The 71,165-nt window shown below is 36.5% G+C and overlaps 5 protein-coding genes across 9 annotated transcripts; 1 reads left to right on the plus strand and 4 right to left on the minus strand.

Annotated features, from left to right (window-relative positions):
- The first annotated feature begins 2,523 nt into the window (after positions 1–2,523).
- Positions 2,524–26,236, plus strand: LOC109012459 (acetyl-CoA carboxylase 1-like). 2 transcript variants are annotated; one of them, XM_018994102.2, is made up of 33 exons: positions 2,524–3,032; positions 3,723–4,103; positions 4,216–4,422; positions 4,509–4,670; positions 4,888–4,980; positions 5,072–5,167; positions 5,358–5,531; positions 5,871–5,964; positions 6,105–6,292; positions 6,783–6,833; positions 6,911–6,950; positions 7,247–7,371; positions 7,474–7,590; positions 10,439–10,513; positions 10,607–10,663; positions 10,738–10,842; positions 12,107–12,193; positions 12,286–12,477; positions 12,550–12,738; positions 12,849–12,959; positions 13,063–13,149; positions 13,242–13,418; positions 19,832–19,909; positions 20,004–20,126; positions 20,367–20,636; positions 20,720–21,060; positions 21,474–21,711; positions 21,824–22,176; positions 22,270–22,483; positions 23,203–23,379; positions 23,493–25,646; positions 25,735–25,809; positions 25,931–26,236. In XM_018994102.2, the coding sequence occupies exons 2-32, from the start codon at positions 3,729–3,731 to the stop codon at positions 25,789–25,791; spliced, it is 6,807 nt and encodes a 2,268-aa protein (XP_018849647.1). In that variant the 5' UTR covers positions 2,524–3,032; positions 3,723–3,728; the 3' UTR covers positions 25,792–25,809; positions 25,931–26,236. The 2 variants fall into 2 exon arrangements, with proteins under 2 accessions (XP_018849647.1, XP_018849648.1); XM_018994103.2 differs by having other exon boundaries at positions 3,728–4,103.
- A 4,624-nt stretch (positions 26,237–30,860) lies between these two features.
- LOC109012458 (sulfate transporter 1.3-like) lies at positions 30,861–36,943 on the minus strand. Its single transcript, XM_018994100.2, has 18 exons — positions 36,787–36,943; positions 36,544–36,600; positions 36,310–36,421; positions 35,531–35,758; positions 35,296–35,432; positions 34,628–34,987; positions 34,451–34,499; positions 34,139–34,346; positions 33,815–33,989; positions 33,604–33,669; positions 33,402–33,515; positions 33,147–33,263; positions 32,918–33,044; positions 32,283–32,569; positions 31,988–32,178; positions 31,693–31,778; positions 31,518–31,594; positions 30,861–31,360 (listed from the first exon to the last, which is right to left on the minus strand). The coding sequence occupies exons 6-18, from the start codon at positions 34,961–34,963 to the stop codon at positions 31,217–31,219; spliced, it is 1,977 nt and encodes a 658-aa protein (XP_018849645.2). The 5' UTR covers positions 34,964–34,987; positions 35,296–35,432; positions 35,531–35,758; positions 36,310–36,421; positions 36,544–36,600; positions 36,787–36,943; the 3' UTR covers positions 30,861–31,216.
- Positions 36,944–41,879: 4,936 nt separating this feature from the next.
- Positions 41,880–43,483, minus strand: LOC118344843. Its single transcript, XM_035686302.1, has 2 exons — positions 42,293–43,483; positions 41,880–41,969 (listed from the first exon to the last, which is right to left on the minus strand). Exons 1-2 carry the CDS (start codon positions 43,272–43,274, stop codon positions 41,935–41,937), a joined length of 1,017 nt encoding a protein of 338 aa, XP_035542195.1. The 5' UTR covers positions 43,275–43,483; the 3' UTR covers positions 41,880–41,934.
- Positions 43,484–52,185: 8,702 nt separating this feature from the next.
- Positions 52,186–59,488, minus strand: LOC109012537 (agamous-like MADS-box protein AGL104). 2 transcript variants are annotated; one of them, XM_018994241.2, is made up of 12 exons: positions 59,220–59,488; positions 58,715–58,768; positions 58,578–58,604; positions 58,464–58,482; positions 58,229–58,293; positions 58,044–58,071; positions 57,873–57,934; positions 57,671–57,770; positions 57,525–57,575; positions 53,493–53,602; positions 52,975–53,149; positions 52,186–52,488 (listed from the first exon to the last, which is right to left on the minus strand). In XM_018994241.2, the coding sequence occupies exons 1-12, from the start codon at positions 59,402–59,404 to the stop codon at positions 52,351–52,353; spliced, it is 1,014 nt and encodes a 337-aa protein (XP_018849786.1). In that variant the 5' UTR covers positions 59,405–59,488; the 3' UTR covers positions 52,186–52,350. The 2 variants fall into 2 exon arrangements, with proteins under 2 accessions (XP_018849786.1, XP_018849784.1); XM_018994239.2 differs by having other exon boundaries at positions 52,206–52,488; positions 58,229–58,290; positions 59,220–59,486.
- Positions 59,489–67,594: 8,106 nt separating this feature from the next.
- Positions 67,595–68,741, minus strand: LOC109012457 (heavy metal-associated isoprenylated plant protein 24-like). 3 transcript variants are annotated; one of them, XM_018994097.2, is made up of 3 exons: positions 68,571–68,741; positions 68,197–68,381; positions 67,595–68,063 (listed from the first exon to the last, which is right to left on the minus strand). In XM_018994097.2, coding segments are annotated over exons 1-3 (483 nt in total). In that variant the 5' UTR covers positions 68,573–68,741; the 3' UTR covers positions 67,595–67,767. The 3 variants fall into 3 exon arrangements, with proteins under 3 accessions (XP_018849642.1, XP_018849643.1, XP_035542226.1); XM_018994098.2 differs by having other exon boundaries at positions 68,598–68,740; XM_035686333.1 differs by lacking the exon at positions 68,571–68,741 and having other exon boundaries at positions 68,197–68,564.
- Between the last annotated feature and the right edge of the window lie 2,424 nt (positions 68,742–71,165).

The following is a 71,165-nucleotide window of genomic DNA, read 5'->3' on the forward strand; positions in this document are numbered from 1 at the left end:
ACCGGTTCCATTTTTCTCAAAACCATTCAAAATCGATTTAGTTCTAGTTTTCATTTTTCTAACATCGGACCGAACCGGACCGGATTGTTTCATATAATATATATAATTATATATAAAATAAATTTATATTATATGATAAATTACTAATTAATATAATATTAAATTTTAAAATTCTATATAAATAACTATATATTATTACTATAGTTTACTGTATTAGTAGTTATACTAATACTATATCACTGTATATTATAATATACTATAATATATCACTATATTATATATTATAATATATCACTATAGTCTATAATATAATATATCACTATAGTCTATAATATAATATATCACTATAGTCTATAATATAATTATAATATATATTATAATATACTATAATATATTATCACTATATTATTATATACTATATAATATACAAAAAAAATTGGACCTAACTAGTTTGGAATCAATAAAACTAGAAGTACCGATTTAAGGATGTAACCATTGCGATATTAGTTTTTCAAATCTCAAAACCAGTACTTACTGATTCGATTATAAAATATATCCAAAACTGGCTAGAGTTGGACAGATTTTATCCCTAATTAAAGAACTGCATAATATATTTATCAACCAATAAAATGGACAGAGGTATCATATAATGACATAACTTGATTGCAGCACACCAAACACACTTTCACCTACTTTTTTTTTTGAAAAATTATACTCACCATCTTCACACCACACACCACATATAATTTTTTAATTTTTTTTTTCTCTTACAAAATATGTAGTGTATGGATGATAAATAGAAGAACACAATTAGTTTAAAAAGAATAAACCAAAAAAAAAAAAAAAGGATAAGAATAAGTGTGGTGTATAATATGCGGAGATGATAGTTATCATTTCACTACTTCTAAAATATTGGTAAATAAAGAAAATTAAAAAAAAATTGTTAATGGATAAAATGCATGGCGAATGATTATTCAAAACTTCTAAAATAGTGATTGCTTGTAATTTAAACTTCTAAGTAACATAAAACAGATTCATATAGAAAATGAATCATCACATTGAATCAAGAATGGATAGATTTGTATAGTGAGCTCCCTCCAGAGAGAATGACCTTATTCAAGGTTATAAATATCAATTTGGTTCAAGAAGTATTTGATTAATTAAATTATATTCTCTAACATTCTTCATTATGGGCAAGATCAAATAGGCCTCGTTTGGATAACTATCTCAACACATTTCATTCAATTTCACCTTATTTTATCTCATTTTCTTCTCAAACATCACTCAAATATAAATACTTTTCAATTTCAAATCTCAACTTTTTTATTTCATCTAATCATTACAACTTTTCTAAATTTACAAATAAAATACAAAAAATAATTCAATTTTTTCAAATCCCAAAACAAATATAATATTCTAACAATATTTTAATTTTATAATATTTTTATTCAACTTTATCTCTCTTATTTTTCAAAATCCAATAAAACATATTAAATTAAATCATTTTATTACTATTCACAAATTATTTCATTACTATTTACTAATTTGCCATCTCAACATCTAAATAAGGCCTAAGAGTAGTAAAGCCTAGAGTAGAAAATGTAACATTTTTAATTATGAGGTAGAAATTGTTCTGATACAGTTATTAATCAATATTTATTTAAAAAATTTGATCATATAGATAAGAGTGAATTTAAATTATTTGAACCATATAACAAATAAACTAATATATTATAAAGTATTATGCTGGATACATTCTTAAATATATAAATTTTAGATACTATTTTTGAAAAAAGTTGGGGTGTATCCTTAAACAAATAAATTCTCTTATAAGTCCAATATTTATTTATATTTTTTAATGAGAATACATAGAACTTACATATTTTAAGATCGTAAATATAATTTCTTTATTATAAAATAATGAATTTAATAATTTTGAACTATATTCTCTAACACAAGCTATGGTGGAAGATTCAGCATATTAATCTTAAAAAATGGACCAAAGAAAAAGGGACCATCTCCTAACATCATCCAATCTCAGCCATGACTGTTGTGTAACAGTTTATTGTGGTATCCTATTTTTTTTTATTCATTGAATTGAGTTTAAAAATTGACCATAACAGAGGTGAGGATGACATAGATGAACCTAACCCCCAACTATAACCAGTCCCAACCCCATGCCAAAATAAATATTTTTAATTTCTTATTTGATTTTTTTATTTTACAAATAAAATCTCTACCTACACATTCATAAATTCTCGAGCCCACTTAATAATCATGATAATAATAATGATAAAATTTTCGTCAAAAAAGTTTTTTATTATTAATTTATTATTATGAGATCAATGCTATTTTTTACGATAGATTTAATTGTTTTAGTTATATTTATTGATGTGATATGATTAGTTTATAAAATTATTAAAATTAGAATAAGCACCACTTTTTAAAAAGGCTTTTTTTGTTTCAAACAAAAGGGAATTGAGTTTGATGGATAGAGCTGGGTACGTGATAGGTCGGAAGAGGAAGGGTTGGTCGACAACACCACCCAACTCACAGTCAAGACAATGCCAACCTCCTAGAAAATTGATTCATTCATGATGTAATGTCTGGTTTTTAATATTTCGTGTTTGCTTGGTTTGGTTTGGTTTTTGCCCCCCAATGGTGATTTTAAGACATTCAAGACTTTGAGGAAGAGGAGCATGTTTAACTAGAGTTGGTAGCTGGGAACTACTACAGCTAGAAGAAATGAAAGGAGCGTTGTGGCAGTAGCTGTGGGCAGGTACCACGTGCAGCTCTCATTAAATTCTGTATAGCTTAAAGGACCTCCGATCCCCACCCAGTCCTGTCCAAAACCAAACCTACCTCTCTTTCTCTGCATTCCTTTTATCACTACTGCCCCGATCATCGTATGAACGTACAAACCCACTCATTCTTGGCTTGTATTTGTTCACAATGCTTCATACCCAGAAAGCAATTTGAAGCAACTTGATCCCAGCTCCCTCGCTTTCCAGCTTCTGTTCCTCTTATCCAAGGTCTGTGATTCGTTTCTTCTTTGCCTTTGACTCTTATCTAAGAATTGTCTTTGTCTGATTCGGGTATTTGCTTTTTTCTTTTATAATATTAATGTTTCGGGCAGAAAAGATAGTTAATTGGAGTTTTGAATTGGTTATGGAAGGCTTGGAGGTTGTACTTTTGTGGGTACCTGGTTTGGCGTGAATTTGGGAATCTAATTTGCACCTTTTTGAGGTTTTAGGTGGTTCGAAATACGTGCTTTATCTTTTGGGCAGTGCTCTTTTCGTTGCAAGTGGTATTTATGCAATATTCTTAAGGCTGTCTTTGGTTGCTGAAAAGTGGAACTGGATAGTACAATTCATGGACCAACGGATTTCTATCGGACAAATCAGGAATATTTCCATTTTACTTAAAACAGTAATCAGTTGGAACACTCCACATCAGTCAATTATCTGCAACCAAAAGCAGTCTTCATTCACTAACGCAATTCCTTAGATTAATTCATTTGCAACATGTAGTTTAGTATTAGTTAATTAGCCCATATTTAAAATAAGGCAATTATGGAATGCCTAGTAAGGATTGGACTGGCTTTTGAACGTTCTTCAAAGTTACTTGCATAGGTTTCTTGAAGAATAAAGTGAACTAGATAAACTCAATTTGTCTGTTAAATTTTCAATCCCCTAAACCGTTGCTTATATAATCTCTGGCAGGGCAGCATGTCTGAATCCCAAAGGATACCCACAATGGCTGGTGCTGGGCATGGCAACGGTTACATAAATGGGGTAGTTTCTATCAGGAGCCCTGCTACAATATCTGAAGTCGACAAATTCTGCTATGCTCTTGGAGGAAAGAAGCCTATACATAGTATTTTAATTGCAAACAATGGAATGGCTGCTGTCAAGTTTATGCGTAGTGTTAGGACATGGGCTTATGAAACATTTGGCACAGAGAAGGCAATCCTGTTGGTGGCCATGGCTACTCCAGAGGACATGAGAATAAATGCAGAGCATATAAGAATCGCCGATAAGTTTGTGGAAGTTCCTGGTGGGACAAATAATAATAACTATGCCAATGTGCAGCTCATTGTAGAGGTGTCACTCATATACCCTGGCCGTCCTGATACTTACAATTATTTGAATAATTCTGGAACTGACATTAACCTTTTATTTATTCCCTGATAAATTGTAATTCTTCATTACCCAGATGGCTGAGATAACACATGTTGATGCAGTTTGGCCTGGTTGGGGCCATGCATCTGAGAACCCTGAGCTACCAGATGCATTGAATGCAAAGGGAATCATATTTCTTGGGCCTCCATCAACATCTATGGCAGCATTGGGGGATAAGATTGGTTCATCATTGATTGCTCAAGCAGCCGAAGTGCCCACCCTTGCATGGAGTGGCTCCCATGTAAACCTATGTCTCTTTAGTACGGAAGCCCTATTATTTATGTGCAAGGTCATTATACATCTAATATAAAAAAATTTGTGATCCAGGTGAAAGTCCCACCAGAAAGTTGCTTGGTGACAATTCCAGATGAAATATACAGGGAAGCATGTGTTTATACAACAGAGGAAGCAATTGCAAGTTGCCAAGTTGTTGGTTACCCTGCAATGATAAAGGCATCTTGGGGTGGTGGTGGTAAAGGCATAAGAAAGGTTCGCTTCAGGCATGCCGATGTTGCATCCTTCTAACAATCTATATAATCCTCTGTAGTTAATATTCTGTCATAATATATGGACTATATTGACATGATGAATGTAATAAAATGGAATAAGTAAAGTCAGTTAGTCATGGATCATATCAAGGAGATTGCTTGGACTGCCTACTTGCCTTATTTACAAAGTAAATCATATGTTCATATGAATTTTCTAGGTTCATAACGATGATGAAGTTAGGGCATTATTCAAGCAAGTTCAGGGTGAAGTTCCGGGCTCACCCATATTCATAATGAAGGTTGCTTCACAGGTTAGATCATCTACTGTATTTTGATTTTACCGGCCAGAGATGCCAAACTCTAGATTGTATTCTGATAGTCCATTTGGTGACTTGTAATTAGAGCCGGCATTTAGAAGTCCAGTTACTCTGTGATCAGTATGGAAATGTTGCAGCTTTGCATAGTCGCGATTGCAGTGTTCAGAGGCGGCATCAGAAGGTAGGCTCATTCGTTATGTAAATTTAGACTTGCTTATTTGGTAGCAAATGGCTTTCTTTTTTTCCATATTACAACCATTATATTTTCATGAATTGCTGTTAATTTATGTCTCTCTTCATATTCTTTCTCCTAACTTTTCTCATGTGTTGCATCATCCTTGAGATCTAATTTGGACATCTATGTTGAACAGATTATTGAGGAGGGTCCAATTACTGTAGCTCCTTTAGAAACAGTAAAAAAGCTTGAGCAGGCAGCTAGAAGGTTAGCTAAATGTGTAAACTATATTGGAGCAGCTACAGTTGAGTATCTCTACAGTATGGACTCTGGCGAGTACTATTTCTTAGAGCTCAACCCTCGGTTGCAGGTATGTGATATTTGCTCTAACCTTAATTCTAGTCTTTGCAATGCTCATTTAGTTGTCATTCTTATGAATTCTTTATATGCTCCTTTTGATTTTGTTTGTTCGAGTTCTATTCTGAAAAAGATCATTGGGGTGTGGACCTGCAGTAGATGTAAAGGCACTGTGTGCCTTCAGTTAGTTAGCAAACAATTTAAAGTCTTTGGCGGAAGAACCTCTGACAAAAGATTTAAGTTGCTTAACATAGTAAGAGTTTCAGCTAGATGTTTAAAGCACAGGCAGGATGTACTGGTGACTGTTATTAACAAGCACATCATAATGTTCTATGGATTAATCCCGATATAGGTGGAGCACCCTGTCACTGAGTGGATAGCTGAAATCAATCTACCGGCAGCTCAAATTGCAGTTGGGATGGGTATCCCTCTCTGGCAGATTCCTGGTATGATCTTACTGTATATTATAGTTTTTTTAAGCTCTTTTTCCCTTTTGATAAGTAAAAAAAAAAAAAAAAAGATGAACTCTTTATCTTCACCATCAACTTTTAATGTTTTACCTTCCATGTTTATGTGCCTTGATTAGAGATCAGGCGATTTTATGGAATGGAATATGGTGGAGGATATGATGCTTGGAGGAAAACGTCTACTCTTGCCATCCCATTTGATTTTGATAAGGCAGAATCTACAAGACCAAAAGGTCATTGTGTAGCTGTTCGAGTAACAAGTGAGGACCCAGATGATGGTTTTAAGCCTACAAGTGGGAAAGTACAGGTTAGCCGACAAGGATTAGCTGTCTCACTTTTGGTGTTTCTTTTCCTTATGTTATAAACCTATATTGACTTATACTGTGTAGCAAGAGATATATGGTGTTTAATTTAATGTTGATTGGGTTATGCCCAAAAGGGTGAGAGAGTTGTTGGTAGGCTAAAGAGAACAGTAGGGGCATGGTAATATTTTGGAAGTGTGAAGATTGGCTCCTTTATGTTTAATGTGATGCATTTGGAGGGAGAAAAATGCACAAACGTTTTAAGATAGGGCCTCATGGTAGAACTGAAAAAGAATGTCCTCAACTCCCTTTGTAAACGGATAGCAGCTCACGACAATCTGCTTTATCTAGCTTTTCAGATTTCTTGAATTTATCTTTTTTCTCTTTCTTCCGAATAGGGGTTCTCTTTTATGCTTTCTGTGTACTGGGATTGTGCCCCTCTAATCTTTTTAGTGAAATGAAATTACTTATCAAGAAGTTACACACTTTGTTCAGGAGCTGAGTTTTAAAAGCAAGCCAAATGTGTGGGCATACTTCTCTGTTAAGGTAATTAATTGTCTGATTTTATTTGGACTTTGCTTTGAAGTTGAAGACTGAATTGTGTTAGACATCCTGATTTTCAGTCTGGAGGAGGAATCCATGAATTCTCAGATTCTCAGTTCGGTAAGTATTATGAAATGAATACTGCAAATTTGATAACTTGGATTGGGCAAATAATAATAAAAAGTATCTCCTAATTAATTTAAATTACTCAGCATCTGATTCTCCACTCTGCATGAGCAATTCCTCCCCCTTAAAGGCCATTATGTTGCAAAAGCTGTTCTATGGCTTATGAAATACCTGCAAAATGAGTGTTTCCTTAGATATCTTTTAACAGTGTTAATTTTGATTCATTACTGTTGTATTTAGGAATGAATCAACTTATAACCAACGAAGATATCATTTGTGTCATATCTCAGGACACATTTTTGCATTTGGAGAGTCCAGAGCTCTAGCTATTGCAAATATGGTGCTTGGTCTGAAGGAGATCCAAATTCGAGGAGAGATTCGTACCAATGTTGATTATACAATTGATCTTTTGCATGTAAACCTCTCACTTGTTAACTATCCAATCCTATCTATTTTCTAAAGTGGAAAAACATAAGTAGAAAGAAATACAAACTGACAATGTACAAATGTTGTGCAGGCCTCAGATTACAGAGATAATAAAATCCACACTGGCTGGTTGGACAGCAGAATTGCCATGCGAGTTAGAGCAGAAAGGCCACCTTGGTATCTCTCCGTTGTTGGAGGGGCTTTGTTTGTAAGCAAACTTTCTTTTTTGACAAGTAATACAAGATTTTGTTCCCAAGAAATAGGCATAAGCCCAAGTACAGAAGACGTATACAAAGGAAATACCTACTACTTTCCAAAAATGAAAGGAAAACTAAAACAGATTCTGGAAATGATCTTCCATTACAAAAGCTTTAGGCCACAAACTCAAAAGTACTACAGAAAAAATCCCTAAGTTCTCCCAATGAACGTTCTTTGTCTTCGAAGCATCTCCTATTCCTTTCAAGCCATAGGCACCACATGAGACATGAAGGAATCATCTTCCAAACATGAACAGCATTCTTGCTACCCTTCAAATCCTTCCACCCTACCAATAAATCCACCACTTCCTTGGGCATTACCCTAAGTAAACCAGTCCGATTCAAAACCTCATTCCACAATAACCTGGCCACTTCACAATGAAGAAAGAGGTGATTAACAGATTCCCCATCCTTCTTGCACATGACACACCAATCAACAATGTACATACCTCTCCTTCTAAGATTTTCAGTTGTCAAAACTTTGCCCAAGGATACTACCCAACAGCAAAAAGCAACCTTGGAAGGAACTTTCACTTTCCATATGTTTTTCCAGGGAAATTCACAACTCCTGTGACTGGTTAATATTCTGTAAAAAGAGGAGACTGAGAACTTAGAATTTCCTGCAGGAATCCACAGCATGCTGTCCTCCCTACCTAGCATCAACTTTGAACCATAAAGTCTTTCCAGAAAAGCCTTAACATCATCCACTTCCCAGTCATTAACATCCCTGATAAAGATAACATTCCACTGAATATTATTGTCAATGCAACAGAAAGACTTTCCTACAGCTGCATTTTGATCCCTTGCAACTCTGAAAAGAGAGAGAAAGTCCAGCTTAAGTGAAGAATCCCCACACCACAAGTCATGCCAGAAAAGTATCCTCTTCCCATCTCCCACCTTCAATCTAATATGATTTGAAAAAAAACCCCATCCTTTTCTAATGAACTTCCACAAACTCACCCCATACGCACCACTAGTATCTTTAGAACACCAACCTCCCCACAAATTACCATATTTTACATCAATAACATTTTTCCACAAGGCATTACTTTCCAAGTGGTATCTCCAAAGCCATTTCCCGAGTAATGCTCTATTAAACAATTTTAAATTTTTTATCCCCAACCCACCACAATCAATCGGTTGACAAACCTTCTTCCAACTAATTAAATGAAACTTTTTTTCAACTCCTTTACCACCCCATAAAAAATTTCGAAATTAACTCTCAATTCTTCTTTCAACCCTTGCTGGCAACGGAAAAAGAGATAAGAAATAAGTGGGAAGGTTAGACAAAATACTTTTTATTAGAGTTAGTCTTCCCCCCTTTGACAAGTTGATCATTTTCCAACCAGCTAACCTCATTTCCATTTTCTCAATCACCCCATCCCACATACTAACAGAGTTAAAAGAAGCCCCCAAAGGAAGCCCAAGGTACCTCATAGGTAGTGAAGAAATTTTGCACCCCAAAATATTTGCCAAGTCTGAAATAGTCTGAACAGAACCCACAAGAACGACTTCAGATTTCGATAAATTAACTCTTAACCCCAAAACAGCTTTAAAACACAGCAAAAGTGCTCTTAAAACACGTAGATTGTCAGAATCGGGCTCACTAAGAATCAAAGTATCATTAGCAAATAATAAGTGTGAGACCTTTAAACTACTCCGTACCTCATTACCCACCACAAAGCTGGACAGGAAAATTACCATCCATGGCCTTCTCAATCATTCTACTCAAGGCATCCATAATCATAACAACAAGAAAGGCGGAGATGGGATCACCTTGCCTCAAATCACGTGAGCTACTAAAGAAACCAACCTGTTCTCCATTCACCAAAATAGAAAATTTCGAAGTGGACACACAATGCTTCATCCACAAACACCATTTATCACCAAAACCATATCTCCTCAGCAAATAATCAAGGAAATCCCAGCACACATGGTCATAAGCCTTTTCCATGTCCAATTTGATTAAAATACCAGCTTTCTCCATTTTAATTCTACTCTCCAAGCATTCATTTGCAATTAAAACAGAGTCTAAAATTTGTCTTCCCCTTACAAAGGCATTTTGTGATTTTAAAATTATCCTCTCCATCACCCTGCTCAAACGGTTGGCCAGCACCTTAGAAATGATTTTATACACTCCATTCATCAATCTAATAGGCCGAAAATCTCTCATCTCCACAGCCCCCCCAACCTTTTGCGGAATAAGTGCAATGAAAGTCGCATTAAAACTCTTCTCAAACCTCATATACGAATGAAACTCAACAAACACCTTCAGAATATCTTCTCTAACTATGTCCCAGCATGGTTGAAAAAACGCCAAAGAGAATCCATTTGGACCTAGAGCCTTATCTCTATCCATACCTTTAACCACATTAAGTACTTCTTCTTCTTCAAACTATTTCTCCAACCAGTCTGCTTCAACCTGATCTATAGATTCGAAACCAAGTCTGACCAGTTTTGGTCTCCAAGAAAAATCTTCTGAAAACAGCTGCTGATAAAAATTCACTATGTGAGCCTTAATGTCTTCTTGATCCATGATAAGCCTGTCCCCAGCTCGAAGAACCTCAATCACATTATTTCTTCTATGAGAGTTCGCCATTTGATGAAATAATTTGGTGCACCTATCTCATTCCTTCAACCACAGCACCCTAGATTTCTGCCTCCACAAAATTTCCTCCATTAACGCTATATTTTCCAGTTCGGATGATCACACTTAGTTTCCTTTTTTATTTTCTGCTTTTCTTGAGGTGTTTTGTTATAGGATAAGCTCACCTATATTTTCTACCGTGTGCAACTCAGAAAGCATCTGCTAGCAGTGCGGCTGTGGTTTCAGACTATGTTGGTTATCTTGAAAAGGGGCAAATCCCACCCAAGGTATTAAGATAAATAATACCCTATTTTGGGTCCTAATTTTGGTGACTTGTTAATTTAATTCTTTTTCATGTTAATGTTTGCATATACTTGCAGCATATATCACTTGTCCACTCTCAAGTGTCCTTGAACATTGAAGGAAGCAAATATACGGTATGTATTCCAATGATGTCAATTCAATATAAAGGGCTCCTTATTTCACCAGCCTGATGGAAAACTGTTTCTAGATTGACATGGTTAGGAGGGGACCCGGAAGCTATAGGTTGAGAATGAATGAGTCAGAGATTGAAGCAGAGATACATACTCTACGTGATGGGGGTTTATTAATGCAGGCAAGTTTTTTCTCTAGAATTTTTGTAGTTTTTGCTACATTAATAGTTGCAGTCTTGCTTTTTGCTTTTTTTTTTTTTTTTTTTTTACCTATAAAAAAAAAAATATTTAGATGATATATATGGTAGGCAAAAATGAAGCCAATAAGGTATGTAAATTGTTATCATTTATTATTTCTGAATATAGTCACAACTTATAAACTTTGTCAATCAAAGTTGTACCATGTATCTGTCATTGTGTGTGTGGTTATTATGTCAAATATCCAGGCTGTACTATGTGTATGAACGTGCATGTGTGCACTCATGCGTTTGAGTACACGTGTGTGTGCGCTTGCCTTTGTTTGCACTTGTGTGAGTGCTTGTATTTATTGAGAAATGGTGAGGTGACAACTAAATAACAACTTGTATACAACTATGTAATGAAATAATATTTTTTTAAATTTTATTTTGACTTTTACTTTTGATTTGATTTGTTTAAATTTTTTAAAAAATATTATTATTTTAAAGTTGTCTATAAGTTGTGAATTGGTTTTTACCCCTATCACTACTCATACATATTAGTCTAAACTTGTGTGAATCATTAGAGTGGATCCTAATAACTTGCTTTGAAATTTATATTCACAGTTGCTTTTGCACAAAATGTTCGTGCCATTTGTCAGTTTCTGTAAATCTAACTCATCCACAAATGACACATCTTTCTCAAGTTTCATTGCTCATTTGATTCTGTTCATTTTTTGATTAGTTGTAAATATTAGCTTCTATTCAGAACGATCACTTTCATGTAAATCATCAGAGTGGATACTAGCTACTGTCTGTTCTGATGCATTTTAGAAAGATAAGTTAATTAGGTGTCAAACAATAGCACTTTTGCAGGTTTTATGATTGACTTATAGATTTTGTCAACAAGGTTTCTATAGGAGTACCATACAGATCTATCATTCTTGTGTCAATAAGTGAAAATTCCATGTTGACTTGAAAAGACTCATCACTATGTATAGGAGCGGCACTATGTATCGAGTTCATGGGTGAATCCATTAATATCGTGAAAGAAAAAGTATGTTTCTTATACTTAGCAAATCCAGAAACTCTTTTGATATTGTTCCTAGAACCTTTTATGTTATTCTAGTTTACTTAGGTGAAAGAAGATAAACATTACGTTAAGAATTTGGCTCTTTAAATTATTATCCGAAAATATCAGTGTGGTTGCTTGCTAAGTGTTTATGAATTGTGTATGTAACTGTGACTGGTAGTGTCAATTTTGTTACAGTTGGATGGAAACAGTCATGTTATATATGCAGAGGAAGAAGCAGCTGGAACTCGCCTTCTCATTGATGGACGGACTTGCTTACTTCAGGTTGCCCTGATTTTCGTCTTTCCTTGTGTCCTACCTTTCTTTTCTCTTTCCCCGGCTTGATGAGACTAGTTGTCAAAATTGGTTGTATTCAGAATGATCACGATCCATCCAAGTTAGTAGCAGAGACACCATGCAAGCTACTGAGGTATCTGGTTGTTGATGGTAGTCATATTGATGCTGACACACCATATGCAGAGGTTGAGGTTATGAAGATGTGCATGCCTCTTCTTTCACCGGCTTCTGGAGTTATCCACTTCAAAATGTCAGAAGGTCAAGCAATGCAGGTACATTATCTTCAACATTAGGCGTGAAATATTTGATTTTGACATATGTTAAGAAGTCAAATTTTTTTGTAGGCTGGTGAACTTATAGCTAGGCTTGATCTAGATGATCCCTCGGCTGTAAGAAAAGCAGAACCTTTCCATGGGAGCTTCCCAATTCTGGGGCCTCCAACTGCAATTTCTGGTAAGGTTCATCAGAGGTGTGCTGCAAGTCTAAACGCAGCCCAAATGATTCTTGCGGGCTATGAACACAACATAGGTGAAGTAAGTACTCTATTACCAATTCCCCTCATGACTTAAGAGCTTTGAGCAATATTATGAACCTTATTAAATTTGACTGGAGACCAGTCTTATCAAAAGTTTTACCATCTCAGGTGGTGCAAAACTTGCTCAACTGCCTTGATAGTCCTGAACTACCTTTCCTTCAATGGCAAGAGTGCTTGGCGGTTCTGGCAAACCGTCTCCCGAAAGATCTTAAGAATGAGGTAATTAAATGTCTTGTAAATCTTCTCTAAAGTTTTATGGTCACTTAGTGACGCTAAAATAATATTTCAATCTGAATTGTCTTCACCCTTGTATAATTTTCAGCTGGATTCAAGATATAAGGAGTTCGAGGGGATTTCAAGCTCCCAAAATGTTGATTTTCCAGCAAAATTATTACGGCGTGTTCTTGAGGTGAGTTTCCTATTTCAAGTTTCCCATTTTAAGTGAATTTTATTTTCCTCAAACTTACAACAAAATAAATTTATATGCTTATTTTGCTGCAGGCCCATCTATCCTCCTGTTCTGATAAAGAAAAGGGAGCCCAAGAAAGGCTTGTTGAACCATTGATGAGTCTTGTGAAGTCCTATGAGGGTGGAAGAGAGAGTCATGCCCGTGTAATCGTTCAGTCACTTTTTGAGGAGTATTTGTATGTTGAAGAACTATTCAGTAACAACATCCAGGTAACTTTTTTTTTTTTTGATAAGTAAGATATAAACTTTATTGATGTGAATGAAATAGGCATATACCTAGTACACAGGAAGTATACAGTTGAACACCTAGATACATTCTACGAGTGTTAAACTAAAGATAGGAATTCATGTATATCATCCCCATTTAATACAATAGCTGAAAACCAAAGCAATAAAGTGTGCAGAAAATAATTCTTCAGCTCCAACATTGTTCGTTCCTTGTCTTTGAAGCAACGCATATTCCTTTCCATCCAAATACACCACATGATACACAACGGAATCATTCTCCAAACTGCTGCTACTTGAAGACTGCCCTGCAATTTTCTCCAACAACCCATCAGCTCCACCACTCTCCTAGGCATTACCCAAGCCACACCGACCTGTTGAAAAATCTCATCCCATAGCCCTCTTGCTATGTCACAATGTAGTAAGAGATGATCTACCGATTCTCCATTCTTTCTACACATGTAACACCAATCCAATACAATACATTCTCTTTTCCTCAAATTATCCGTGGTTAAGATCTTCCCAAGGGCGGCATTCCAAACAAAGAAAGCAACTCTAGAGGGCACTCGAGACCTCCAAATGTTCCTCCAAGGGAATGAGGTGTGATCCTGTGAAATCAGAATTTTATAATACGCTTTTACTGAGAATTTCTTATGATTCTGGAACCTCCATTTCAAGCTGTCTTGTTGCGCCATGGTAGACCCTAAAGAATGTAACAAGCTGAAAAAATCTGAAACCATAGATAATTCCCAATCATGAATATCTCTATTAAACAGAATATTCCACTGATGCGAACCATGAGCAAATAATCGCACTTCCGCCACAGAAACGTCCATGTTAACTGCGATACGATATAAAGCTGGAAACACCCTTTCCAATGCATGATCTCCACACCACACATCCCGCCAAAAACTGATTCGGTTACCCTCACCTGCGACAAAACGAATATGATTTACTAAAATAATCCACCCCTTCCTTATAAACTTCCATAGCCCCACTCCATGCCCCCCTCTCACTTCTTTAGAACACCAACCACCCCAATCAACTCCATGTTTAGCATCTATTATTTCCCTCCACAAAGAACCTTCTTCCATATGATATCGCCAAAGCCATTTCCCTAACAACACTTTATTAAAAGTTCTCAAATTACACACACCCAACCCCCCATACTCAACTGGAGAACATACTGTCTTCCAATTAACCAAATGAACTTTCTTCTCCTCCCCTAAGCCTCCCCATAAAAATGTCTTGAAGAGTTTCTCAATTCTATTCACTACCCCTGCAGGCATAGGAAAAAGGGATAAAAAATAAGTGGGAAGGTTTGTAAGGGTACTCTTGATAAGAGTGAGACGACCCCCTTTCGAAAGATATACCCTTTTCCATCCAGCTAACCTTTTCTCTATCTTTTCTACCACCCCATCCCATATAGCTCTACTCTTGAAAGTAGCACCTAGCGGAAGGCCCAGGTATTTCATTGGGAACGAGGACACCCTGCAACCCAGAAGACTTGCTAGATTGCGTATATTAGGGACCACCCCCACCGGAACCAACTCAGACTTGTCAAGATTCACCTTAAGCCCTGATACTGCTTCAAAACAAAGTAATAATGCACGCAAAGTTTGGACCTGACTCCTATCCGCTTCGCAAAACAACAGTGTCGTCTGCGAAAAGAAGATGTGAAATGATACAAGAGCTACCAGAGCCATTTCCCACCTGAAAACCAGATAAAAAACCCCCACTAACAGTAGCCTGCAACATCTTGCTCAACGCCTCCATAACTATGACAAAAAGAAAGGGAGATAATGGATCACCCTGTCGCAAACCCCTCGAACTATAAAAAAAACCTGCAGGAGTGCCATTAACTAGCACTGAAAACCGGGCCGTTGAAATGCAAAAACGCATCCAAGAAATCCACCTATCTCCGAAGCCACACCTCTTCAATAAATACAAAAGGAAATCCCAGTTCACATGGTCATAAGCCTTCTCCATATCTAGCTTGCAAAGAATACCTGGACTTCCCTCCCTCAACCTAGCATCCAAACACTCATTTGCAATGAGCACCGAATTAAGAATATATCTCCCCTGAATAAAAGCATTCTGGGGCTTGGAGATAATATTTTCCAGTACTAGACTGAGCCGATTAGCAAGGACCTTTGAAATAATCTTATAGACACTGCTAATCAAACTTATTGGGCGAAAATCCTCAATATTCGACGCCCCATATTTCTTTGGAATGAGTGCGATAAAAGTCGCATTAGGTGATTTTTCAAACTTTTGATAAGCATGAAATTCACTGAACACCCGCAAGACATCACCTTTCACCACATCCCAACAAGTTTGGAAGAAACCCATTGAGAAACCATCCGGACCCGGCGCTTTGTCCTTAGCCATACCAGATATGACCTTGAAAATCTCATCTTCCACAAAAGGTCTCTCCAATACACTCACAAGCTGCGGATCAATTGCCTCAAACGGTAAGTCATCAAGCTTCGGCCTCCAAGTTACTGGTTCGGTAAGCAGAGTCTCATAATAATGTGCAATGTGACTTTCTAGATCAGCCGAAGAAGATAGCACCTGTGTACCTGAATGTAACGACTCAATCGCATTATTGCGTCGATGAGAATTAGCCATTTTGTGAAAAAACTTCGTACACCTATCACCCTCTTTCAACCAGAGGGCTCTGGATTTTTGACGCTATGAAGTCTCTTCTAACAGCAAAACCCTTTCCAACTATGCCACAACCGTCACTTTTCTCAATAACTCCTCCTCCGAGGCCCTTCCCAATAATTCCTTACCCTCCAACTCCTGCAACTCCTCCAACAAAATAGACTTTTGATTGTCAATGTGACCAAAAACTTCTAAGTTCCATTTCTTCAGGTCTTGCTTTAGAGCCTTCATCTTACCTGCAAGAATAAAACTCGGAGTGCCACTAAACTGGTATGAAGTCCACCAAGTTCTCACCATCTCTACAAACCCGTTCACCTTAAGCCACATATTCTCAAACTTGAAATACCGGCGACCCCCTTGAATGCCACCACAATCTAAGAGGATGGGAAAATGGTCTGAGCTGACTCTAGCTAACCTTTTCTGGCTAACTTCTGGATAGTGAGCTTCCCATAACGGCGAGACAAGAAATCTATCCAATTTCGACCAAGCACGGCCATTAGACCAAGTATACTCACCACCCACCAAAGGGAGGTCCATAAGATCCATATCAAAGATGAACTCAGAGAATTCCGCCATGGCCAAAGTGTGTCGATGATGCCCCGATTGTTCACTAGGAAAACGAGTAATGTTAAAATCACCCCCCATACACTACGGCACATCCCATGAAGAGTGTATTCCCGCCAACTCCTCCCACAACCGTCGTCTATCTCTATCTATGTTAGGACCATAAGACCCTGCAAAAGCCCAAATCCACCCATCGCTCACCTTTTTGAATAACACCGAAACCGAAAACTCTCCAATACACTCCTCAATCGCCTCAACCACTCTTTTATCCCACATTAATAATACTCCACCTGATGCTCCCTGAGAGGCCAAGTAGGACCAACCCATATAAGAACATCCCCAAATACTACGCACAAAACTTCTATCAATAAAACCCAACTTTGTTTCTTGCAAGCATATCACATCTCCCTTCCATAGTCTCAATAGAGCTTTGATCCGAAGGCGTTTTTCCCTATCATTGAGACCCCTTACATTCCAAAAAACGATCTTAGGCTTCATTAAAACTTAACTTACCCCTCCCTTTTGATCTAACCCTTCCACTACTCCCCTCCTGGACATCATAATTGATGGAGCATGTTAAGCGTTTAAGTTCCCTATCTTGTTTTGAAGCTGATTTCGAACGGCTAGCTTCAATAGCCACTAGAAGGGCCATAAATTGTTCCTCATAACCTCCAAAAGAGACCTCGAAAATTTTCTGTAACTCCTCTACCTTTTTAAAAATCTAATTCATCGAACAACTCCCATAATCACTGGGAGGGAGTGTACATAAAGGAGTAAGAGCCCCCTCTTCCCCAACACTGTTCTTGGGAATCACCGAAACATCCAGCTTATTTGTTTCACCATTTACAACCATATTATTAAGAGGAGACTCATCCCCAGAAAATAACTCAGCAGATCTACTCATCACCAAAAGTGGAAGACCACTCTGAACCACATCACTGTCCCGCAAAAACATCTCACCGCAAAGAGACATCTCTCTATCCATCAAACCAGACTGCTCGTGCCCCACTTCTGGAGCTTCGTCCACCACACAAAGTTCCGAGAATCCATTCTCCAACAATATCTTTGGAGACGATGACGCAGACGCACACGCTAACGACAGAAACTCCCCCTCCTCTACCTCTTCCCGTCGGACCTCCTTCGCCGTCTCACCTGAGTGGTCGTCCGAGTGTGTCGGCAGCTTCTGTGCCGGCAGGGTTGCCGATAATGCATTTATCGGCCCCACAGAAGCAACATGACCCTGGTCCGAAATCTCGGATCCGAGTCGGATCTCCTTTCCCATCTCACCAGAGGGGTCGACCGAGGTTGTCGGCAACTTTTGTGCCGACAGGGTTGCCGGTAATGAACTTATCGGCGCCGCTCTCTGTCCCTGGTCCGATATCACGGATCCGAGACCCTTCCCTGACCCGACTGTCTCCACTGCCCTCCAGGCCTTCACAGGGCCTGATGCTTGACCCTTGCCCAAGCCCATTGTTCTGCCCAGACCCATGCTAGGCCCACCATTTCGGCCCACCACCTCCTTACCCTTAACGCAGCGTTTTAGATGATTTATTTCATCTAACACAAAGCCGATCTTCTCCTCCAATCCCGTTAACATCTTCAAAATGCTTTCCTCATTTAGCCCCACCAAACTGCTTTCTGCTACACCATGCCGCTGCACGTCCTCAGATATGGTTACACCTGACACCACGTCTAACGCAGCACGATACGGTATCTTCTTCAGCACCTCACTATACGACCTTGCACCTCCTGCCCACGATGATGGAGCACCTCCCTCACCTTTGTTCTTCTTTGCAGCAACTATCTGGATATCAGCCATCTCCATTAAAATATTAGCAAGCTTCTTCCATCCCTCCCCCTTCCTTCCTTCCGGAATCACAAGCAATCCTCTTCTCTTATCACAACCAAATTCTAAAATGGAGATGAAACTACCATTAAAGTTACGTCCCTTCCTCACTATTATCACAGTGTCTCCTTTTCTACGAGTTCGCAGAAACTCCTGAGTACCCACTGTTACTGCACAATCCTTCACCATAGAACCCAGCCAACCCAGAGTTTCCCAATCCACTGAAATGTATTTCACACCACGATGACTACTTTCTATAATCCTCCACCACTTTGCATTCTCCTTTCTAAACTCAAACAACTTCTGATCAATAAAAACCTCCTTGCACAACCCCATCTAAACCAACCCACAGACAATACAAACCTAACGATTCAGAGAATACACTAATCCCCTCAAGAGGGAAAAGCCATTGATGAATCACTACCAACTGGAGTAAAAGACAAAAACTGTACGGAGAGAAAAATAGAGAGAGAAAAACTTTGTTCACAATGAAGCTACACATACATCCAGGTAACTCTGCATCATGGAACATAAATTGTTTTTCTTGGCCCAATAGTGCATTTATCTTTGCTGCATATTGGGGATTGTCAATGCCAATCTTATATGGCCTGCTATGAATACGCCAGGCTTTAATTGATGGATTAGAATTAGAATTTTGATGCTTGTAATTGTTTTCTTCCTCTTCTCTTCTAGAGTGTCTTTCTTATACATCTTTTCCCAACATGAATTTTGTTTTTGATGGAATTCTGGTTTTCCATCTATACATGAAAAAGAACCCTAAATTGCTGTCTCCATCTTATCATTTATGCTAGACTACCAAAACATGTTCAATGGCCATTTAGAATACTATGTGTGTCAATTCCCTCATTTTATTTTTGCATTACTCCATCAGTATGTATATTTCACTGCACTCTTGTACTTCAAGACAAACTTAACTACTGTGCCTCAATCCAACTTTAGAAGGGTTTCAAGATTAAAAAACATAAAATTCCAATCATGAAGTTGCTTTCAAGACCATTAGGAAGAAGAAAAGAGGGGGTATGGAAAAAAAGAAAAAAAATAGAAAAATAGAAAGAGGTGGCTGAGGAAATGGTGGATCATCCACCTCCACATCTGGGGCACTTTAAGAAGGTGGCTTTTAGAAGACAATTATTCAACGTTCTTCACTCGTTGTTGCTGTTCTCGATCCTTTCTTTCTGCCCCTAATAAATTTGCCATATAACCCTTAAACTAAAAATTAATTCTCATAAAGCCAAAAGTTTCAGGAACTTTGGGATGATTGCACAAACATGAATGTTTGTTTTATAAATGTCTTGTTCAGGCTGATGTAATTGAACGTCTACGACTTCAATATAAGAAAGATCTTTTGAAGGTTTTGGACATCGTGCTTTCTCATCAGGTACTAATTATAACACACTCAGTTGGCTTGTCCTTGTCTATTTTAATTTTCCCCAAAAAATATTTGTGATATGACTGCATTTCTTTGCTTGCAGGGAATCAGGAGTAAAAATAAGCTGATACTGCTACTCATGGAACAGCTGGTTTACCCTAATCCTGCTCCATACCGGGATATACTAATCCGATTCTCTGTACTAAACCATACAAATTATTCTGAGGTTGGCCTTTGCATAGAGTTACTCAAGCATTAATTGTTAACTCCAAGATTTTTTTCTATGTTTTTTACCTGTTAGATTGTGAACAATTACTCTTACTCTGCCATGGGGAGAGGATATGTTGTTTTCTCTTGATTTATCTTGCCCTTTCGTCATTTCGCGGTGATCAGTTTTTATTTCCATTTCAAGTAATTTCATTATTAACATCTAAACAAAGTCCTTAAACCCAGTTTATTTATGCAGTTGGCACTAAAGGCAAGTCAACTGCTGGAACAAACTAAATTGAGCGAACTTCGTTCCAGCATGGCTAGAAGTCTTTCTGAATTAGAGATGTTTACTGAGGATGGTGAAAGTATGGATACTCCCAAGAGGAAAAGTGCCATTGATGAAAGAATGGAGGATCTTGTGAGTGCTCCTTTGGCAGTTGAAGATGCCCTTGTAGGTCTCTTTGATCACAGTGATCACACCCTTCAAAGGCGGGTTGTGGAGACTTATGTTCGTAGGCTATACCAGGTGTGACTCAAGATCTCGTAATTTTCTGATTATTTTTAATTTTTTAATGATTTGGTTTTTTTAACTCTTATCTCTGTCATCAGCCCTATCTTGTAAAGGGGAGCGTAAGGATGCAGTGGCACAGATCTGGTCTTATTGCTTCATGGGAGTTTTTTGAAGAGCGTATTGAGAGGAAAAATGGGAACAAAGATAAACTGTCTGAACAACCACTAGTTGAGAAACACAGCGAGAGAAAATGGGGAGCCATGGTCATTATTAAGTCACTTCAATTTCTTCCATCAATTATTAGTGCTGCACTGAGAGAAACAACCCACAACCTTCACGAATCAATCCCAAATGGATCAGTAGAACCAGCTAGCTTTGGGAATATGATGCATATTGCGTTGGTTGGAATCAACAATCAAATGAGTTTACTTCAGGATAGGTAGTGTAGCACCCTCTATACTCACATTAAATTATGTTACATTAAAGGATAAAATCAATTTATTTATGTCATATAGAAGCTGGAAGTTTATTTAGGATTTATCGGCTTGCATTAATGAGTTCAGTAAAAATCTTATGTAATCTCATTTTATTGGAATTGAATTTATATGTAATCTCAACCACTGGACATTCCCATCTTGGATAACAAGAAATGGCTTTAAGTTATTTTCTTTTTTGGTTTTCCTTCTTTTCTATGATTTCTTCCTTCTCTATTCCCCTTTATTCTTCCCCTTTCTTTCTCCACATCAAACGTATGCCAGATTGTTTGAGTTTCAGATTGTCAGTCTAATGATCAGAACCTTAATTTATAATAACACCCCTTCTAAACCAGAGTTATCCTTTGATGCTTTACAGTGGTGACGAAGACCAGGCTCAAGAGAGAATTAACAAGTTGGCAAAAATACTTAAAGAGAAAGAACTAGGCTCTAGCTTACATGCTGCAGGTGTTGGAGTAATAAGCTGTATCATACAGAGGGATGAAGGGCGAGCCCCAATGAGGCACTCCTTTCACTGGTCAGGAGAAAAGTTATATTATGAGGAGGAGCCTCTATTGCGTCATCTGGAACCTCCTTTGTCTATTTACCTGGAACTGGTTAGTAGATATATTGTTGAGTCCTCTGTATATGATTAAAAATGAATGTGAAAAGACATAATTTCACAAGCATCTTTCATCTGATAAATTATCAACATTTTTCTTGAGGCAGGATAAGCTTAAAGGTTACGACAATATACAGTATACCCCTTCCCGGGACCGTCAATGGCACTTGTATACCGTTATTGACAAGCCACTACCAATCCCAAGGATGTTCCTCAGAACGCTTGTAAGACAAGCCACATCAAATGAAGGGCTTACAGCATATCAACGGCTGGATGCTGCAACAACATGTAGCCAATGGAATATGTCTTTTACTTCGAGGAGCATTTTAAGGTCCTTAATGGCCGCAATGGAGGAGTTGGAACTTAATACACACAATACTACAGTCAAATCTGACCATACTCATATGTACCTTTATATTGTACGGGAGCAACAAATAGATGATCTTGTGCCTTATTCAAAGTAATTGTGATTATTTTCTTTTCAGTGGTTTTTCTTTCAGCATAAGATAGTGAGTTTCCTTTCTGGGGTCTTACCATAAGATATGGTTGTCAGGAGGGTTGACATAGATGCTGAGGAGGAAGAGAGTGCTGTTGAGGTAATCTTGAAGGAACTGGCACATGAAATTCATGCATCTGTTGGGGTAAGAATGCATAGATTAGGTGTTTGTGAGTGGGAAGTGAAGCTTTGGATGGCATCTTCCGGACTGGCAAATGGTGCTTGGCGGGTTGTGGTAACAAATGTGACCGGTCATACGTGCACTGTACATGTAAGTGTATTTATTAGTTATAGTTTATTTTCTTTAAAAAATAAACAATGTTTCCACCCAGCCACGCATTTTCAGCACAAAATATGCAAAGGTTTGTTTTGCAAGATTGCTAGAAAGTAAACTAGCTATTGGCCCATTACCCATACAGGTGTCAGTAATAAGCATCAGAGGTCAAACTCGGATTGAACATAGATATTTAGTCTTACTAATTTGTCAACTATCTACAAACTATTAAGAAGTGATTAATGAAGAAATCTAGGGTTGGCACTAATAGCAAGAATTTGAAAATGCCAATACGTTGTCTTTTATGTTCTAAGATTGTATATTGGTGATGTCTCATCATCAACTGAATGGTGCAGATGTACATCATTTTCAATTTATGTTTGTCATGCTAGAGCTGGTTTAAGACTGTTTTAAAGGCTCTGGCAATCAATCCGTTTACTTTTTGGATGAATTGAAGACAAGTATGAAAGATGAAGATAGACGAGGGACAGAATTTAGTGATGTGTATAAAAGGTAGTTAATGGTAGTTTGGGTCTTTCCTGAGTGTCAATGGTCCAGGAAATAATATTTTGTGTAGTAATACCCATATAGGAGAGGTACAAAGTTTGCAGTGTTAGTAACTTTAATGGCACTTGACGTGTTTTCCTACTATAAATTAATATCTAGGTTGGTTCTTTCTAAATTATCGTTATATTATTGTTTGATACAATATTCAGACATATCGGGAACTAGAGGATACCGGCACACACAGAGTGGTCTACCATTCAATCTCTGGTTTGGGTCTGCTGCATGGGGTGCTGGTCAATGCACAATATCAGTCTTTGGGAGTTCTTGATAGGAAACGTCTTTTGGCCAGGAGAAGCAACACCACTTATTGCTATGATTTTCCACTGGTGAGGACTATGCTATGAATATGCTACAATTTCAGTCTCTCTCTCTCTCTCTCTCATTGCAAATACATAGAGATGCAGTTTAAATTTTTACCTGAGGAGATGTTTTTCTGTAGGCATTTGAGACGGCCTTGGAGCAGTCATGGGCAGTCACATATCCAGGCACCAGGAAGCCCAAGGATAAAGATCTTCTAAAAGTCATGGAGCTCAAATTTGCTGACCAAGAAGGTGCCTGGGGTACTCCTCTTGTTCCTGTGCAGCGTCCACCTGCATTCAATGATGTTGGCATGGTAGCCTGGTTCATGGAACTGTCTACTCCTGAATTCCCTTCTGGAAGGACGATTCTTGTGGTAACAAATGATGTGACCTTCAAAGCTGGTTCTTTTGGCCCAAAAGAGGATGCATTCTTCCTTGCAGTAACTGATCTTGCTTGCAGTAAGAAACTCCCATTAATTTATTTGGCAGCAAACTCTGGTGCCCGTATTGGGGTAGCTGATGAAGTCAAAGCCTGCTTTAAAGTTGGTTGGTCTGATGAATCAAGCCCAGAGCGTGGTTTTCAATATGTATATTTAACCCCACATGATTATGCTCGGATTGGATCATCTGTAATAGCACATGAAATAAAGCTGGTAAATGGGGAAACCAGATGGGTTATAGATACCATTGTAGGGAAGGAGGATGGCCTGGGGGTTGAGAACTTAACTGGCAGTGGGGCCATTGCTGGCGCATATTCAAGGGCATACAAGGAAACGTTTACCTTAACATATGTGACTGGCCGTACTGTTGGGATAGGTGCTTATCTAGCTCGGCTTGGGATGCGGTGCATACAGAGGCTGGATCAGCCCATAATTTTAACTGGTTTCTCTGCACTAAACAAACTTCTTGGCCGGGAAGTATACAGCTCCCACATGCAACTTGGTGGACCTAAAATTATGGCAACTAATGGGGTTGTTCATCTAACAGTTTCAGATGATCTTGAAGGGATATCAGCTATCTTGAAGTGGCTTAGCTATATCCCTTCCCACATAGGTGGTGCACTTCCCATTCTTAATCCCTCAGATCCTCCAGAAAGATCTGTTGAGTACCTCCCTGAAAACTCGTGCGATCCTCGTGGTGCCATTGGTGGTGCATTGGATAGTAGTGGAAAGTGGATGGGAGGTATTTTTGATAAGGGCAGCTTTGTTGAGACGCTAGAAGGCTGGGCAAGAACAGTTGTTACAGGAAGAGCGAAGCTTGGAGGAATCCCCGTGGGGATAGTTGCTGTTGAAACACAGACAGTCATGCAAGTTATCCCTGCAGACCCAGGCCAGCTTGATTCGCATGAGAGAGTTGTCCCTCAGGCGGGGCAGGTATGGTTTCCTGATTCTGCAACCAAGACAGCCCAAGCATTGTTGGATTTCAACAGAGAAGAGCTCCCACTTTTCATTCTTGCCAACTGGAGAGGCTTTTCAGGCGGGCAGAGGGATCTTTTTGAAGGAATCCTTCAGGCTGGATCAACCATTGTTGAGAATCTTAGAACATACAAGCAGCCTGTTTTTGTATATATCCCAATGATGGGCGAGCTCCGTGGTGGGGCATGGGTGGTTGTGGACAGTCGGATCAATTCAGATCACATTGAAATGTATGCTGACCGAACAGCTAAAGGTAATGTCCTCGAACCTGAAGGAATGATCGAGATCAAGTTCAGAACTAAGGAGCTGCTAGAGTGCATGGGTAGGCTTGATCAACAGCTAATCAATCTGAAGGCAAAAAACCAGGAAGCCAGGAGCAGTGGAGCTCATGGGTTGGTTGAATCTCTACAGCAGCTGATACGAGCCCGTGAGAAGCAACTTTTGCCTGTGTACATCCAGATAGCCACCAGATTTGCTGAACTACATGATACTTCCCTAAGGATGGCTGCAAAAGGGGTCATTAGAGAAGTTGTGGACTGGGCTAATTCTCGTTATTTCTTCTACCGGAGATTGCGAAGGAAAATTGCCGAAGAGTCGCTGATCAAGACTGTAACGGATGCTGCTGGTGACCAACTGTCACATCAATCTGCAATGGACTTGATCAAGAGCTGGTTTTTGGACTCTAATATTGCAGGAGGCAGAGAAGATGCTTGGGTAAGTGATGAAGCTTTCTACAAATGGAAGGATGATCTAAGTAATTATGAGGATAAACTGAAGCTGCTAAGGGTCCAGAGGGTATCGCGTCAATTAACAAATATTGGCGATTCAATTTCAGATTTGCAAGCCCTACCTCAAGGTCTTGCAGCCCTTCTAAGCAAGGTAAGCCAATAAACAAAAGTCTCTTGTTTCCAAAGCATCCACGTATATATCATATGGAACCTGAGGTGATTGTTTGAATGATATGCAGGTGGAGGCAGCAACTCGAGCACAATTAGTTGATGAACTTCGCAAGGTGCTTGGTTAAAAAAGTTGTGCTTTACAGGTGATTATTATATTCTTGCACTTTTGCTGCTTCAAACCCAGTTACATCTTGATTATTTGATGTGATGATTGTCAGCCTTTATTAGATTTTAGAATCCATCTGCTACTTTCCTACCCTACAGGTAAACGATTTTGTTGGCTGTATGGAACTTCACCACAAATCGAAGATGGCAGAGCTCTAGGTACCAGTTTCATTTGTTGGCAGTGTAAATTTTATTAAGTCTGTTTTGTTAAATGTAGCCAAGCATATATTCCTATAGCTAGAGGAGGACCAGCTTAGCAGGTTCAGTATAATTGGTTTCCTGCATGTCTGATCTGCCTTAGCTTTTAATATTTAAATATTTTTGTATTTATCCAATCCATTGTTCTACATTTCAAATAATGAAGGACTCGTGAGAAAATAATGACACACGAGAATCTTAGTTACTGCCCTCGCTCATCATATTACACGTGGGTTGTTTCTTTGGTCCATTAATTCTTAACACAAGTTTAGGAATCAGAAATTTTCAAGATTTGGAACCCTCAATATGGATGTATAAGCCGTGCCATTTTGGCTCAAAAAACCCTCCCACTTTCCTTGTAAATTCCAGTTCAGAAGAATTTTTGGAGCAACATGAAAAATGTTTGGGTGCTATATAAACTTTGGTCATTTACTGGTTTTTCTTTGGTTGAGGCTGAACTCGGGCAGAGCTTCCGTCAATATATTTTGTGCCCAAAAAGCAAGCTCTGGGTTAGCTCAACCTGTGTTGACATTACCAATCAGTTTCTTTCTCGCATCTCCCGAGTTTCGATTTTATTTTGAGTAATGTTACGTACAGTCGTGGAGTGTACAAACGCCGTGCAGTCGTCTTAAAAAAGAGTAAGGTCTATTATTAAAAAATTAATTTTTTTTTTTATGTGGATCTCTTATTTATTCACTTTTTATAAAGTGATTGTGCGACACTTGTCTGTAATTATCATTTCTCTTTTATTTTTATCTGGAAGATGACACAACAATATGTTTGATTTCATCTCAAAAGATAAAACATTTTCATTGGAAAATAAAAATGAGTTGATACCCCCTTACACTTCTATTTTTGGATTCGAAATGAGGTAATGAGTTATACATCTCAACTCCATTTGATCCCCAAAAGAAAAATTCTGGTTCGTCCTCCATGTTGACCCCTTTGAACAAATATATATTCCGAGCCGAGCCCAAGCAAGAATCCATCTTTATTGTTTCAATGAAAAATAAAACGAAGGTGGAAAACAATATTCAGAGCTTGCTGGCTCTTTCTTCTGGGCATTACTTCATCTTGTGCTTGAGTTTCTGTTTCTTCTCTCTTTCCTTTCTTTTCAACTCTTCAAGTTTTTTCTTTTCCTTCTCTTTTTTCCGTTTCATCTCGTCTTTTGCCTGTTGCTTCTTCTCCTTCTCTTCTCTCCTCTTTCTCTCCTCCTTTTCTTTTGCTTTTTTTCTCCTCTTTCTCCTTCAATCCTTCTCTGCTCAATTCTCTTCTGATTTTGAAACACATTTTTTACTCTGTGTGAAAAAATGAACCCAAATATAAAGTGTGGGTTTATTTTGTATTTTGTGAGCTGGATTTGCAGGGTAAATTAAGCCGTCTTATTGTCGGTATCCAGCATTCAACTTTTCTTTTGTCATCAATCAATTGCCGTCCGGCAGTGGCAGTCCCATGCATAAACAGAGAGGATGAGTTGGCCACAACGTTTATACTGATTAGAGAAATAAGATTTTTTTTTTTCCTTTTAATTACCAAAAAAAAGTATACAACTTCTTGTAGTAAGGAATATGGAATATGCATGTAATGTAGTTTTGTGATAAATACTGTGTTTTCTTTGAGGTTTGAAAAGGCTTCTACATTTGAATATTGAGATGGGTTGAGTTATAAATTGTAGTATTTTGTGGGTCCCATTGAAATGCGTTTAACTTTTTTAGATTGAGATAAGTTTAACTTTTTAAGTTGAAATGTATGAAGTAGACTGAGATGAGTTTAACATTTTTATGGGAAGTTAAAAAAATAGTGGGTTTCATCAATGATTGGTTTGAGATGAGTTGAATTTAGTTCAACAACCAAACACAACCATACAGTTCATATAGTAGTTTTTACATGACCTTAGACTCTTAGCTTTGTAATCAGTGTGGCTTTTGCTTTGTATAGGGTTTTCATCTGTCATAAACGAGGGTTATCAATAAAATTAAGATTCTAGTCCCTTTTTTTTTTTAAAAAAGAATGCTATAACTAACCATTTATTTGTTAGATTCCATCTCTCCTCAAATTCATCAAATAATAGTTAGCATCTCCAAATAATTTATCACTAGGGTTTTTCCTCTTGGCTTCAAATCAATATATTTTGGTCATATTTAGATTTGTTGTTTGAACCATCTTTTTGTGTCAAAACCATGTTCAGATACTTTGCTGTTTGCCTGCTAAACTAATTGATTTCTTCTACTCATCATCCCTACATCACGTGTTTGTTAAGAAAAAAGAATAAAAGATAAAAAATCATGTGGTGAAAAATAAAAAGATAAAAAATCATGTATAATGTATGGTGTGGGATGATGAGTATAATTATTCAATGACAATACCCCCATTATATTTTTATCAATTCATCCTCACTTGTAGCATAAGACACTGGTAACAATCTAACACCTTGGAAGAGATTACTAATAAATCCCCAAAACCAAAGCTGTGTAGGAAATCATTATTCCCAACAATCAGATCAAAACTCAGAAACTCAAAATTCAATTATAGAGTATCTATTTCTGAAATATCAAGGATACTGAACGAATAATGTTAGATACAATTTAAAAAAAAAAAAAAAGAAAGTCTTAGATATGCAAATTCCGAGCACTTGTTTTAGGATTTTTGTTTTTGTGGAATAATCAATTTAGTAATTAATAAATAATTTTTTTTAAGGAATTAACGCAGAATATTAATTCTTAGGAATATCTTTCCAAGATCGTGGTTAACAGCAGTAGATATTCAAGATGAGCTTCACATTGCAATTTGCCACCCACCGTGGCCATGGAGAAATCAAATTTATGTACTTCGTCGACAAAAGCCACCCAAAGTCCACCATCTTCAAAAGCAGGAGAATTCAGTATTCTGTCATCTTTAATTATATCAGTTGATATGGCACAAGAATGGTACTAGAGCCACCTATTAGGTCTCGTTTGTTTTTACAGATGAGATGAGATGATTTGAAATTAAAGTTAAAAAATTGAATAAGATATTATTAGAATATATTTTTTAATATTATTTTTATTTTAGAATTTGAAAAAGTTGAATTGTTTATTTTATTTTATATTAGAAGTTGAGAAAGTTGTAATGATTAGATAAGATGAGATGATATTTTTTTTGAAAACAAATTAACAAGTTTGATAATTTTTTTTTATCAATTAGTGTAATTTATTTTTGAATATTTTTTTAACTCATTTAAATATTTTTTTAAAAAAATTATAAACTTATTAAAAAATACTTCCTTAACTATTAAGTAAAATAAATAAAAAACAAATCGGTACAAAAATTCGATAGGTATCCTCAGTAGGAATAGAGTTTTGGATGGCACAATCTATATCAACAACTTACCATATCAGTTGGCATGGCAATGAATACCTGATAAAAACAACATTTTCCTCGTTAAATTTGCAGAATGCATTCATAGAATGGGAGAGAAAAGACATGAAGCTGATATATAAGAGACAGACATGCCAAGTTCACTGCAATCAAATGGGCAGACAAATCACTTAACTATTAGATTCTATAAATAGGTTTTGCTCTTAGTCGTTTGTCTGTAGAGAGTATCAATAAGAATAATGTTACATACAGTCGTGGAATGCGCAAACGACATGCAGTCGCTTTGAAAAAGAGTAGGGCTTTACACACTCACGACTGCAAGTATCATTTCTCAAAAGAAATAGTATACTGGTGGCTTCAAATGCATTATTTTGATTTATGATGTCATATTTGATATGGAGACATCTCAAAATGTATTCGGTCATAGATATAAGTTTATCTAATTAATGAATGATGATAGTTTTCTTTAAAAAAAAAAAAAAAAAAAAAAACCCACCACCCTAGTTATCACTCATTGAGATGAGGTGTACAATTTTCAAACGAGTCTTTCTCCCACCCTTTCCATTTTCACGATGCTTTCTCAAGACCTTTTCTTCCTCCCCCATTCAATTTCACCGCTGACTATTTATGCATTTGATCATTTCTCTCATGCAAAAACTACATTCCCTTTAGTTGTAGCTGGCTAGCTTCTTCCAACAATCTCTTACCGTCTGGAAGAACATGTCCTCGATCGCCAATCAAAGTTGTAAGTTTGGAGGTATGAAACAACTCCACCAGCCCAGGCTTGGTCAGAACAAGCTGTTCAACAAGGGCATAGGCATTAGGCACTTCTTCTAAGTTAATTTGACTTGATGCCAAAGCAACTGATTTGCATAGATGATTTCAAATCATTTATCTTCTAAAGACTTCCTTTTTATTGTTCTTTTAATTATGAGTTTATGTTGTGAAAGCTCGTCTTTTGGCCTAAATAAGAAAGAAAGAAAAATCATAATTTTATGGACCAATACGTTCAATCAGGAAAATGGACCCCATACACTGAAAGAAAAAAAAAAAAATGGACCAATATGTCCAGCCGAGGTCAATCATGAAAACCGTAATCATGAAAGTGAGCCTTCTTTAACATGATGCAAAGGGAATCCTATTCAGATGCATTTCTTTACTTTCACGGATAAAATGAGTTAAAGATAAAAATTAAAAATTAAATAAAATATTATTAGAATGTATATTTTTTTAATATTATTTTTGTTTTGAGATTTGAAAAAATTAAATTTTTTAATTTATTTTGCGTGGAAATTTAAAAAATTTGTAATGATTAAACGAGACGAAATGAGTTAAGAAGAGTTGTGAAAACAAACGAAGAGATAGGGTGGAGTCGGACAAGGAGAATGCTTCCATTCAAGCTGTTTGAAGCTATCCACTGCTATGAATTCAATTGTCCAGTCTTGTAAGGTGGGGGCTGAGCAATAAGAAAAACTTGAAGCAAGCAATAGGGCACTTGAGGCTTTGTTTCTCGTGAAAAGGATAAAAAGCATTCAAAAACTGGAAGAAAACATTCCTCTACAGAAGCGTCTGAAGCAGTTAGATTTCTATTGACGTTTCTGAAAATTTGAAAGTATAAAATAACACCTCATCGCTTTTTGAGTGCGCAATTATGCACCTTTTTTCTTTTCTTTTCTTTTGTTCTCTCTGGGATTATGATCACAGAGTCCACTTAACCACTTTTATAATGACCTCGTCACCACCCACTATGACTCAACAAGACCTGCTTTCCTATCCTTCCTAGCTTCTGCTTTTCATTTTATCTCATACAACAATCACATTCCGTCCTTATCAAGCTTCTTCGACCATCTTTGGAGAACAGGATGAGACAGCTTCTGCAACTGTGAGGAAGATTTTGTCCTCACCAATCAAGTTTGCAAACGTGGAAGCGTGGAGCTTGTCAATCACCACAGGCCCAGGATTTGCCAGAATGAGCTGAGAAACAACATGGGAGCTTCTGGTAAGGCAAGTTACTCTTACAGATTTGTAGTGTGAATTGTTTCTTAAGGAAGTATTTGATGCTGGCACATTCATAATTTTTGGAGTAGTTTATATTACAGAAAATGTGGTTTTAGCATGGTTGTGCATATACCTGAACTTCTCTCTTCTGGAGACTCCTATATAGTTCTTCTAGGGCATGAATGCCACTGGTGTCGATGTCAGTCACAGCTGAAAAAACAGAAAACAACATGAAAAATGAGTTCGGATGCAAACAAGAGTTTGTGCTGGCATATGGAGTTTGGGAACTGGGTGAAATAAATGCTTACGGGACATCTCAACAATCAAAAATTGGATTCTAGGTTGGTAGTCTCCTTTTTTCTGTTCTTCCTCATCCGTCAACCACCTTAATATCCTGAAATAAAGTTTTTTTTTTTTAAAAAAAAAAAAAAAGACTTTAGCATCGTCAAAGCTACTGAAATTTTAACCAAGTTCGCAAATTCTGAAACTTCAAAGTAACCCTAATTCTTATGTTATCCTTCATTTGGATGCAACATATAATCCTGCATATCATCAAGAGTGGAGAACAGCACGAGCTTAGTACAAGATAGAGATCACATTTACCTCTCCTTAACATAATTGGAGTTAGAAAAGTAAATTGCCGAATCAACTCTCACAATCAGAATGCCTGGAACTTTAGTTGCATCTGGATATTGTTGGATGTTTCTGTACACTGCCGTTCTAGGAATATTCCCAAGGATTGCAGTTCTTGGTCTGGTGACTTGTAAGAGGATTTTAGCAAAGGATATTGAGACCTGCCACAAGAGACGGTGAAGATGATTTACATTAGTTAAGGCAACTCATTAATTTGGCAATTGGCACTGAGGAATTTAAGAGTGGTAGATATCTTAATTCTTACCGCAATTAAGAGGCCTATCTCAACAGAGGAGAAAATTACACCAAAGAAGGCTCCCAAACAAGCAACAAAATCAAATTTATCAATCTTCCATATCAGAATTGCTGCTTGGAAGTCGATTAGATTGATCACAGCAGATATGATGATGGCAGAAAGAATGGCATTCGGTGTGTACTTAAAAAGAGGTGTGATGAATTCCAAGGTTAGGATAACAACAAAAGACATCACAATGTTTGAGGCTGCAGTTTCACAGCCTGCCATGTAATTCACAGCTGACCGAGAAAAGGAACCTGCAAGTATTAACCAGATAGAATCAGTCATAGGCAAATATTAATCATTTTCAAGCTACTTAGCCACGTATTTCTGAACATTACTTATTTAGGGTTTCGTGTGTCAGGGAACTCCACATATATCTGGTTGTTAAAATTCGATTTTGTTTGCCAGAATTTTAGTATATATTTTACCCATCTTTAAATGGTTGCACTCAGAAGGATAGCTACAATTAAGCTTGTGCCACTAACAAAGGCCTATGGGATTGAACTCTTTGTTGGACATGAATATTTGTTCCCATCATTAAATTAGCATCATCATTTGGAAGTAGGTAGGTTCACATGACTTGAGTCTTGGTCCCTTCCCACCTGTTGCCACATAACAGGAAGTCATCGAACCAACGATATTCATTGATCCTAGTGCCACCATTTCTTTGTTGCCATCAAGTTGATAGTCTTTCATGGAAGCAAATGTTCTTCCGATTGCTATTGCTTCCTGATAGAATTTCCCCAAGAAAATATATGTAAGAAAATTGCCTTAGATACAAGAATCAGTGACCGGATTTGCTTGATTAGAAATGGATTGTGCAAGGCTCACCGTCAATGCTATCATTCCAGCCACGATACCAATCCTAAAACCTTTTCCAAGATATTCACCGCTGAAATATATTTGATTCACTGATGAGGGATTAATTCCTTTCTCTATATGTCTCACCTTTACATACCAATTACACTGTTAGTGTCAATGCTGCAGTAAATACTACTACTACAGTTCCTACCATGATTAGGATTGTCATTACAACCTATCTTGTCCAAAAAAAAAAAAAAAAGAGAATGATGAGTAAGTGCTTACAATTTCAACACCTTTCTTTTCAGCATGGGTTATATACACAAAAAAGGTGGACAGGATCACAGATACTAATGGAGCAATTGCAGGTACCCAGAAGAACTTCTTGTTCTTTTTTCCCTGCTCAGCAGAATATGAGAGAATCAGAGAAATAATTCACAGCCTTAAACATTTTAGGTAAATAGTGTTAGTGATTAGGAGCTCTTACTATGTATTTAGCGAATAGAAGAAAACTCAAAAAGGTGCCTCCAATAAGTATAGTCTGCCAGTTCCACTGCAAAATGTTTGATATAAGATTAATCTGGCTTAAAGTTTGTTTGTACTTTGAGCTTCTCAAATGTCGTTGCAGAACCTTTTCTTCTGAAAAGGATAAAGGAGCCAAAAATAAGTGAGGAAGATATAGAAAAGAGAGGTCTTACTCCATGATTAACTGAGCCCCATACTGAGTGCATTACAGAGACAATATCAGTTTTCTTTGTGAACGTTTTTATGCCCAGAAAACCCTTAAGCTGTTGGAGTGCAATAGTGATGGCGGCGCCACCCATAAAACCGACAATGGCAGCATGGGATAGGAAGTCAATCAAGAAACCCAACCTGCCAATAAACCCAAACCACCATAATAATCACAGTTGACAGAAAGCTAGAATCCTTCGAGGGACCGAAAGAAGATTATAAGCAACGCAAAACCAATAGGAATAAAAATACTTTATCTGAGTGGGGATGGTAATAGTAATAGGAATTACCTGAATAATCCTAAGGTGGCTTGAGTGACTCCTGCAAAAAAAGTAGCCGTGAAAGCAAGCCGCCGGTACCCTATTGGATCTGTATGGGCATCAATCTCATTCTGAAGAAGCGTTCCCAGCAAGAGAGACACCACAGCCACAGGTCCTATGGCAATATCTCTTGAACTACCCATGAAGGCATAAATCAAAGGTGGAACAAAGCTGGAATCTGTATTGATTTGGAACAACGAGAAACATAGAAGCCTTGTCATATGTCCAAGGAGGGAAGTTCATAGGAAATGCATTGTGTTCATGCGTGGTACAGAAACTTACACAATCCATATTGTGGGGCCAAATTTGCAAGCTTTGCATATCCAATGTCCTATTTTGCCAGTCAAATGAATTGTTAGAACAGCATACAGGTTGGGGGGGGGGATTCTTATGTTTTTTTGGTTCTTTTTCTTTCCTCTTAAGTTTTATATCTATATATCTTCCAGGCAGAGAATTTACCTGAGGAATGCAGAGACTTGCAATAGTGAGTCCTGCGATAAGATCCCCTCTTAATTTAGTTAGGTTGTACTTTCTCCCCCACTCAAATATGGGGAAAATTGTTTGGATGCCTAAGATGAACTTTCGAGACCTAGGTTGATCCTTAAAGGGACGTAAGGGATCGTCTGAAAAGAGTGTTTCTTTCATGGTGGCTTTGAATTCATTGATGAGATTTTGCTTGGGGGGAACTCCCACCTTGTGAATGAGTGGGAAGTTTTGTGACTGATGGCGTGAGGATGACAGACTTCTGGTGTCTATATCTTTTGTTTCAAGTTCCTCATTACTTGAATGACCCATTAGAGGCACACAAAATTAGCCCACCTGCAGCACAAGAAAAGCATAGAGATGTCACGACCAGAAATATCAAAATGCTAACAATCTAAAGGAGAATAAAGTAATGGAGCAAACGCTTATAAATTTTGCAATCCAAACTACAAGTAATATAGGTTCTTTTACATGCAAAATGTATTTTATGACAACACCTAACTTCAAAATTATGAAAATAAAGAATTGAGCATCCTCAATAGCTTATGGTTCCATACCATTTGTCTCAGAAATCATGGAACCCACACCTACCATAACATCAAGACAGAGTCGTAAGTAAGAATTAATGGTTGAGGATATTTTACCTGAACGAAGTAAATAGATGCAAGCAGAAGACTTGGACAGTAAAGTGTTTGAGAGCGTAGAGCCTTCTTGATGTCAAAGGATGTTGGGGAGCTCTTTCTTATTTAAGTTGTTAGGATTTCTGGTCAGACTTCTCAGCCTGAAAGAGAGACCCCTAAAATTAAATTATGCATGCTAAACAGCCAAGTGAACAAAATTGTTAATTGCAGGCAGCCGACAGATGGGATTTTTTAGCACCTTGTGACTGATGTAAGCACATAATCATCTCTTCCATAGTTGTGGTGCTTATGGATTCAAATATGGTGGTTGAGAAGGTATTGACTTGCAAGTACAGATGGTAGCAATTGAAAAACTAGAAGCACATCCACCTTTTTAGATCATAAGGTCCCCTTCTATTTTCCCCCCTTTCTCAAGGAAGAGAAGTTTTGGTTCTTCAACTGAAAGAGCCCCCTTCAAGCGGTGCAGCTGATAAAGAAAACTTGAAGTCAACAAAGTGTATGGAAAATGCAATAAACCTTGCTACAGTAGATATTGGAATTACTATTAATTTCGATTGACGCTGACATAAAAAAACACAGCGTCCAAGCCTTTTTAACTTCACTTTTAAGTGTCATAAAAAAAATATGATATTCCCGAAATGAATTAAAATGATAAAAATTTAGATCCTTCAAATTCAAGAAGGAATCAATGCCCCCCGGGACTACCTTAAAAGCGAAATTGACCAATCTCATAACACTAGTCATGGCCATCAATTTGATCACTATGATATTCATAATACTCAAACATCAAACCCTCTATTTCATAAAACCTAAATACATACGTCTCCACCTACATTGTACGAGAAAGATTGTCTTTTACACGTTGGGAGAAAAAAATCCAACCAATCTAGAGGCATAGAATCTTAAGCAGTCGTTTACATGAATCAAAACCGAGAGATTTTTTTCCTTCTTTTGTGTTGATTGGTCCTAATTTCCAGAATGCATGAGAATAAAGGTTAAAATGGAGTCGACCCTCACCTTCGTTCATATGCTTTGCATGCAAGCCATTGATGGTGGGTGATTCGATTACACCTAGACAAAAGGGTTCCCCACCCTTCCACTTTAATTTAGCTGATCATATCCTAAGTTCCTGTAGGCAAGTAAAAGAAAAATGAACGACCAGTATGTCTAATAAGAAATTGAGGAGGAGAAGAAAAGGGCAAAAAGAACTGGCTATTATAATTAATTCATATAATACATAAAAGTTTATACCCAAGATCAGTTACCGCCTTCCCTTTTTGTTCCCCACATTAGATGGTCCTCATGTTTCTGAAAAAGTTTATTCATTCCGATCGAAAGATCAATCATGAGTTTATATGAAAGAAAATCCGGAAAAATAAAGAAGACGACGACGAAAGAAAGAAAGAAAGAAAGAAAGAAAATTAAAGCAAACAAAAAGAGCCCAGATCGAAGTCGTCTAGGTGCAATGAATCCGAAATTGCGTTAAATTCTTACAACTTCACGTAGCAGTCTGTCACAGAAAAAGGGCAAAAAAAAAAAAAAAAAACACGGGTGAATCGAAATTCAAGTTGTATACTGATACTTCTTGGTTTGCAGGGAAAACAAAACATGCATCAACTTCTCCGCAAAACTGGTTATTTTAGAATCATCGTCTTTGGAAGACGCTTATTCATTCGTTATATTTGTGAATAGTAATAAAAAAAAAATATAAAAAAGTAATAATAAAATATTAAATAATAATAGAGTAATCTCTGTATCCACTTGATTAAAGACACTGATAAAATGTTCAAGAAATTAAAAAAAAAAAAACTCTGTTTATTTCTTTTGTTTTTCTAAAAAAAAAAAAATGGTTGGATAGTCCGCAGTCAACTGATCTTGTTTTTTCTCTCTACGGAAATGATTATAAGCACTATCTTGTCTTCTTATAAGGAAGGAATTATTGGTCATTAGTTTGGCTAAACAGACAGCTCCACGCCGTGTGTTCTGCAAGAAAATCGTTAATTATTTTAAAATCAATTAAAAATATATATATACATATATATATATATACTAGTAAGATGTTACGTGTCTGAGACACGTATGTGCAGTTCAAAGTACTAATATATTTTATTAAAATAAAAATAAAGTACATATATCTTATTATTTTATTATTAATATATATCTTAAAAGTTATTGAAAGATAGACTATTTGTAAATTATTATAATGCTTTCTTATTATAATGAATACGAAAATATAAATCTACATAAATCTGTTTTCCTATTAAAATGTATTTTCAAATTAGAAATTGAATCCATGATTATTATTATAATAAATCTGCTTTATTAGCATATTTAAATATATTAATAGTGAAATAGAAACCAACAGAAATTATAAAAGTAACCATAAATAGAATGTAAATGAAAATACAATTGTATCCCTGTATTCTGTAATTATTACAAACGAATGGAAAGTTAATGAAAATTAACATATTTCGTTAAAATAAGAAATTTCAATTAAAATAAAAAAATTTCGTTTCATAGGCTCTTTATATATATAGAGATATAAAAGAGAATAATTATAGGTATATTATTATTATTTTAATTTCTGTCGTGACTTAATTTGTGTACATGTACACGTGGCAGTGTGTGACATAGTTGCACACGTGGTGAAGAGAAAGAATCGGGACTTGTTTCAGGGCAGATTCGAGATCATCCAAATTCATCTTAATTTATTATTATAATTATTTTAAATTTTTATATAAAATATAATAAATAATTTAAAATTTTAAAATAATAAAAATATTAAAAATAATATTTTATTAAATTTATCTAAAATTGTCTCCACTCATTCAAACGAGAGATAGAAGTTACTCTTTCAAAGATAAGTGTGGATTTTCTTTGTTGCAAAAGGGGAAAGGGACCACCTTGCTTGCTAGTTGATATAAAGTTGTTTTGTGTGGCTTTAACTATATTATATAAAAAGGTGTCACAACGTCAAGGATATTTAATTTAAGAACTCTTATTATGATAATGCTTCCTTGACTTTACATCATCATGTTTTACATGTCGATTTTCCTTATAATTAACCGAAGTCTTCTGAATTCATCATGTATATATAATTCTTTAGTTATGCAGTACTTTTTGTTCAACTTTTTAAATTCTAAAGAAACGAAATGGTCCACAATCCATGCATGAATTTATCCCACAGTCAACAAAAACGTCCAGATCATAACATCATAGCTTCAATTCCTTGTGCTTGTACGTACCATATATGTTCTTTATATTATAAATTTTCTTTTTTTTTTCAAGTGAGTTCGCGCATCAAACCGTCCACTGATATTGATATATAAGGCATATGTTGAATGAAACAGTCATTACAAAAAAACTACTTATTTGTAGTTAGTTTTGTAAAAATGACTATTTCTTGTTAAAATGAGTTTGTTTTCATTGCAAATAGTCATTCTCGTCGTAAATAATCCGTCACAAATACTTATTTTTCTTGTAGTGAGTACGAATTGAATACGAAAACGATTTTCATGAAATAGAGTAAGAGGACATTCTTATTCTCTAAAAAAAAAAAAGTTATGTAAACATGGATGCGTAGTTTGATACAAGCACTCTCTCGTATCTAGCAAGGTTCTTGTTAAGAAAGAGGGAAAAAGTGTTTGAATAATTCTGTATATTGATTTTGTGTTCTGCTTTACAAAATATATAAGCGTACAATGAAACTAATAATGCAAATTTACATATAAGGAAACTATACTATTGTAACAATTGCCTAAAATAATAAATCCCTGATTTTGTGCAAACTAAATTATGGGAAGAGATGATTCTGTCAATACTCCCCCTCAAGTTGGCGCATGAAGATTCGTAATGCCCAACTTGGATTAGAAATGGTGGAAAAGATCTTGTCCTAAAGCTTTGGTGAAGATATCTGCAATTTGCTCATGTGAAGAAGTGTGAATGGCTTTAATGAGGCCGGAGCGAATTTTGTCGCGAATGATGTGGCAATCGATCTCAATATGCTTGGTACGTTCATGAAACACTGGATTGTGAGCAATGTGAAGTGCAGACTGATTATCACAGTAGAGATGGAAAGGCTCGGGATGAGGAATGCCAAGATCAGTGAGGAGTTGCTTTAGCCAGGTGAGTTCACAGGTTGTGACAGCCATAGCACGGTATTCAGCTTCGGCGGAAGAACGAGCAACAGTAGTCTGTTTTTTTGTGCGCCACGAGATTGGACTGGTACCGAGCTGGATGAAATAGCCTGTGGTGGAGCGACGGGTGGTTGGGCAACTGGCCCAATCAGAATCAGTATAAGCTGTAACCTGAGTGGTACTGGAAGAGGAGAAAAAAATGCCTTGGCCGGGGCTCCCTTTGATGTAGCGGAGAACACGCGTAGCAGCAGTCATATGGGGAATACGAGGAGCATGCATAAACTGACTAAGAATGTTGACGGCATAAACAATGTCAGGTCGAGTGATGGTCAAGTAAATGAGACGACCAACTAGACGACGATAAATGCTAGGATCAGGAAGTAGAGGTCCATCTTCATTGGAAAGCTTCAAATGTTGTTCCATTGGAAAAGAGGCGGTCCGGGCACCAAGTTGGCCACTGTCAGAAAGAATATCAAGAGCATATTTTCGCTGATTCAGAAAAATGCCTGCAAAAGAACGAGCAACTTCAAGACCAAGAAAGAATTTCAGAGAGCCAAGATCCTTGGTTTTGAAGTGAGTGAAGAGGTGATTCTTGAAAAACTCAATTTGGGGAAGATCATTGCCAGCAACTAAGATATCGTCAACATAAACAAGAACAATAGTGATGCTGGTGTGAGTAATAAGAGTGAATAAGGAATGATTAGCCTGAGATTGACGAAAACCTGCATCAAGAAGCACAGTAGTTAGTTTAAAAAACCAATTGCGGGAGGCTTGCTTGAGGCCATATAGAGATTTTCTGAGGCGACAAACACGGGTCTCCCCCTGAGTGCAATAGCCAGGAGGTGGGATCATGTAGACTTCTTCATCAAGATCACCGTGCAAGAAGGCGTTGTTGACATCAAGCTGATGAATGATCCAATTTTTGTTAGCAGCAATGGCCAATAAGCAGTGGACAGTGGTCATCTTGGCTACCGGAGCAAAGGTTTCATGGTAGTCAAGTCCTTCAACTTGAGTGTAGCCCTTGGCAACCAGTCGGGCTTTGTATCTCTCAATGGATCCATCAGCTTTGAGTTTGGTTTTAAAAACCCATTTACAGCCAATGGGTTTCTTACCAGGTGGAAGATGGTCAAGAGTCCAAGTGGAGTTAGCTTCTAGAGCCTGGAGCTCGGTAGACATTGCCTCGCGCCAATGAGAATGTTTGAGAGCATCAGAGTAGCATGAGGGTTCAACACAAGAGGTGAGAGCATTTAAATAAGTAATATGTGAGGGGGAAAAGCGAGAGTAAGAAAGAAAAGCAGACAGAGGATGAACAGTACCTGAAGTCGTTGTAGCAGGTGAAGACGCCGTGGGCTCTGTGTGTAAAGTGGGACATATGTAATCATGGAGATAGGAAGGCCGGGTAGTATGGCGGCGAGGACGAGAGACAGGTGGAGGTGGGGGTGATGAGGGTGGAGTTTGAGGAGGTGAAGATGAAGAGGCTGGAGTTTGAGGAGGATTTAGAGGTGTTTGAGAAGTAGATAAAGTGAGTTCAGGAATTGGAAGAGGAATGATTTGAGATGAAGAAGAAGAGGAGTCTGAAATATTCTGAAAAGGGAATTGTTGTTCATGAAAGGTGACGTCACGAGAGTAGAAAATGGACCGTGTATCAAGATTGTAGAGTTTGTAGGCTTTGTGAGTGCTAGGGTAGCCGAGAAAAACACATTTAGTAGCACGAGGAGAAAATTTATCACGGTGAGTACGAAGAGTTTGAGCATAACAGAGGCACCCAAATACATGAAGGTGATCGTAGTTGGGTATTTTGTTGAAGAGAACCTCAAAAGGTGATTTATTTTGAAGAGTACGGCTGGGAGTGCGATTGATGAGGTAGGCGGCAGTAAGAACACAATCACCCCAAAAAGGGAGGGGTAAGTGTGCTTGAAAACGTAGACTGCGAGCAACATTAAGAAGGTGCCGGTGTTTATGTTCCGCAACACCATTTTGTTGAGGAGTTTCAACACAAGTACGTTCGTGAATAATGCCGTGGTCAAGAAGATAAGTTTGAAATTGATGAGAGAGAAATTCTTGTCCATTATCAGTTCTAATAATTTTAACATTGGTGTTAAACTGATTTTTGACAAGAGCAAAAAAATGCGTTAAATGAGTGTAGGCTTTGGATTTAAAACGCATTAAATATATCCAAGTGGTGCGAGAAAAATCATCCACTATTGTGAGAAAATAATGTGCTCCAGATAAGGAAGAAGTATGATATCCACCCCAAATATCACAAAAAATACGATTAAAAGCAAAAACACTTTTATTAGCAAAAATTGGAAAGGGTAATCTTGTATGTTTAGAACGAGCACAAACATCACAATTAGAAAGAATACAAGGAGAATCTAAAATTTTAGGAATAATAAAACTGGAGGGATGACCTAGACGTTGATGCCATAGGGTCTTATTAGCAGTAGATTGAGCAGCAAAAATCACAGGTGGGTCGGGACGGTACACGTAAAGCCCATTGCAGAGTTCACCCGCTCCAATCAGCTTCATCGACTGTGGGTCCTGAAATAAGCAATTATTAGAAGAGAAAGTAATAATGCAAGAATTGTGAAGGGCAATTTGGGAAACAGATAATAGATTGAAGGTTAAGAGGGGAACAAAATAAACTTGAGTGAGAATGAGAGAAGGGGAGAGAACACATGTGCCGAGACCCTCGGCAGGCACATCTTGACCCGTGGGAAGCCGAATCGAATGGGGGGTTGCAAGGGGTTGGAGATCGGCGAAAGCTTCCTTGTGGTGGCAGATATGGTGGCTCGCGCCACTGTCTACCACCCAATGGAGGCGCCGATTGAGAGGAAAATCAAGATGAGGGGAGAAGAGGTTACCAATGAAGTTCACAGATGACTCAATCGGAGAAGAAGATGGCGCGAGCAAGCCGAGAAGCTTCTGGTAGAGCTCTGGTGACAAACCAGGAACTGGGCTTGAAGCCGATGAAACGGCAGTGGTCTGATTGACGCTAGACGGAGGCTGTCCGAGAATGGAGGGCTGGGTCTTGGGTCGCGGGTTTCGTCCAGGAGGGTAACCGACGAGAGTCCAACAACGATCTCGGGTATGACCATCTTTGCCGCAAGCCGTGCACTTGAAAGGGTTTTTTGGGCGTCCACTAGATCGAACAGCCATGGCCATGATTTCCGATTGAGGGGGTCTAACGTTGAGCAACCTTTGTTGCTCTTCTTGAAACAAAATAGAGAAGACTTTGCTGATCGGTGGAAGTGGATCCATGGCTAAGATTTGAGTGCGAAGAGAGGCGAAGGAATCGTTGAGACCGAGGAGGAACTGGAACACCTGTTCATCATCGGCTTGCTGCTGTAAAGCTGTGAGGTTAGTGCTTTGTTTGAGATGACCAAGTTCATCCCAAATTTGTTTGATTTGGTTATAGTAATCATGAATGGAATTTGTGGTTTGATGTAGGGAAGATAGAGTCCGTTTGAGTTGGTAGATTCTGGCATTATTGCCATGACAAAACCGAGAGGAAAGGTCCAGCCAAACATCACGTGGGTTGGTGTGATATTCAAGAGAATTCGCAAGAGAGGGGCTGATGGAGTTGAGGATCCAGGTAAGAACCATATCCTTTGTTTGGTTCCATCGGGTGTACTCGGGTGTATTAGGTTCAGGAGCTTTGAGAGTGCCATCAACAAAACAGAGTTTGTTTTTGGCATTGAGGGCTCGGGTCATGGCTTTTTGCCATTTGGGATAGTTGTCGCCGGTTAGGAGTCCATTGACAAGGGTTAAGCTGGGTGAATCTGAGGGATGAAGAAGATAAGGGGAAGGGAGGGAAGGGAGAGACGGGTTGGAGGATTCATCCATGGTGATGCCAAGAAAACGTAACCTGGCTCTGATACCATGTTAAGAAAGAGGGAAAAAATGTTTGAATAATTCTGTATATTGATTTTGTGTTCTGCTTTACAAAATATATAAGCGTACAATGAAACTAATAATGGAAATTTACATATAAGGAAACTATACTATTGTAACAATTGCCTAAAATAATAAATCCCTGATTTTGTGCAAACTAAATTATGAGAAGAGATGATTCTGTCAATAGTATATTATTATTCCATTTTCCTTTCCTTGCGTGTGAATGCTCATCCACAAATCTCACTGATCATTCTCTCTCCTTTATAGTCAAGGATTAACCGACAAAACATTCCTATCAGATTTTATATATATATATATATATATATATATATATATATGAATTATATGCACATGGCATTGTTGACGATTTCTTGTCAAATAGTTAGACTAAATGATTCTCCATCTTTGATTTTTTTTTTTTTTTGGAGAGGAGGGGATATTGGGGGGGTGGCCGGTGGGATTTTAGTCACAATTAAGTATCTTTATCCTTGAAAAAGATAACATACATTTGACTTTTGTAATGAAAACTAAGACATTGTTCGATCGATCATAATATAGATCATCATGAGTTACTGCCTAATAAGTACTTATACTAAGCATCTTTTAACAATTATCTTAATTTGCGACGTGATATCAAATGATTAGTAGATATATAAATAATAAATAATAAATAATTTTTGAGTTTTTTAATATCACACAAATTAAAGAATAATGGCTAATTAAAAAAAATATTATTTCAATCCTTTTTTTGTTATTTTCTCAAAAATAATTTGTCGATTCGCTTATGATCGAAATTTGGCCCGCGGTAAATACAATATCGATCGCACCTTGCTTGCATGGACTGATCCTCTCAAGCAAGAAAATATTCCTAATTCAATTCTTACGGCCTGAAATTGATGAAATGATCTTGATATATAGATCTCCGGCCCAATTGCATTATTAATACTTTTGAATAATCTTTTAAATTTGGAGATCAAGCACTCATGAAATTCGAAATAATTAATTTAATTAATTAATGTACGTACGTGTCCCAATCAAACTTGAAAAAAATGGTATCGGTATCAAATAAATGGGGCTGAAAAAGACCACTAAACGAGGGACCTCCTCCCATTAATTCTACGCTTCATTTCGAATGAGAACTTGATCTATCTACACCTTCTCTCATCATATTCCATTCTTATATGGTCCATCTCTCTCTCTCTTAATTTATATATATATATATATATATATTATAGTGGTCATGTGGTGTGATGTTGATGACATGGAACATAACAAGCTGATGCACGTAATTGACTGTGAATGATTTGTAAATAGCATCATCGAGTCACACAAGATTGCGACATGAACTATTATATAGTGTGATCTTTTGAATTTCGAGAATAAATTAAAACAATGCAATCATTCGTACAAGACTTTGAGTCGTCGTTTGCTTGTCGTTGGTGATCAATTGAAGTGTTTCTGAATTTTTAAGATATTTATAATACTCTACTTCCAATATATAATAATTGCATGGCCGTTCCGTAAAATTATATATCGTAAAAATCGTCGATATTGATCTAAAATAGCTTTTAGGATTTCGTCGAACTTGTGGCGATTTAAAAATCGTCGAAAATAATAAAAAACAACGATTACGAGATGTATTTGCGGCGATTTTAAATACTAAAAAATGTCTAATTTTTTATAATATGAAGTGAATCTTGAAGATTAGAGAGAAGATCATCAGCACACATTTTAATTATAACAAACAAAAAAGTGATTTTCTTTTATTAATCTATTATATATGCTTTTCATATGCGTAAACGACAAGAATTTATTAAATATTGGTCATTTTTATTAGAATAAAAGTTAAGTTCGAGCTTATTATCGAGTTATATTTTATATTCGTGAAAAGTTCATTTATTTATTTTTTATATTTATTTTCATATACTTTGTTTAAATAATTAGCCCTAGTACCTCTCCTATTATTTATTCTTGATTTTAATTAATAAGTCGTTGATTTTTTAAAAAAAAAAAAAAAACTATTATACCTTATGAGAATAATTAAATGTCATTTTCCAATTTGATGGAGGAGATGCATTTTCAAATCCTTTTCTCCACTGCAAAAGTCTTGTGATTCTTGAAGAATGTTAAAAAGTTTTGTCGTTGAGAAGAGGTAGATTTTAATTGTTTTTATTATATTATTAACACTCTCACTCACACATTGACCAACTTTCTCATGGAGCTAAATACGTAGAATATGTAATTAATTAACAGGGAAAAGCGTAGATATAAGATTCAAATCCAAAATCTCTATTCTGATACTATATATGTTGATTAGGCATGAACTGGCCTAACTGATTAAGTTGTTGACCTCCATATAACAATTTAGATGATAATGAATTCATCAACAAGCTTATATATAATGAGACATATTTCTTAACTGAAAGCTATTGCAATTAACATTATCTGATATGGAAAAAATTATATTAAAATCAGGACTTGAGATTCATTGAAGATTTGGCTAGTAGTGAGTTTTGGGTTGTCCAGTCTTGATTGAGTCGTTGATAGTCCTATTACACAACATAACATTTTATTGATAGGATGAGAGAATCTAGTCATTTTTTACTCCGAGAGTAATTAATAATTCTTGATGAAGGAATACCTAGATGGGATAGAACTAGGGGTGCTACCCACTCCCTATGGGGCCAACCCGCATGGGTGCGGGTGGGGAATTTTTTCCTATACCCCGCCCACGTCCGCTGCCCGGGATGCGGAGGTGGACCTCCATCCGTCTGCCCCCACTCCTACTGGGAGTTATCTGGGCCCTAAATGGCTCAGAATCTGTTTGTGGGTTACTTTGGGCCCATAACTTAACTAAAAGAAATAAATATATTTAAAAAATGCAAACAAAAAATAAAATATATAGATAGAACTATTAACTATATACTAAGTTTCAACTAATACTATTAAGTATTAACTAATTAAGTAATAATCATCACTAAGGTACTAAGTTATTACAATTTACAATTATATAAATTAAGAGAACTAATAAACTATTACAATATTACAAACTCCTCTAAAAATATTAAATATTACAATTTGTACTATTAACTATTGTAGCAACATTACAATTAATTGTAAATTAACAAAATCATAACATTTCAATTTGATCAATTTAGGGTGGCGCCGTATTGGTGAGTTCACTGAGTGGTGAGTTGTGTTGACTGTTGTGAGACTGAAAATTAAGATCATAAAAATTAATAAGTTATAAAACCTGAAATATTAATAAGTTAAAAATAAAACAAATTAGAATTATAAAGTTATAAAGATGAAACAAAAATTTAAAATACAAAATATTAAAAGTACTAAACAATATGAGATTTGAGATTGAGCCATTGGAATTTGGGATGAAGATAAGGCAGATGAGCATAGATCGGTCATTAGGATTTGGCATAAGTATATTGAGAATATAATAGCTAAAAAAACATACAAGCAAAATAATTAGATACTAAAATATTATATAAAATTATAAATGCAAAAAACAATTAAGGGACAAATTGTGCAAACCATGGCAATGGTGGGTCCCATACACACAAAGTCATACTGCATCAGAGGTAGCAGTAGATGTCATCTCATGTATCACTATAACAACCCTCCTCCTCGACGTCGACCTCCTCATACTCAAGAATATCCGGAACATGAATAGGAGTTCCATTGATCTAATTCTGCGTGCAAATCAAAACTTCCACAGTGGTATGAGCTAATGAACTCTGAAACAAGTCAAATACACGCCCTTCGGTGCTAAAGGCTGACTCTAAGGTTACGGTGCTAATAGGGACGGCCAAAAGACTGCGGGCTATCTCTCCAAGGAAGAGATACTTCACGGCATTCACCTTCTACCAACTTAATATATCGAAATCTCATGAAAATGGTAGAAGTTCCGCTGCTAATTATTTGTCTATTTCTGACTGAACCTCTATAGAACTCCGGATGAAAGGGGTCTGCTCCAACCTCTCACCCCAGTCCAATCTATATCTTATCCCAACCTCAGCTTCTGGAACTTGTAGGGGGTAGGTGTAGATGCCACAATATTACCACCCCGCAGGACGGTAAACCAATGTTTTGAATACCGTACCGGATGCTGTACCGGTCAAGGCACTGGAACGAAATATTTCGGTACTGGTACCGTTTCGGGATAGTGTTTCGGGATAACATTTTAGAATACTCAATATATAAATAAATTACATATAAAAATTATATTCCAAAATAATAGTCTATATATAAATACATATATATATAAATTATAAATAATCTAGTCTGAATTGTGGGTTAAAAAATAAGCTTGTAGTTTGAAAAAATGAAAAAAAAAACAAAAAAAAACTGGCCGAAATTGAGGCCGGTATGAAATAGATATAGTACCTGTAACGGCCGGTACGAAAAATTTCGGCCATACCGGATGGTACGGTACGAAATTTAAAACTATGCGATAAACTCATCAAAGAATCTACTAAGGGTCTCCTGAACCCTTACTGCAATAAGCTCTGCTCATGCTTGTTCGTACGCAATGACAATCCAAATATCATGCCATCCACCTTAAACCGATGGTCAAAGAAGATAGCTACATATAACAAAATATTAGTCCTAGTAAAATCTCCCTAATACTTGTCATACTTTGTCCTCATAACCAATGTCATCTCTTGCAACCTAATGTGACCATCCGCAACCATGTCATCTAATTTTTCTTTTACCCTACATATTTGCTGACAGAATTGATGAGATGTAAGGTACAAAGTTCCAGATAGCATCATAGTGACCTCGTAAAAAAGTCTAAAAAACTTTACAAAAATATATACAATTTTTCAATCATCATCTATGGGTTTCCCCAATCCCCCATGATCATCAAAATATTTTATATATTAGATGTCTTTGTCACCCAATAATGCAAATGCCAGCTTATATTCTTGGGTCGCCTACAACATAAAAAAATGTTGAGTTCCATCGTGTAGGCATATCAGTACAAAGACCCTTCTTGGATTTTAGGTCCGCATACCTCATTGCAACCTTGAATATCTCCAACCTCGAAGAAGAAGATCTCACCCATCTCACAACAGTCCTAACCCAAGCAATCGTGTCATGAAGATCTCTCAAACCATCAGTGACAATAAGATTCAGAATATGTGCCACACATCTTACTTGCAGACACTCACCACCCATGACTGTCTTATTTGCCTCTCTATGATAGGTCTTCAGATGTCCCAATACGACATTGTTAGATGAGGTATTATTTAACAACTTGGGTCAACCCCCACTCCTTTATTGTGGCTTTCAAGACCTTCCCAATTATCTCACCCTTGTAATCGGTGATTTGATAAAATTTTATAATTTTTTTATGCAATGTCCAATGACAATCAACAAAATGCACAATCAAAGACATAATTAAAATTTTGGACTAATGTCCAAGTATTAGTGGTGAGGCAAACAAATTGACCTGCCAATTGACCCATCAACTTTTCTTTTTCAGACCAAATTTTTTTTTACATCATTTGCCACCGTGTGGCGAGAATGAATATTAAACCTTGGTTTCAAATAGCGAGAATACGCTTGGAACCCTTTCCCATCAACAACTTGAAAATGTAACTTTTTTATGATGACCATACGAGCTAGGTTTCTTCTACATTCATCAGAATCATATTTATTATACCCTCTCAAGGTTGCAGCCCCACTAGTCCCCCATCCGTCATTTTTTGAAGTCTAATTTCTAGCCTATGTTGACTCTTCTCTTGTAATGATCTTAATATTATACTTTTTTTGTATTGCTATTCTAAGTGCACATTTAATTGTGAGGTGCCATGTTTCCTATAGTGACATCCATAAATTTTTTCATAGTGGTTACACTTGGCTTGTGGGTTATTGGGGTCATCATCCTCTAGTTTGATTAAATGAACCCAAACTATGGAAGCAGGTTTCTTATTAGACTTAGGGACGAGGCAAGGTGCCACAGAGTCTACTCAGTCATGGCTGTTTGGCTTATTCATGATCGAACTAACTCTTGTCCGTTCGAACGCTCAGTTTCCAAACAACATTATTTATGTTCGAACAGAATAAATTCGTTTGAATGAATAGAACAGTCCATTCGAATAGATTTTACTAGTTCGAACAGAATATGTTCCGTTCGAACGAATTATTTCAATTTAGTTCAATATAGTACAATTCTTCAATAATATAATTTAAATATTATGGTTAATTATATTCTTAATTATATTCTTACTTTCATTATGGTTAAATAGTATATCAATGGCATCCAGCGAAAGAAAACATGCGAGAGATCAGCCCAGCCAAAGTAGTGGAGCAGCTCATGCTTAGGAGACGAGACCTATACTTTTCGAGTGCGAAATCATTTTGTCTGACTTCTTTGATCTTTCATGGGAGGGACGGACCATACAGTTCATCTTCACCGAGTGAAGATGGATATGGATTTGTCAGTAGCGGGGGACTGCATATCCAGAGATGGTCGGTGAGTTCTACTGTGCCATGGGAGAACTTAGTGCTGATGCTTTGTTCTACACCTTATCAGTCCGGGGAGTGAGTGTTAATTTCTCTCCCCGCATTATTGTTGAGTTCCTTGACATCTCGCGCGTGGCCGACACATATCCTACAGTGGCTACACGAGGACCAGCGGCTACACGAGGACCAGCAGCTACACCATCTGATTCTGACATATTGCTGCATCCTCCATGCTAGCCCTGAATGTAGAGTCGGATGCTAGTTCAGATGGTATTGAGGATGAAAATCTACCTGATGATGGTCTCATAGATGATTAGGTGCATCAGCTAGTGAGAGATCCATCGGCTCCTCCATATGATGAGAGCATGGTGATCCGACAGGCCAATTGTATAACATTTTTCAGAATGCTTAATTTGATTGTTGGCTATAACATTAATCCGAAAAAACACAAAACTGATTTTAGGATCGATCGAGTCAAATTTTTACTGCGGATAGCACGGGGGACCCCATTGATTTGGCATTGTATTTCTTCATTCGCATTCAATCGGAGTCACGCTTTTCTAATGGAGATAGTTTACTATTTGCACTGCTGATATCTAACCTCCTACTCCGATTGGGGGTTACAGTGTCTGTGACTGAGCGGAGGTCACCACAGATGAAGCCCCTTAACAAGATTACATTCAGCAAGAGCAAGGGGCACTTGCGAAAGACAAGACTGTACCAGAACAGCCTAGTGATCCTCCCACAGATCCAGTTTCTAGTAGTACTACTGTTATTGAGAGACAACCTCCTGGGACTACTTTGGATCAGGTACGAGCTCTGTTTATTGAGTTTGTTGAGGATGTTGATCTACTTAGGCAATAGTGATCGTTTTGGACACATTAAAATGTTACAAGAGGATGTTGATCTACTTAGACAATAGTGATCGTTTTAGTTATTATTTTACTTTTTTATGTTGTATTGGACATTATATATTTGACATATAAATAATGTATGGTTTTTATTTTTCGTGTGTGCTACTTTGTTTATTTTTTTCATTTTACTTGTCGTTCATGATAATATAAAAAATGATACTATCTTTAAAGTTATATTTATATAAATTTAACATAAAAGAAATCACTCTAAAGTTTTGAAATTAATTACATAAAATTAATTTATGAATTTATAAATATTTTAACTCAACGCAAATCATAATATATAATATATACACTTTTTTATATTTTGAAAATGATAACAAATTAATGGAAAAAATATTTATTACTTTAATGGAAAAAATATATGCACAAATCCATACTATTAAACAAAGTAATTGGAAAAATGTCCGTTCGAACAAATAAATTTAAGTTCGAATGGTTATTTACTTTCCCCAAGAAAAATAAATTAATTTTCCTCCAATTTTATTATTCGAACGGGTTATATACTATTCGAACAGACATTAATTCGATGTTCGAATCTATTTTGTTCCTTTCGAACGGTTTTATTTTTTTGAGACGATTTTGTTCGTCACAAAATATCTTATTTAAATGGATATTTATCCGTTTGAAGGAATTTGGTAGCTTAGGAATTTTTGGATACGAAATGTAAATTTCATCCCTAAAAGATATATTTCATCTCTAGAAATGACTTTTAGAGATGAAATTTAATTCGTCTTTAAAAAATTCCGTCTCTAAAAATCAAATCTCTAGTGATATTAAATACTTATGTAGGGTCCATGATCAAAATTAACTCAAATAATATTAAATGCTATATATCAAACCTATTCATTGTAAAATTACTATAGTAATGATTAAAAAGACTAGACTTATTCAAGTAATGAAAAAATACTACGGAAGTTTTTTATTTCATACTTGGTTCAAATGGACAAGTACAATTTGACCCTTTTTTTTTTTGGCAAGTACAGTTTGACCATGAGGACTCATAGAACAAAACTAATAGTCCGGCCATCATGTCTATCCTATATATTTTTCGGATAATCATTAGATATTGTCATTTAATTAGTATAATGAGAGTTGTCTGTTTCAGCTGATTCTATAAACCAAAGTACAAAAGAGTTCTCAAAAAATATATATATTATTTTGAAGAAAAGGATATCTTGTTTTTTTTTTTTTTTAAATGTGAATAACGAATTAGGTCTCTTAAATGAGAGAGAAAAATAACAAAGAGCAAGTTTTAACTATTTTTCGTACTTTATAGAAAGTGGGATAATTTTAGAAAAATACTTTATTCACAAAGAGATCGAATAAAAGTAAACTTACAAACTGATTTGATTTGATGTGTTATGTTAAATTGTAAATTTAACGTTTATTTTTGTGAGATTTTTTTGCCACTGTAATACTTCTATAATTCTATTGATTTTAAAAGGGAATAAAAACTGAAATTTCATCAAACAAATTGGAATTATGTTTGCATGAGTAAAAGCTATTTTCATACGTTTGGCTAAACACATAATAAGAACACCCAAAAATGTGCTCAATTATCATACAAAACCTTCGTTAAAGAAAAAAGAAAGGAAAAAGCACAAAGAACAAGAACATTTTTCCCATCAAGCCGATGGACTTAATTTGGTCTCAAAATTTGCAACTTCATCATCCACATGAACGTGCGAACCATTGATTTGGATCTCCACTTGCTGATCATGATGTGCCATCATCTCCGGCACCTCTGATCCCACCATTCCATGCTGGTGATGAAAATTATATATTGAGTAACATTAATTAGATTTGCACTTACACCACATCATGTTAACAAAATAAATAAATATCACGAGTGAATGGACTTAAAATCAAACTATCACAAGCCCAAGATATAGATTTCTTACAAAACAAATTAATTTCAAAGTCCTTGGGCAATAACTTTTATTACAACTTTTCAATTTATTTATTTTTTTCTAATTTGAAAAAGATACGTATATATACAAAATATAGACCATGATATATTTTGTATATATATTTATAGGTAATAATATTTATGATTTAAGTCTACAAGTATGTCTATATCTTTTCAGGTTGTAGAAAATATTTTGGGTTCAAAAAAAATATATATATATGAGTAATACTACATACAGTCGTGGAGTACACAAAGATCATGCAATCGTTTTAAAAAAGAGTAAGATTTATTATTAAAAAACTAATATATACACCTTGCAAATTTAAAATTGCTAGAAAACCTGAATTGGAGGGAATGAAGTTGGTGGCAAGATATTAGTGGTGGCGGAGTGGTGCCCAGTCGAGTTGTAGGCTTGAGGCCATGCGGTGAGGTTTCCGTCAGTACTCATGCTTCGAGGATCAGTGTTTGAGCTGGTTCCTTGCGAGAACGGATCATACACTGTTGATGATAGCTCCCTGTATTATGTAAGTCTTAAAATAATTCATAAAAGCCAATACGAATTAGTTAGAATGGAAGAATTCTTAATTACAAGTTAATTAATTAATTATGGATTGTTGCCAAATGTATTTTGGTTGCAACTCTATTTCAATTCACAGCTCTCTGTTCTTTTCTTTATAAAGAAAACTATCAGAAAAAGGATTCAATTGTCATTAATTATAAGCATTAATTTGAAAGTGACAACTTAATTAGAACTTATCAGATTAATCATATGAAAATAATTCAAATATTTAAAGGACATTTAAGAGATATATAGAGAGAGAGAGAGCTAGCTAGCTTGTGTAAAGGTGGCAACTTTACCTCATTAATTGATTGAGAGAAGCAGATGCATCAAACATTTGTCCATGGTTGTGACCACCATCGGGCAACCAACTCACAACTTCATGCTCGAAAGAGGTTGGCATCCCTTGCTATTAGTTCATAAAAATCAATACTTGTGTCATTATACTAATTTAATAATAAATCTTGGTTCTTGCAAGTTTCTATACTAACTATCTCATGATGCCCTCCAAAAAAAAAAAAAAAAAACTATCTCATGTTATAAGATTTGTAAATGCGTCCATAATCAGATTTTTTTTTTTTTTTTTTTAATTTGGCAAAATCCTTCAATATTTATAAGCGAAACCTCTCAATTTTGGCTGAGTAATACCTTATAAAAATACACATGTAAAGCAACCTTATTACAATCAAATAGCAAAAAAACTCCTCTATATATCCAAGAAATCCAACTCGTGTAACTCTCAAATAGCAAAAAAAAAAAAAAAAAAAACACTCCTCTATAGCCCCGAAGATAGTCCAAAAACTTATGTCTTTTGTAAGTAAGGCAAACCAATTTTCTCAGTGCGTAAAATACGGAATACCCATATGCAAATACCATACATTAGCACAACCACTACTCTCTATCCTGGCAAGAAAATCTGCCACCACATTTCTTTTCCAATATAAATGTTGAACCAGAAAGTTTATGTCCTCCAGCATACTCAATATCTCCTCCAAATACCATATACGACATTTGCCCTCCCTCAACCAATTTACCACCGGTAATTAATCCAACTCCAGAATAACATTGGCAATACCTACTTCCTTACATTTGCGAAGACCAATTAATAAAGCCATCAGCTCGCCTTTATTGTTAGAAGCCATCCCAGTGAATTCAACAAAAGCGAACTGCAACACCCCACCGGCGCCGGAAACCCTTGGGTTTCCTAAACTATTACTGTCAACATTCAACTTGAACCATCCCTGATTTAGTATCTGCCAAGACACAACAATGATATTATTCTTCCTCATAGGCTTAATCGGCAACTGCAACTCTCTCAAAATATCCATATAACGCCAAGCTAATTGAGAAGCCTCCTTTAACTTGCTTCCAACCTAAACAATCCAATATATGACTAATATCCACAAAGAATCAATCGATTCCCTCCTTCCTTCCATGCGAGCAATACAATGCCAACACCAAAGGTTTCAAGTAACAATAGTTGGAATAATCCCGACCATATTACCCACATGAGAAGACTTTGACGTGCACTTGTACCAAGCCTTCACCGTCTCTCGCCATGTCCTATTAGCAATGTAAGGGATGTCCAAAAGGTTTGAGCATTTTCTCCATATAGCCACAGCTATTTGACCCTGATAAAGAACAGGGTCTAAGTCTTCGAAAGTACCTTTCCCACAACACTCACACTTTGATACCACAAGGATGCCAATCTTTCTTAAACGCTCATCCACACTAAGATTATTTGAAAAAGCCTTCCACATTACAACATAAATGTTTTTTGGTATAGTGGCATGCCATATCCAGTCCGATCAATGATTTTTTGGAGCCACTACTCAAACATAATCCCAACCACTTCAAGTAGTAAACTCACCTTCCGAGTTTCCCATCCAAATTAAGATGCCCATGCCTTCCTTCGTGCACCCTATAGAAGATATAATACTATCCGTTAACTCCCTTTCTACAAGCTGAACCGAGAGATCTACATCCCAAATATTATCAACCATGCACTCCTTAATTTTTAGCTTCGGCAAATGAAGACTCAGATCACAAACCAAGAACCATCGATGTGTGATCCGAAGTCAAACAAGGCAAGTATTTCAGAAAACTGTTCGGAAAAGAATCCAAACATTTAGAGTTACATAGAGCTCTATTCAAAGGAGCCTAACTTCTAGCCATCCTGCCATGACCATTACACCAAGAAAACTTGTCCTCACTGAAAGGAATTTGCACCAGACCCCCAGCATCCATAAACTTATAAAAATCCTCCATTATACTCGGCAATCTCGGATTACTACCCCTTCTCTCACTATCTTCTCGAATAATATTAAAATCTCCAAAAACCACCCACGAAAGAGCAAGCGAACTAAAGCCTATCAAGTCAGACCATAGAGACCTTATCTCCAAATACAAACATTTTGCATACACAACTGAAACCACCAAGGATAAATGCTTCTAAAAAATCAGCATCGTCACCCGTTGATTAGAAGCTCCAAGAACACTAACTTGCACCTTCGCTTCTCAAAAAATTCACAACTTACCCTCCTGCGCACCATCCAAAAAACTGGCATCAAACCTCAACATATTTTGCCATCTTAACATCTTACTATCCTTCCTAAAATGCTTAGCCACAATGAGAACCTTGGGTTTAAACTTCTTCAAGAGAGACCGAAGTCTACTCTTCGAGGTCCCAAGCCCTCGAACATTCCAGAACATAATCTTATCTATCATAAGTCCAGGTGAGAGGGCCTGCTAGGATCCCGAGTAGAGCTACATAATATTCTTCCATTTTTTCCTGTCCTTGCAACTCACAAGTTCTGAATCCGAAGAACCATCCCTCTCCTTCCCCAACTGAGGAAGACCCCTTTCGCCATCATTCTCCGAACTCGCCTTCTCCTCACCCTATCAAAAAAAACAACAACCTGCATTCCCTCTTCAAGATCGCCTACCGCTTCAACCCTCACAAGAGTGGCCTTCCCTATACCATCCCGACCCCCCGAAACAAGTCTCACCATAGGAACCTGGGCCACCAAAACCAAAGAAACCGACTCTGCCCCACCTTTTTCCAAGTCTTCACGCTAGAACATCACCTTTAAGCAAGGCCACCTCCTTGTGGGCCCCACCAATATTCCCATGCACCAGACCACCATTTGCGCACGTAATAACGTGCTCCTCCTCCTGGCTACCATGCTGATCATGCACGATCCCAGGCCTCGCACTCTAACTTGCACCCATAAAATGCATCACACCACCCACGACTGGACCGATCACATTATCTCCCCCAACAGACAGACCCTTATCATTCACTAATTCACCCTCTGCTAAACAAACATCTTCAGCTATCTCCCCATGAAGAGCTTCCTTACTGGACGAAACCTCTGATTTTTTCCAAACCCAAACACGTCCCGACTTCCCGACATCCTTTTTTTTTTTCCGTCCACCTCAAACTGTTGAAGCCCATTTCATCTATATGTTTTATGATTATGCCCTTGAATCCGGCCACAAAAAGCCGGTAGGGTTTCATACACCACTTCCTGAAAAAAAAACTCGTAGGTTTCCTCAGCATACCAATCCAAAAAGACTTAATCAGCTCCTAAGAAATATTCATCAAAATGCAAACCCTAGCACCATCAATGCGAGTTGCACATCTCGGAGCATTATCCCTCCACAAATACGTTCCTATAGGTTTTGTAATACTTTTAAGAAAATATTTATGATAGAGATTCGATTAAAGGCCAGAAAGCACAATCCACACTAGAACCATAGCCAGTTCTGACTCCTCACTGAAATATGTAGACCAATAAAAAATACAATAAGCAACTCCTTCAATGTCACAACTCTCCCGAGTCATTGCTTTTAGGAAATCCTTCTCATTAGAAAACCTAACAAAAACATTTCGAGGCTTCCTCATCGCAGAAACCGTTGGTTGATTCAATAAATTCCAACACCCACGGATAAAAGCCCTGATCCTATCTAGTGAAGGCCTCTGCCTTAGAAACTTCAAAACCACAACAAACTGAAAGGGCTCTGCTGATCCATCCAATTCCCCCTTAGAGAACTGAACAAATACTTCATCCTCCAGAATTGTCGGTTGTCTAAACGACACAATCACCTCAGGAATGGCTTGAGGGGACTAAGATACCAAATCTGCAAAAGACCAAGGTCTTCCTACCAACGTCAAGGGGCCAAGCAGACCCCTGACATTAGCCATCGAAAACGGCAACTAGGAAACCCTAGCAGAGAGCAACAAAAGACCTAGAAGGAAATATTGAAGGCTTTTTGTCACCCTCCTATAATTAGATTTGTAAATAGAATTGTTATTTCATATATTATACCTGTATACTGGATGGATCATAAGTAGACGAATGATTGCTCAACAGATATTCCTACAAATAGAAAATGTTTACTTTTTATTATGATGTTAAGATCAAACGTTAGAATCATTGAAAAGAGTTGTTAAAGAAACAATATTCATGTAAACCTTTCTCTGCATGATTCGTGTCATGATGTCCAGAAGATTTTTCTCACTGGATTCCAGCTCTCCAATAGATGCGATCTTTAGTGGGTCAGGCTCATATAACCTACATTCAAAACATTAAGCCTCCATGAACTAATACTACATATATATATATATAGATAATCCCAATAAGTTATAAAGTTTTTCCCAAATTATATTAAGGGACCTTATCTGTTCTTCAGCCATTTGAAGTTGTTGCTGTAACCTACCAATTTCCTGCTGGAGTTCCTGGAATGAGAAAGATTAACCAGAGTAAGAAAAAAACAAAAAACTAAACCCAATTTCGTTAAGATGATCATGACAAATAGATCTATAACCAGTATCTCTTTATAATTACCTCAATCTCAGAGTTAACAGCCGCCGGACTTCATTTTTTTTTTTTTTTTTTTTTTTTGAAGCATTGATCCAGAAAAGAGGAAAAGCATTAATTGGAAACATGATTTGATAACTCAAATTAATCAAGACTAAAAAGAAAAACAAAGAATAGATCAAGACATGATGATGAGAGAGGGGAAGACAAACTTGGCAATTTGAAGAGCAATGTCATTTTCACTCCTTAGTTTCTGTAAGGTCCTAAGCAAATACTGCTGCAATAATGCAACACTAGAATTTCATCAATAATTTATTCTATTTTAATTTTTTGCTTGTAAAATAGGGTAGGAGAAGAAGGTGCATGACACTCTTACCCGCTGCCCCAAAAAAGGGAAGAAAAAATTACCAATATCAACATGAAAAGTTTAAAATAATGTTGTCTCACCTCTTTGTTTTGGAGGTCACTGCAAAAGGAAAGGAATGAGTTACGACATATTTAAATTGCGGCCAAACAAAAACACAGAGACAGAGATAGAGACAGAGACGTGAGAGAGAGTACCAGTGCCTGCCTTTCTCAACCACAGCTCTGCAACAAACAAATAAATCAATAAACTAATCAAATTAACAAGCCAATTTAAGGGAAAAATAAATAAATTAATTCAATATTGTTAAATGAGACAATTTCTAGGAGCATACTGTTCTCTTTCTTGGTCAGGAAGATTGATGAAACGAGTAAAAACATCTTCGATCCTGATTTCCAAGACAAATGAGAAATAATTAAATATTGATCATCATGGCACATGCATATCCATGCATCTTATATTAGAGAACTCCAGAAATTCACAGAGACATGCATGCATCCATGGCTTAAAATCATGGTTAATCAAAAAATTATCAAAAAATTCAGATTACAATATAGGGGTTTATCTATAATCCATTGGGTAGGACAAGGTATACAGGTTTTAGGGTTCTAGTCCCTTAGGTATACATGTTTTCCAAGCTAAAACTATATTTTGTGAATATAAATTATTTGGTGTAAGAAATTAAGTTGATAAACAATTAATATAATATGAATTAAGGCCAATGAAAGCAAAAAGAAAAAGCATTCAAAAACATGAGAACATGAGAAAAGGTGGTGCATGTAGCATATATATATATATGCCTGCGCTGATCAAGAATGATTTTGGTTTTTTGTTTTTACCTTCTTTTGCCAGAGAAATGGCTAAGACGACCGGAAGGAGAGAACATGATAAGAGCAATATCAATGTCACAGAGGATTGAGAGCTCATAAGCCTTCTTAATGAGGCCATTTCTACGTTTTGAGAAAGTAACTTGACGATTCGTGTTGTTTTCTATTCTCTTTATCTCCAGTTTTACACGACCCATATCTTGAATATCGATCTGTCACCTATATCTTATATGCACCAAAAAAAGGCGATGACTCTTTTTTGGAGAAAACAAACAAACAATGTTTTCTTTTTGGGGAACAAAATATAAATATGCATGCAATGCCCTATAATACACAACGCATGGACATGAACCTTTTAAGGAAGGGGTTGATGAGAGAGACTGAGAGAGATGGTTATAAATGGGTGAGAGGAGAGATAGGACAGAGAGATTCAAGGATGTATACAAAAGAAAGGGTCACAGGAGGGATTTGATGGTTATCCCTTCTTCTTTTCCTTCTTTTTTAGTGTTTCCGGCTAGCTAGAGCTGCCTAGTGTGTCAAATTATTATTAGTATTAAAAAAAAAAAAAGATCTTTGGCATTAGTATTTTTTTTTTTAGATGATCAATTATATATGTTTATTTAAATGGTTTTAATTTCTTTTTTCAAGCCAATGATAATAATGTATCAATTAATAATAGGTAAAAATAATGTTACAAAGAATACTAGGAGAGAGGATCTAACAACTTGTATTCAAACTGAATAATCTTTTACAACTATATTATATATTACAATTAACTAATTATGCGCATATATAATCATGTCCTTTCATTAAAACTGAATTTCAATTTCACAAAACCGTCCCCTATTTCATATATTATATAGAGTTTTAAAAAAGTTTTAAGTTCATAATTAATCTTTCATAAAACCAGTCTAATATATATATATATATATATTTTTTGTATTTGGCATAATATCATTTTAAAGCAATCCAATGATAGATTGCAGCTTTAAGTTAAATGATTGTAATGGATTGAATTGAGCATTAGAATCTCAAACATGTTTCATCATGATCAATTTTGTTTCAAGTACAAGCCAAGAATTAGAAACTTGTAATATATATACACACATACATATGTATGTATATATGTATTAAAAGGGAGAATTTGTATGCTTTTCCTTCACTGTTCGATCGTCGTTTGCCCTATATATATGTTGGGTTTGTGGAGCCTGGCTCAGTTCACTCGAGCCTCGCTCAACAAATGGCTCGAGTGAAGGCCAAACAGAGAGTTCACTTGTTAGTCGCTCGACAGATGGCTAGAGCGAATGCCAGATAGAGAGTTCGCTTGTTAGTCGCTCGACAAATGGTTCGAGCGAAGGCCAGACAGAGAGTTCACTCGATGCGTGCTCGACACGTCGCTTGAGTGAATATCGCAGAAAATTATAAATTAGGGTTTTCACCGTGTAACCCTATAAATATGTTTTGAACATTATGGTCGTATGTTGTCAAACTGTGTAAATTCGTGTCGTGTGATTGATTGCTTGATTATTTCTTGCTTATATTTGCTTTATTGTCATCGCTTTTCACAACAATTGGTATCAGAGCCAAGTTCAGGTTTGAGAAAAAGCAATGGCTGGGGAAGAAGTGAAGGTATCTAGAATTGAGAAGTTTGATGGCACAAACTTCGGATACTAGAGAATGCAGATAGATGACTACTTCTATGAGAATAAACTCCATCTTCCACTATTGGGGAATAAGCTTAACAACATGGAATATGCTGATTAGAGCCTGTTAAATCGACAGGTTCTAGGGATTATTCGGCTAACATTGTCGAGATCTGTTGCACATAATGTTATAAAGGAGAATACTACAATAGATCCCATGATGGCTTTGTCAGGTATATATGAAAAACTATCTGCTAATAACAATGTGCATTTAATGAAAAAGTTATTCAATCTGAAGATGGTAGAATGTACATCTGTTGCCCACCATCTAAATTGGTTCAATACTATCACCAACCAATTATCTTCTATTGAAATTGAGTTTGATGATGAGATTCCTGCATTGGTACTATTGGCGTCACTGTCAAACAATATTTGGGAAGCCATGAGAATGGTTGTTAGTAATTCTGCCGAAAAGATGAAATTAAAATATGATGATATTCGTGATTTGATTTTGGCTAAGGAGGTGCACAGGAGGAATTCTAGCAAGACCTTAGGGTTGAGTTCTGCACTAAATGTTGATGCTCGGGGGAGATCACACGATAGGAACTCAAACAGAGATAGATCAAAGATTCAAAATTAAAGAATATGGGCAAGAGAAAGCCAAGGCCTGGACAACAGACAACTTGCTGGAACTGTGGCAAGACTAGTCACGTAAAAAGGAACTGTAAAAATCTAAAAAATATGGAGAATGACAGTGTAAACATGGTAACTGAAAAAGTACAGGATGCACCACTACTTGTAGTTCACTGCTCGATCGATGACTGGATACCGGATTCAGGGACTTTCTTTCACACCTCTTCACATTGAGAGATCATACAGAACTACGTTGCTGGTGACTTCGAGAAGGTGTACTTGGTTGATGGAGAGGCACTGAACGTGGTGGAAGTGGGAGACGTTGACATTGTACTCGCTAACAAAAATGCATGGACCTTGCAAAAAGTCAGACACATTCCCGAGTTGAAGAAAAATCTCTTCTCTGTAGGATAGCTTGACGATTGTGGCCATTTAGTAGTGTTCTCAGATAGTACCTGGAAGGTTACTAGAGGAGCAATGGTGCTGGGTTGGGGTAAGAAGACTGATACTCTGTACATGACAACTAGTTTGAGTGACACCATTGCTGCCACCGTTGTAGAGAGCACCACAAAGTTGTGGCACTGGAGGCTTGGCCATATGAGTCAGAAAGACATGACTATTGTCAAAAGGCAAGCTACCAGAACTAAAGTCAGTTGATTTGAGTATGTGTGAGAGCTGTATATTGGGGCAGCAGAAAAATGTCAGTTTCTTGAAGAGTGGTAGAGCACTAAGACCAAGAAAACTGAAACTCGTACACACAGACTTGTTGGAGGCCTTCTCCAGTGTCCTCTCTTGGAGGCTCTCGGTACTACGTCATGTTCTTTGACAACCACATCATGAAGATATGAGTCTATTTTTTTAAATTAAAATCTAACATGTCTAATGTGTTCAAAAAGTGGAAAGCTCTAATTGAGACAGAGATAGACCAAAGCTGAAATGCTTGAGGTCTGACAACGGTAGAGAATACATTGATGGAGGGTTGAAGGAGTATTACGTAGTTCATGGTATCAGAATGGAGAAGACAATTCCCGGACCCCACAATAGAATGGTGCTATTGAATGCATGAACAGAACCATCAACGAGCATGCTAGAAGCATGAGGCTGCATGCTAGGCTACCACCTACATTCTGGGCAGACGCAGTTAACACTATTGTTTACCTCATAAATCGAGAGCCATTAGTCCCATTAAAGTGTGGATTGCCTGAGGAGGCTTGAAGCATAAAAGAGGTTAAACTTTCTCATCTAAAAATCTTTGGTTATGTTTCTTATGTTCATGTTGACTCTGATGCTCGTAGCAAGCTTGAGGTAAAGTCAAAAAAATATTATTTTATTAGTTATGGATATGAGGTATTTGGCTATCGCTTTTGGGATAAGTAGAGTTGAAAAATCATCAGGAGCAGGAACATGATATTTAATGAGAAAGTTATGTACAAGAACAAGTCCAGTACAGTAGTTGTAACGCCCCAATGGAAGGCCCAAACCACATGGCCTATACTCCAAAAGGACTAGTCAATTATACAATTGGAGCCCCATTGGAACCTTATAAAGAGCAAGAACTTCTCCTTCCCAAGCAATGTAGGATCTCATACACCACCTACCCTTATCCATATCATATGGGGTATCACAATCTACCCCCCTTAAATTCCCGACGTCCTCGTCGGGCCTGTCCATTGTAGGTGGCATGGCTCAAGTCCCACATTTCTGGTTGGGATAGTCTCTGATACCATTTGTAACGCCCCAATGGAAGGCCCAAACCACATGGCCTATACTCCAAAAGGACTAGTCAATTATACAATTGGAGCCCCATTGGAACCTTATAAAGAGCAAGAACTTCTCCTTCCCAAGCAATGTAGGATCCCATACACCACCTACCATTATCCATATCATATGGGGTATCACAGTAGTTGATACAACTCCTCAGGAATCTGAGTTCGTGAGTCTAGATGACTTACTAGAGGTTACAGTGCAATGAAAGGACGTGAGTGACGGAGAGAGTGGGCTCAGTGTACCCATTCCTATTATTTCGAAGTCAGATCCAGAGCTGTCCACACCTGTAGTTGTAGTTCGCAGGTCTACCAGGACTATTTGACCCTCGCAACGATTCTCACCCACCTTGAACTATATTATGTTCACAGATGGTGGGGAACCACATAACTATGAGAAAACCTTGCAAGATGAAAATTCAAGTAAGTGAGAGTTAGCCAAGAAGGATGAGATTGATTCATTGTTAGGAAATCAAACATGGGAGTTAACAGAACTTCCATCAGGGAAGAAGGCGTTGCACAATAAGTTGGTGTGCCAGGTGAAGACTGAGCATGATGACAGTAAAAGATACAAGGCAAGACTTGTTATAAAAGGTTTTCAGTAGAAAAAGGGCATTGACTACTCTGAGATCTTCTCTCCTGTGGTGAAGATTACGACCATCATGTTAATACTGGCAATGATGGCTACAAAAGATTTGCATCTTGAGCAGTTAGATGTGAAAACAACTTTTCTTCATGGGGATCTAGAATAAGACATCTATATGCACCAGCCTGAGGGGTTCATAGTACAAGGAATGGAGAATTCAGTTTGTAAATTGAAGAAGAGCTTGTATGATTTGAAACAAGCTCCTAGACAGTGGTACAAGAAGTTTGACAGTTTTATATGCAGTTCAGGATACATAAGATGTCAAGCAGACCATTGTTGTTGTGTCAAACACTTTGATAACTCCTATATTATTCTACTACTATATGTGGATTATATGCTCATTGTAGGGTCCAGTATTGAAGAGATTAATAATCTGAAGAAGCAATTTGCAATGAAGGATTTGGGAGCTACAAAACATATCCTTGGCATGAGAATTGTCACAGACAGAGTTAAGGGCACATTGAGACTTTTAGAGGCAGAATATGTAAAAAAGGTACTTAGCATATTCAATATGGACAAGGCCAAACCAGTTGGCACACTCTTGGGTAGTCACTTTTAACTTAGCAAGGATCAATCACCCAAGTCAAAAGAGGAACAAGACTACATGAGTAAGGTTCCTTATGCCTCAGCTATTTATTCACTTATGTATGTTATGGTTTGCACAAGACTAGATATTGCCCATGCAGTGGGAGTTGTGAGTAGATAATGAACAACTTAGGAAGACAACATTGAGAGGCTGTAAAATGGATTATGAGGTACCTGAAAGGCTCCTCAGAAGCGTGCTTGTGTTTCACTGGAAAGAGTCTGGAGGTACAGGGTTATGTCGATGCTGATTTGGCTGGAGACATCGATAGTAGAAAGAGTACCACAGGTTTTGTATACACTCTGGGTGGTACTGTCGTGTCTTGGGGATCTAACTTGCAGAAGACAGTCTCTTTGTCTACTATAGAAGCCGAGAATATTACCTTGTCAGAAGCTTCAAAGGAGATGATTTGGCTATAGGGTTTTTTGGAGGAGTTGGGTAAGAAAAATCAGAAGGACACTCTCTACAACGATAGTCAAAGTGTCATATTCCTTGCCAAAAGTCCTGCATTTCATTCCATGACTAAATATATTCAGATCAGGTATCATTTCATTCGATCCCTACTTGATGACGGCCAATTGACACTTGAGAAGATTTGTGGAAGCAAGAACTCCGTTGATATGTTGACAAAGGATATTACACTTTGGTGGATGATATCAGTTTTTTTGAGGCAGATGGTGATGTAGTGTTTGTACCAATCTCTACCGTGTAACCCAATAAATATGTTTTTGAACATTATGGCTAGACGTGTTACACAGTAAAATTGCCTTAAATAGTGTACCTTGTAATTTCTTAATATAATAAAATCCTCTGTAATTCCGTAGACGCAGATACGTTGCCGAACTACGTAAATTTATATCGTGTGATTGATTGCTTGATTATTTATTGCTTATATTTGTTTTATTGTCATCGTTTTTCACAACAATATAATTCATGTATAGTAAGTGTATATATTTACCAACTTTCTGAAATATCATATAAAAATTATTTCAAAGTTTAAATTAATTAAGAATGTTTCTCAACAGGCCAGGAAACAAACTTTGTCGTCGTGTGCATGCATATATATGGCTTGTGCCAAGTTCCGAGACCCAACTCTGATTTGTCTTCTTTTCTTGTTCCATATTTTTGTTTCCAACGAGAGCAAAGCCGAAATTTGTTACCTTTGATCATCTTCTTTCTGAAATGTTACCTTCCGGCTTCCAGGTTCGGATATCCATGACCCAAATATCCAGCTACATGCCAACTTTGCTCTTCTGTTCCATTTTTGTCTCAACAAGTGTAACACAGAGATATATACATACATATATATATATATATATATATATATATATATAAAATCTTGATGCCAAATTATTGAAGAAAAAAAAGGAAAAGGCCGGTGAGATTTAAAGTCGGTTTTGGATTCTTCGAAGTTCGAACAATCATTGTGCGTTGCTAGCTAGCAATGTGTTAAATATATATATATATATATATATATATATATATATATAAATAATAAAATCTATCTATTCATATAAACTTGAGTCAAAAAAGTGATGATTTCATACTAGATAACTTGTTGCGAAAGTACCTTCTTTTTTTCTTTTTTTTTTGGCTAAAGTAGACTACTATTTTTATATATGAAAAAGAAAACCAGTACATCAGATATTGTCTAAAGACCAAGAAACTTAATTATTCAGATGAAAGAGGTGGATTCTTTGCACTATGAAATAATAATAGAGAATGAGAAATTTGGATTAGAGAGATGTTGCCGTAGGCTTACGTCGCTGGTGCCCATTATGCCAAATTGTGCGCACAATAGTTCATTGAACGATGTATTTTTTTAACTTTTCATTCTTTAAAAGAAATGAAATGATGCTCGATATCACCCATAGTAGAAATCATGGTCCAATCTTATACGACAGTAGGGTTGGATATTGCCTCTACGGTAGTGCTTGAATCCCCTTCCAATAAAACTTTTTGTCAGGCCCAATTTTTTTGCTTCAGTAACTGCCATCAAGGCTGCCTTGACTTCTCCTAAATTTGGACTCACACTGCATATGAAATCAGTAATTGTATAGATAGCTTCTCCTAAATCATTCTAACATATAGCTGCTATTATAGAACCTTAGGCCCTTACTGCAACATCAAATCTGATGAGTACTAACTACAATCTTTTTTCGTTCTTGATATTAAATATTTATTGAATTTGAACCGACACTATATTTTATCCTATATTTAATTGAATATTTATCTACAAAGACAAACAAGATGATCCCCGGTGTGTTTAATTTTTCAGGAAGATCATGCGAAGGCCCAATGAATGATTGCAATTGTACACATCTCGGCCCAACTATACCTGAAAGTTTTGGATAGTGGTCCTCGTCCTCAAAACAATTACAGTACCCAACCATCTAAACAGCCCACCATAGGGATTTGCTTTCTACTGTAAGTTTAATCATTTAATTGAATTTAATAATTTCATTAATATTTAATAATCATTTGAGTCACATGTAGGGTCCTAATTAATAATATCACAAATTAATCTAGTACGTCTCCTTATTCTAGTTGTCAAAAGGGTTAGGTTTTTCCCAATTTTTTAACATGTACGTTACTGATCTTAGTTGTCAATTAGCACAATTGATGCATGTAACATAATCTATCGTTGTCATTGTTTTTATTTTATTAAAATATAATATAAATAATAAAATCAGTTTCTTCCTATAATTATTGTGGGACAAATGGTAATTTTTACGTGGTATATATCATAGTTTAATTTTTAAGTTCAATAAAGCTAAGATTTTTTCATCGACAATGAAGTAATTAGCAACATTAATGAATTGAGTACGTTTGGATGTTGAACTGAATTGAGTTTGATTTAGTTCCCAATCGTACCTGTTGCCCGAAGATTTTCTTATATGGTTATGCAGCATGCTGAAATTTGCACCTTTCCGTACATATTGTGTGTATATATATATATATATATATATATATATATATATATTCTAACCTGGAAATTAATTAAGAGCAGTAATCCTGCCAAACGTGTAAGAAAATTATCAACACCATCATGTAAATTAGGATTATAAATCCACCTCATGATCTCATTCAAGAACATAATCTCCACAAAAGAAAAAAAAAATCAGATAATCAAAGATATTATATTCAAATATTAATACTTGCATTATGATGATACCCTATTACAAAAAAAAAAAAACAAAAAAAAAACACCCAGAGATTATAAGCGGCCTACGTACAACTTTTTATATACAATACTCATGCAGTACTGATTTTGTGGTACGTAGTACTTTAGCTACATGATGGAGCAGGAATTTGGGTTCTCATCACTGAACAAAATGGTGTACTTGTCATCGATGGTGGTCTCTTTAATGGTGGCAGTGTTGGGAATCTTCCTGACCATATTAGGAGGAGCCTTCTTGTCGTAAGCCTGAGACACATATGGATGAGCCACCAGTGTGTATGGAACATATGGCCATAGCTCCACCTTTTTCTTCGTTGACTTTACTGCTGCCAACACCTTCTTTGCCTCCATATATCCCGTCGCCGTCACCTTCTGCTGTTTCCTGTCCACTTCCACAGATTTTACCCCTGCCAACAAAAAAGCACGACAAATTATCAAGAACAAGCTTCTAGCTAGCTAGAAGTTATGAGAATTTATATGCAGATCATGATGAGATGAATATAATATATAGAAAAATTGTATACACACACACGCGTATACCTTTTACACCAGAGACAACTTTCTTGATCTTCTGCACACACCCTTCACAGTCCATCCTGACTTTGAGCGCCACTGTTTGGATTTGCTTCTTCTTCTTCTTGCCCTTTCTGGCACTGCTTAGCAGACCGGACAAGTATTCCAAAGTGCCTTCAACTCCCATTTTTCTGGTTTCTTCTTGATCAAACCTGCAAGCACTTTAATTATATTAGGCCAGGGTTTTTACTTTGTCTTGGACAAGCTTCAGAACTGCAAAACGTTAAAGAGATAAGAAGACTGAGATCTAGGTAGGTGATCAGGGAGATGAAATATATATAAGAAACAAAGCAATTAGATCTAGGAGAAGGAATAGTTTAAAGTTTAAACAGTTGACATGCATGCAATCATGGCTTGCTTGTCCAAACCTAATTCTTTGTTTAAATGGCCAGGAACCAAATGAAGGAGAATATCTAGAAACGGCTGAGTAGTGATAAGAGACGAGTGGACAGGGCTGCTCCAGTAGTACTCATGTGTCTTAATGGCTTGAATAATATACATTTATAGCAACTGCCCCGGCCATGCAGCAGGTTTTTCCACAAAAAATTAATATATACAATCTATATATATGCTTGAAAGATCAAATTAATAATTGAGGAGAAACTTTCAACTATGTACAGTTCTCACTTGTGGATTCCATTCTATTTACCTCCTTAAGATCAGGACAAACCTATAGGAAAAATACTTCAAATTTTTTCTTTGTAATTCCTTTAGCCTTTAGGTTTTATGAGAAATACTCCATGCTCCTCCTCCCTCTCCTTATATAGGCATTTCATAATGTCCCTAAAAGTGTTCAGCAGCATGTTCCTGTCTCTTCATTTTAAGTGAAACAGATGGTATCATTTGGTGCCAAATTTGAGATGTTTTGACCATTTTACTTTGTATTAATAAGTAAAATATTTAAAATATCTCATATTTTACACTAAAATATTGATGATATTTAGTAAGATTAGGTTTGGACAGTGAGTTAAGATGAGATAAGATGAGTTGAGATGAAAATTAAAAATTGAATAAAATATTATTAGAATATTATTATTATTTTTAGATTTGAAAAAGTTTAATTGTTTATTATATTTTATGTAAAAATTTATGAAAGTTATAATAATGAGATGAGATGAGTTAAGATTAACTGTATCCAAACCAAACCTTAATTAGTTTCGCCTTGACGCGTGCAGATTTGGACTTAGATGGAGTGTTTAATGGTTTATGTATGCGAAAGATGAAAGTAAACACGATGACTTGTGAGTCTGCTCCAAGTAGAGTTCTTTCAAGTACTTTTTGTTCGAATTTGATGACTTTAAGTGCAAGAGAAATAGATGTATGGAGCTAAAAAGATAAACTTCTTAATTTTATTTTTTTACCCGGCCCTTAAAATCCTCAAACTCATACAAAAATGATTTTTTACAAGAATAAACTTATTTTAATATAAAGTAATTATTTTAATAATAAAAAAAAAAAACTGATTAGAAATATATAATTTTCTTGCTGCAGTTTTAGCTTGCGGGAAGAAATCGCTGATGATAAAAAATAAATGAAAAAATAGAACAACTAAGCCCTCATAATTTATTTTCATAAAATTTTTCATTTTATCTCATTTTAATTAATTATTATAATTTTTCTAAATTTTCATATAAAATAAAATAAATAATTTAAATTTTTAATTCAAATTCAAAAATAAAAATAATATTAAAATATATATGTTAATAAAATTTTATTTATTTTTTAATTTAATTTATTTATTTTTTTATTTTATCTCATCTTTAAAAACGAACTAAACTTAAATTTATGGTTAAATGAATAATTGTGGGGCCGGCATGGATGGTATTATCGACCGCCATGCCATGTCGCTAATGATCCACGTGACACGTGGCTAGGAAATTCATCAATGTCTAAAGCGTAGGCACGTGTCGACAAATACTAAAATGAAGCCGGTGATTGCTTCGAGCTGTCGAAAAAGTGTTCAGCAGCGATTGTAATTGTCGGAACTCAGAGTATTTTTTATGATTATTTTTACTAAATAAATAAAAGTAAGGAATTATTGGGGCGTGGGACAGTAGGAGAAACAGAGAGGACAAAAAATAATAATAAACAAAAGCCAGAAATTAGGTTGGCAACTTGGCTGCTATGCCAGATGGCTTATTATAAAAGATGTGTTTTTTTTTTTTTTTTTACAACACCATCTATGGTCAATGAAAAAAATAGCTAGCAAATTTCTTTATTAACATAAAAAAATATTGATATTTTTAATTTTTTTAAAAATATAATAGATCTCATTTTTTTTTTAAATAAATATACCACAGTTACACAACTCATAACTATATATATTATCTTTCAAAAAAGAACGAGTCATCTTGTTTGGTTCCTCACGTGGGTGCTCTTGTTTGTGTAGAGAGTTTTCATTTTTATCTCATAACTTAACCAAGGAAAAAAAAAAATAGTAAGAAGAATAGATGAGATGGAAATAGAATACTTGGAGTAATGTGTAGAAGACCACGTCAAGGTGGTCCTTTTTTTTTTTTTTTTTGAAATAGACTTAATTTCATTGAATGAATCGAAATTACAACTATAACTTATTAATACAGGAAAAACCTGAATTACAAGTTAAACTACGCATTTGCTCTGGAGTACCACTGCACACAAATTCCTTTGTGGCATACATTGTCTTAACTTCTATAAAATTTTCTCCTAACAAAGAAAGCGTTATGTAAAAACAGAATTAAACAACCCCTTTTCTAAAGAATAGAAGTACTAGCCTCCTCCGTTTTCTCAGGGAGGAGTACGAAACTCTGTTGGACATCAAGTCCAATAACCTATTTTTTTTTATTATTATTAATAACTAAAGACAAAAACTACCAACAGACACATAAAAAACAACAACACAATAAAAAAACTACAAGTGAGACTTAGGGTTACATCTCATCCAAACTCGCCTCCCC

The sequence above is a fragment of the Juglans regia genome, chromosome 16, assembly GCF_001411555.2.
Source record: "Juglans regia cultivar Chandler chromosome 16, Walnut 2.0, whole genome shotgun sequence".
Lineage (NCBI taxonomy): Eukaryota > Viridiplantae > Streptophyta > Magnoliopsida > Fagales > Juglandaceae > Juglans > Juglans regia.

Bases quoted from the DNA above. Each gene is read 5' to 3' on its own strand.
- LOC109012459 (XM_018994102.2), top strand. From the start codon at position 3,729: ATGTCTGAATCCCAAAGGATACCCACAATGGCTGGTGCTGGGCATGGC. The intron at 6,834-6,910 runs GTAATTAATTGT...CCTGATTTTCAG, and splicing joins GGGCATACTTCTCTGTTAAG to TCTGGAGGAGGAATCCATGA. The intron at 12,478-12,549 runs GTACATTATCTT...ATTTTTTTGTAG, and splicing joins CAGAAGGTCAAGCAATGCAG to GCTGGTGAACTTATAGCTAG.
- LOC109012457 (XM_018994097.2), bottom strand. The intron at 68,064-68,196 runs GTATACGCGTGT...TTTTGTTGGCAG, and splicing joins AGTTGTCTCTGGTGTAAAAG to GGGTAAAATCTGTGGAAGTG.
- LOC109012537 (XM_018994241.2), bottom strand. From the start codon at position 59,404: ATGGGTCGTGTAAAACTGGAGATAAAGAGAATAGAAAACAACACGAAT. The intron at 57,935-58,043 runs GTAATTATAAAG...TTCTCATTCCAG, and splicing joins CTGTTAACTCTGAGATTGAG to GAACTCCAGCAGGAAATTGG. The intron at 53,603-57,524 runs GTATAATATATG...ATGAACTAATAG, and splicing joins ATGATCCATCCAGTATACAG to CAAGGGATGCCAACCTCTTT.
- LOC109012458 (XM_018994100.2), bottom strand. From the start codon at position 34,963: ATGGGTCATTCAAGTAATGAGGAACTTGAAACAAAAGATATAGACACC. The intron at 33,990-34,138 runs GTAATTCCTATT...GTTTATTGGCAG, and splicing joins GCCACCTTAGGATTATTCAG to GTTGGGTTTCTTGATTGACT. The intron at 33,516-33,603 runs GTAAGAGCTCCT...TCTGCTGAGCAG, and splicing joins TTCTATTCGCTAAATACATA to GGAAAAAAGAACAAGAAGTT.
- LOC118344843 (XM_035686302.1), bottom strand. From the start codon at position 43,274: ATGGATGAATCCTCCAACCCGTCTCTCCCTTCCCTCCCTTCCCCTTAT. The intron at 41,970-42,292 runs GTAACCTCTTCT...TGCTTATTTCAG, and splicing joins GTCATCTGTGAACTTCATTG to GACCCACAGTCGATGAAGCT.